The following is a 68,894-nucleotide window of genomic DNA, read 5'->3' as shown; positions in this document are numbered from 1 at the left end:
AATTCCGTTCGTCCGTCAAAAGGTTACGTATCAAACTTTAACTTTCGACGGATGGCGACCTTTACTACTGTCTTATAAGGTTTCTAAGTATTTTTATTTGTTCAGCTGCTTCCATTAAATGTTATTAACATAGGTTTGAACATAATTTTAACAACTGAAAATATTTTAATAAATATAAGAGCAAAAAAAAATATTTATTTGAATCAGTGTTTAACTTTCATTATCGTCAATATATTATATCTATACAAGATAAATTTTCACCAGTACCTATTTAAGATTTTTGGTCTGTTGACAACATTAAAATGAAAAAGTTTTTGACGGATGTGCGGATGATTGTGAATCACTCGACTTGTTGAAGGACAGGCAAACATGATGGATGATTGTGAAAAAAATAAATAAATAAATAAATTACATATGGAAACATATTTACTGAAATGTATTGCCACACAGCTTGTAGGCTTTTTCAAATTTGTTTTTTACTTTAAATAAGGCTTTTCATGATAAGTCATCAAGCTTTCTCAAGTTATGTTGTCTGAATTCAAGCTATTAATTCATTAAAAGTAAGTTAGTCAAAAAGCCTGCCAAGGTAACCCAAAAGCAAGCCTACAACAACTATGAAAACTTTTAATATTCTGGTGTCAAGCATACCATTGGCTAGCAGTTGTAAAATAAATAATATAAAGGTAAAAAGGGATTCACTATAACCATGCATATGGTTATAAAAACAAGACATTTGTTGCTTTTTATAATTGAACCCTCCTGAATGATTATAGAGACAATGCCAGCCTCCTCTAGGCTTCTTTTGGGAAGGACCAGTATCCTCTTAGTAAGAGGATGTTATCAGTTTTTCTTGCATTTCTAGGAATTAGCTTCTTGTTCAAAACAATATGTGGTGCGAAAATTTTCAGATAATTATTTTCTCCACAAAATTTGGATATGATAAATTTTTATGTTAAAATAATTGCTAAATAAATACAAGGCTTTATGAAATAAGAAAAATAAGTCTACACATAGAACCAAAAATGTTGACTAAAATTTATTTAATGTCAAATTTAAAGAAAATTACATTAAAAGCATCAACACAACTTACTCTTACATTTTTAATATTCTTATTGAACAACTGATATAGGTAGTTATCTCCGATCCTGCTCTCCAACATTATGGTCATTTATTCTTTATAAATTACTGTTATGCTATGTGGTATGATGTGTTGTATTGCTGTCATAGTATCTCAAGTTTCCAGGAGAAAAAAGCACCAACTTATAACTTTTCCTGCTGGGCTATAAGTGGCATGGAAACATTTGACTTTTCAGTTGGTAGTTCATTTGAAGTGAAACTTCTTTGCTCAGAGGGCTACAGTTTTCTAGTGTTACAAAAATTCCGATCGCATGAGGGGAATAGTTAGGTACGTGGTGGGGGAACCGGTAGAGGAGGAGAGTGGCGTCAGCAGTCGAATGGGAAGACAGGAAGGGGTTTGGTACGTAGAGTAGCATGCTATATGCATGTTGTAATGGCCGGAAAGGGTGACAGCAGGGGAGAGGTAGAAATGACGCAGTAGCTACGGAATTCTTGTAACACTGCTTGTGTTTGTCTAATCCTCATTTGTTTTTGTTTTTTTTTCATTATGGATTATACCCACATCCTTACTATTCTCATGCTATCCCCACTGTTCCCCATAACCCCATGTACGAGAAACCTTTCAGCTTCGGTATTGGAAAAGCAGAAGATCCAGGGGCTAGTGGAAATGTTGAAAAATGGCATTATTGAACTGAGCGAAAGCCCGCACATTTTCCGCATTTTCATTGCGGAAAGAAAGATGGCTCATCGTAGTTCTGCATTAATTTCAAACCAATAAATGATGTGACAGTTTCTGCTCTCCCCTCCCTCCCTTGATCGGCATTCCTGATGCTCTAGCTAGGCTGGAGAACGCCAAAGTGTTTTCTTCCCTCCACTGGAAAGCAGGATACTGATAGGTGTCAGTAAAGCCATCAGACCGACCGAAAACAGCATTCACAACTCTGGATGGGAGGCAGTTTGAATTCAGGGCAATTTCATTAAGACTCAAGGATGCTCCAGCGATGTTTCAGGCTCTTATGGTGCAGGTGTTGGACGACTACATAAGCCAGTTTTGCGGCTGCATATTTAGACGATGCAATACTGTATTACAGCTCCTGGGAAGAGCATGCCCACCACTTAACACTGGTGATCAAGCAGCTGCCCACCCACGGCCACACATGCAATCCTAAGAAGTACCATATTGAAGTTACTGAGTTTGAACCGACATTGTACTTCCTGCGGCTGAAAGCCCCGCTGGCGGAACGCACCCCTCGCGTGGTCCGCACGGAAGAAATTTGCGACTCCACCGCCAGGCAGTAAACAACGGAATGCGCCCTAGAGCGGATGCTCCATGGCAGCTTGATTGCTCTTTAACAGACTCCTCTTTCGAGTTAATTTGAAGGAACCCCAGAACAGTGACAGTGGAGAGGAAAATGAAGTGGAAAACAAAATCGCTCCTCTCTGTCACCCATGCAACAGGAGGCATGTTCCTGTTCGCTACTGTTGTGAGGTCGACCACACAGCTCCACTTCCCGAAAGGAGTGACAACACAAATGGTGCAGGGTCAACATCTAGTCATCCTATCCTACAGGTGGAGGACTCCCAAGGATATAAACCGGTGACAGGAGGGGACATGAACCTCGTACCAGCGAGACAGGGCCATACAAGATGCCTAACGAAGAGGCTAGATGACTATTTTTTGGGCCACACCACGGCAGACATTTTCCTAAATGAGGGGGATGGTGGAGACATCGAAAGAGGAATTTCCTGCTTTCGGACTTTGGCGAGGACCTGAAAACCATTATGAGCACAGCAGCAGGTAAGCACTTCGTCGACCTTGAGTTTTGGTATGGTTTTCCAGTTTACATCCCATTGCAACTACTGTCACAGGGGGGGGGGGGTCCAGACATTCGGACTCTGAGCAAAATGTGAGTATGGTGAAATGCAGGGTCTCAATAACTATCAATCTGTATGTTTGGGTGGTTGATTTCCATGGTGCCTTCAGGATGGGGCATATGATGTGCAATGCCTTTGCCCTCCTGGAATTTGCGACCTCAGTGGAGCTTCCCACCTAACATTTATGTCTGCAATAGGCTAAAGGGACACAGACTATAGTATTTTAAAGTGTAGGCAACTATATATTTGTAAGTTTGTAAGGGTATTTTGTATGGTTACAGGTGTATTTTTTATGAGGCACTGTAGTATTGTATAAAGAGAGACAGACAGCACACAGCCAGAGGCAGCTGTCAGCATCATTCGCTCTCCATCGGTGGTGGCACGTATGAGGGGAGTGGAGGAGTAGCGGCGAAACAGTTGGGAGCTGACTCGGGTGCGGTATGGTTGGAGTATGGCACCGGAGTGGTGAGACAGCGAGAATTAGAAGACTAGAGTTATTCTGTGAGTGTTCTCTTGCACTGTGCAATCATCATATGAGGAATCTACTACAAGGACTCTGGTATTCAGCCATACAGTGCCGCAAACCTGTTGTCAGGTGCGGACATTTGAACTGAAGTAGGATTTTTGAGATTGGGCAGTCGCATGGTGTTTTTACAAATAGTCGTAGTTTGGATAGTGAGGTCGTTAGTAACAAAAGTGTTTCAGAGTTTCCGCTAGTGTGTTATTTGTGTGTGTCGTTCCAATGGCCAGAACAACCGGAGTAAAATCGTTGTGTGTCGTACCTCCAGAACACCCTAAATTTCCTTTAGGTGTTGATTTCCTGACCCTGAGTAGTCTCATGCCCTGGCTGTTTGCTTGTGCGCAGTATTCACCAGCTGGTGCTTTGTAAATAATAACTGAGCTTTAAGAACTTTTGTCATAGTTGCGGATATCACCCCCCATGCGATGCTTGTCCGAGCTCAGCACTAGGGTCGGGGTGCAGGCCTTGTGGCGGGGGGAAAAACAACTATCCGCACTACTAGTAAAAGTTTGCAGGTTCGGGTATAGTTTGTTTAATTAAGTCCTCACACAGTTTCTTTACATGGGGCTACCTGAGGCACAACACCATCCCCTCCGCGGAGTGAATCTCGGCTGCACGTGTTTAGGTGGGCAGGCGCCTAGTGCGGGCTCCCCCGTGGTCTAGTGATACGTTTGTACGATAGACTAGCTATTGCCCCCTCTCGTTGATAGCCGTGATGAAGTTACGTTAAGATGTTGGCGACTGAGGCATATGTCCGTCCCGCTGCTGTGGTGTCCCACCCGATGGTACACACAATGTCTTGACATTAAAACCCTTATTTACAATTTTTAATATTTACAGGTATGATTCACAATGTATCACACGTAATCCTGTACTCCCCACTTATCACGCTTGGTCTCACCAATCGCTGCTCTCCGACCCGGTCCTCTGCACACATCCGCCTTGTCCTGTCGCCAGACGCCCACTGCCACTCTGCGCGTCGCCACTCTTCCGCCCGTCCTTCCCCCACTCCGTGACACACGCAGCGCTCGGAGTGATTCCGGGTGTTGGCCTTGGCTTCGTCACCGGTGGACAATGTATACAAATATTTGACATATTTATGAAAAACATATAATTATTATCACATACAAAATATTACATAAATAACACTAGAGTTCATTACATGTAGGTTGACGCCGACCGCCGGTGCTCCCTCTGGTTCGCACAGGCCGGTATGTCACAACAACACTTACTCTTAAGTACATCGAACACGCCCGAGCGTGATGTCCGCCGAGTGTGTAAAAGTGCGCTGCGACGAACACCAAAGCGACGACAACGCCCGGCCGGGTGTGGCAATGCGCCTAATTAAATATGTAATTATTCTGTTAAAACAAAAACAATCATATTAATAACAATTAAAAGAGAATTTATTCAAGGGAAATTATGTCCAATTGTTCTATAATCATATATTGTGAAATATGTCATTTAAGTCCAAAACTGGTCGGAGCTGTTTTCCCGCGCTGCACGTGTCGAGGCGCGAGGCCGCAGGGCGGTCTCGAGTTCAGTTACCGTCGGGAGCTCGCAGGGGTCGGACGCTCCGCGAATGCAGAGCCATTAACTTTCGTGCTACATTCATGTCTCAGCAATAGTGTAAGTTCTGAAAATCCTTTTTACCAGCTCTGCGCCGACCCCACTCAGTCGCACGTTATTTCGTGCGACTCGTTAACTAATTAATTTTATCCCAACAGGGAGCTTTGCATTTTTTTCACGTAATTTCATGTCCAGAGATTAAGGACAGCGTAATTGAGTTACGCAGTTTCGGCTTCAAAGCCAATTAATTGTTATCGTCGAAGACTCTTAGCAACGTGTGTCGAGTTCTTACTCGGTAATATTATCTTTGAAAGATTTGTGCAATGGGAGTGCATGACTTGATGTAGGCTTTTGGACATACGCCATTACTTAGCACACGTATGTCTGCAGAAGAAAACTACAAAAAAACACAAATGACAAAAAACACAAATTAAGCAAAAATTGCTGTTGTCAGGATTTAACGCCACACAATATTCCACAACAGGAATATGGTTAACAAACAAGGTAAAAACAAAGAAAAAAGGACTAACAGAACGAAAAAAAACCCACAAATGATGACAGCACAAAAATTCCGAACCCAAAAAAATTCAACACAACAGTTGAAACGAGACAAAAAACACAGCAAAATGAAAATACGAAACAAACACAATAGTATTCCAAAAAAAAAAAAAACCCCGGACGACGGCACTTGTAACGTGCAATCTAACCAAGTAATTTCTGATTAATAACTGACTGTAACGTGTATGTTTCCAGTGTACCGGGTCACGTACTTTTCGGGACCTTAATATTTCGCCACAGGTTAGATTGCAAATAACTTTGGAACGTCCGTTTGTATGTGCTGTTTTCCATGTTAACGTAACTGCCTGTAGAAGCTCTTGCAGCACAGGAGACCTGTGACTATCCGCCGCGCTTTTCACATTTATAATCGGCCACTGTATAAGTCCGTGTACACCACTTTGCAACCTATCCTGGTTGCGCGTACCGTTTACGCAGAGAGATACGCGTGTCGCAGCGGTCAGACAACAGACGCGGCCAGTACCTGGACCAATAAGTGTATCGGTTCTGAATAAAGTGCAGTGTCGTGTCAATTTGTTTACCAGTTATTTATAAGGCGTCCTGGGTGGCCTGAACAGCCCGGGTAGGTTTCGAATCGCGACGCGCTCCTGCCTTCAGCCACGAGGACGAACCCCTGTTAAAATCCCTGAGATCACTTTCAACATTAATAATCACATAAAAACTTAGACAGGCAGCGGGATTGGCGTCAAGGTATGTTCATGTTGTCCCGTAGTAATGTTTTTATTACACAAATAAACACAATAACCAGTGGCGTCTTGTCAGGGCAAGCAAGGCAAGCAGTGCTTGCCCAGGCAGTTTGCAGACAATGTATTTTTTGAATAAATATTTTATTCAGAATAGTATTTTACTTTGGCTCGTGTAGTTAGGTGTACGTATTTTTTACATTATCTTCTTGGGACCCAATACTGTGTGCTGTGCGCTATAAGAAAGGAACTCGTCGACACACAAAACATGCTGTTTTAGAAGCGTTGCTAGGTTTAGAAGCGCTGGTAGGACCGCTTTCAGCAGGAAGGCTGCCACAGTACTTTCCTTTCGGAAGGGGGGTGGCATGGTACAAAGGTTCAGGGAGGGGATTGGCTGTAAAGACACGTGGTAGAAGCTACGAAGGGAACGCTTTCTTGCCGAACTCAAGCGAACATGGCCGAAGCAGACGGTGGAATTCTTCCGCCGACTGCTTCGGCCATGTCCGCTAAAGTTCGGCAAGGCAGGTGGCGAGGTCGCGTTTCAGTCGGCGGTCGTCTCTCGGGGCGCGCGCATCTCTCTCGCGGGCTGTTGGCTGGGAGTTCCCTGCGCCCTATTGGGTAACCAAAGGCTGGCAGTGCGTGGGGTATTTGTGGGCGTACGGGAGGCGGCCTAGCAGTGCCAACTGCTACCGACCGCGTCCCGCGGGTGGCGGATACGGGATACTAGCTCGAGAGTTGCAATCTCGCTGGAGTGACTGTGAATAACCACGTACCAGTTAACAGAGTTTATGATCACGTATGAAGATAGTTTATTTTGTGTTGGTACAAAAAATACCAACAAATTATTTTTACTATTCTAGTACATTTTTATGAGCTTCTTCTCTTTATTTTAAGTACTTACTATGCCATGTGTTGTCTGTTTATATATTTTGTACCAGATATCGATGATACTACACTCCCACTTAGTATATAAATAATGTAGAGTAGGTATTTTATTATCAGAATAATGTATGCCAAACATTATTATTTTTCAAAAATAGTTTATAATTTAAAAAAAATGTCAATTTTTCTACCTGTGGAATAGTCAATGTTCAGTTAAGAAAACTACTTAAATAGCACCCTTTTGTACCTTTAAATCCATATTTTCCCTCGGGAGGGCCCCCGGACCCCCCCTCTCCACAACCGTGTTTTGGGGTGAACGGAGTTGTTGCTTTCCCTCATGTAAACCTCACGCCTCGCCACTGACAATAACACTCAATACACTGCATGGGGTAGGGGTGGATCAGGGGTTGGCGCAGCATTACAGTCTTTATGAGCAGGGGGAGACACTTAGGTCAACGTCACTTTGAAACATCATGAGAGTTAATAACAATATATAAGTAAACTCTCTAAGGGGCTATCAAATATTTATGAGTTAAACAAAAACCACTTATATTTATACTATAAAGTTAAAAACAAAATCTTTGAAATTTTAATGTTTTGTATATCTCTTTAATTTCTAACATTTTTTTTAAATTTGACAAAAGACCACATAAGTAATTGAAAATGTGATTTTACAATTAAATTTATATTCCTCATATTAAATTACATCTTAAAAATTACGCGCATATTTAAACAAGTCGTAATGACATTCTCACAAATCTTTTACACTTAGGTCTTCTATTTTGTATAACCTATTGTCATAACCTAAAAATTACATTAGTTGTGTTTTAAAAACCTTTGTTTGTAAAATTAAATATTTGGTTAAGAATTGAAATAAAGCTAATTGCAATTATTAGAGCAACATAAAAAGTTCTTCTAATTTCTTTTGTAAAACTAATAGTTTATACACAAATTATTGGGTATTTTGTGAATTGTAGTATTGATTAAACAAAATTTAAACTCCTTAAATTTTTTTTAAAATTTTTAGTTAGTTGTAGAATTTGCCCATAAGAGGCGTTTAGCTTTTCTTATAATATTTAAACGAATTTTATAAATTGTTTCTAAAGAGAAGGAAAATTAATTAGTATTTGGCATAACGAATCATTTACTATGGAATCTATCCGGAAGATTTTCCTAAATAGTCTTTGGCTTTTCGGCATTTCTCTTCCGGTAGCTTCAGTAAGCCATTTTGGTTTTGGTGTGGTTTTCATGAATACTTGGGTGAGTTTGATAATACTTTTCGTTCTAATTGTCTCTGTAAGCATTAGAGTACATGTATGTTCATAATTTTCGTTAATAGCTGGTTGGTTTTAATGTTTGTCGCTTGTTGTTATGTACCCCAGTCTACATTCTTTACGATTGGCTTATTTTTAATGTGTTTTATCTGACGCTTGTGCTTTTAATTTTTTTTTGTATCCGGTTAATTTTGATAACTTTAAAATCATCCTTTCTGTTGTGCTTTGGTAGTATATGTGCACAGTTTGTTATTACACAAGTAGTTGAGTTTATTTGCTAATGTGCCGGCAGGACAAAAAAAATGGCGACATGTATTGGCGTTGATAAGACTTGACGCGCGATAAAAATCCACTTCAGCATACGCACAAAACATATTTCTATGCTACATTATTTGCTCACTATGCAGCAGCTCAGAAAATTTTGAATTTTAGCTCTGCCTTCGTCGGAAAATGTAGTTTCAGTTCTCTAGTTGTCAGTTATTGGGTTTGTTTTTCTCGGCGTAGTAGTTGTTTACAGCAGGGCCTCAAAAAAAATAATAAAAAAACTTGTAAATATATTTTTTTAGTTTCTCTTTTTCTGATATTGTAGAGCCGCATTCCAATATTTAAAGAACAAACCATTTTGACGTTTGCCTGTGCAGTAAGGCCCATTCTACAATGCCGTAGATGTTTGTACAACAGCCTATAGCGTAGTTAGATCTGTGTGTGTATCGTCCCCCTTCTCGTATAGCTAATGGTATGCCATGGTACATCTGTTTACCGATTTTAAGCAGACTTCTTGGCGTCATGCCAGATTTTTTTTTACCTGTGACGGTTTTGTGCAAGCAGAAATTCACAGACTTAAGGCCCTGTCACACTGTCAAATATATTGTCTCCAATATATTGGACAACAAAATTTGAAGGGTGTTTTTGGATGAAATACGTCTTCAAATATATTGTATTCAATATTATTTGATGAGCACTGTAAAATATATTTGAAGTCATTTCACACTATCAATTTTCTTTGAGTGAGCTCGTTTTACCAAACATTCTGTAGAGAAAAGTAAATGACAGTATTTAGAATAAAAACAAATACAGTAAACTCTCGATTATCCGGGCCTGGATTATCCGGTTTTCGGGTTATCCGTGCTTGATTTTTTTATGAAGTTGTAAAAAAAATGACGGGTGTAGGTACGCCGCAACTGCGCAGCGGTTTTTTTTTTTTTTTTTTTTTACTGCTGACCCTTCAGACCCTCGTTCCCTGTTTTTGTAATCATGTCTGGTAAAAGGACACGTAAAGTGCTGACAATAGCAGAGAAGTTAGAAGTTGTGGACAGGTTAAGAAAAGGAGAAACTTCCGCGAAATTAGTACAGGAATATGAAATTGTAATCCAAACCGTGCGAGACATTAATAAAAGTGAAGAAAAACTTTTTCAGTTTGCTAGTAGATCAGACAGTGTGGCAGGGCCTTCTAAATGTAAAAGCATGAAAACATCTACCCACGCACACGCATGCAACAAGGTCTCACACACGCACAAAAGGAACAAGGCTCTCGTACACACGTACACACACGGGGGGTGGTTTAGGAATTTCCCCTGTACCGGCGGAAGCAGCCAGTAACACAATGGGAGGGGGAGGGCTTCTTGAAAATGCCGAGCGAGAGAGAGACAGAGAGAGAAAGGGAGTATGTTGTTCGCCACCAGACACCCCTTCCTCTCCCAAAAACCCCCACCCAACAACAGCCATCATTCTTTCTGGACAGCTAGGTGCGAGTCATGGTCCACAGCCCCCGCGCCAGCATAGCCACGGCCCTCTCTCGCTTTGCAGCCTTTGTTTACTGCATGAACCTTTTTTTCCTTCTAACTAACGATATTTTTCCTTGTTTGAAGATGCCATTTAAATCACTCTTTCTTACGAAAGAGCCAACAAGGAAGCACTCGTAATAACCAGATTAGTTTAGGATTATTATTTACGTAGTCAAACTGACGGTGCATTTCAAAACTCTCGTAACTTCGAAGGTCTCGTAGTATCCCATACTCGTAGTTATGACTGTAAAGTGCATGTTAATTTTAATAGGCGGAATTAACAAGAAACAATATCTTGCCGCGCGAGGTAGAAAAATAAAATGCAATAGCTGGAAGGGGGAAAAAAAGGTGTATAATATTGTGCTGTGGTTGAGACACTTATTTTGTAGTGACCCCGGATAATAGGTCGTTAAAAGGGTGGAGGGAGATGCTGAGTTGGGACTGCCGCCGCTCTCCCTCCTGTAGCAATAAAGGGGACAGGAGAAGGATGGTGGCAACACAGTGCCAGTATTGTTTACGGTCCAATAAGCTGGGACACGGTATACAAAGCCTTTGCTTGTACTCATAGAATTCTACTGAAGAGACACTCTTTTGCCAGTAAATACACCATTTTTAAGTGGTGAAACGGATTATCCGGGTGTTCTTATGGGCACTCAATTATCCGGGCATCGGAAGGTCCCAATTAACACGGATAATCGAGAGTTTACTGTATTTGGGTCAAGGAACGTGGCCTTTTTTTAGTAGGTTATATTCAAATTTAGGTATATTGTAATCATATACAGTTTAAAATTTACGTTATCCAGGTGTTTGCAATGCCTGCATTAAGTAAGCATCAAAGTGTTTCAAAAGCTGAAGCTGTAATTGCAATTGTAGCAAGTGTCAGTAAACTAGAAGAGAAATCTAAGAAAAGGAAACGCAGATGGTGGACGAGACAGTGGATACTTTCCTGGCAAACGAAAGGTGTTTTACCCCTTTTTGTCATGAACTTCGATACGAAGATGCCGTTTCATTTCAGAACTATTTAAAAATGGATTCTGAAAGTTTTGATCTTCTTTCAATTGTGGAGTCTCGCATTGCAAAGAAGGATACTCATTTGCGCCAGTCTATACCAGCAAAGCAGAGGCTGGCAGTTACATTAAGATTTTTGGCGACAGGGGAATTTAAGTCCCTTATGTTCTCTACAAGTATTTCACACAACACCATCTCAAAATTTGTACCTGAAATTTGTGGTGCAATTTATAGTGCTCTTCAGAAACAATATTTAAAAGTTTGTTTAGTAAGAATAAAACATATAATTAAATGTAAATCTGCAAGTAGGAATATCCCTTCTCATTCTCGCTTATTTTCTCACCCAACTAGCTGCTGTTGTATGGACACTTTCACTTGTATTTCATCATAATTGTTCCTATACTTTAAAGCGAACGTGTTAATTTTTGCTGTGTTTAGAAATTGGCAATTGTGTTTTATTTAGAATTAAGTGTACCTATTTACTGTACAAACCTCAACCTAAGCTAACTTCACCTCAGTCACATTAGCTCTTTAAAATAATTTTTTAAATGAGATATTAGACCAGGTATGCTTGTTTCGTATAGCCTGGGAAGTATAGGCCTACTGACAAGGATCTGCTACACAAATATTTACATTCACGAAAAATGGTATTACTTTCAAAACTTAAATAATAATAATTGAATACGTAGGCAGAATTTTAATATTTATAGGCCTTTCTTGCAAATCACCAGAGCTATTTGCTTACTCAGAGATGCTGCTTTAACATAGGTCAGTACCATCTATTGTTAGGAAATTATGAGTCTATATTCTAGAAAATTGCAGACAATACTTAAAGAGTAGCAGCTATTGTGAAATAAGGTGAACAATGGCTTATAAGAAAGATTGATTGGGTAAGCCAAATTAATTTCAGTTACATTAAGTCTGAATTGAAATATTTTAAAATTTATTTTAGATGTTATTAATTTGGATTTGTAGGTAAAAGTTCCGAAATGCATATCCTAGTTGATACCTCATTCCTGATGGCACATTTTGTACGCAATTCTTGCTGTTTTAATTTAGTGTATCAAAAATACCTGAACATAAGCAAAACTGGTATAGCAATCAAATAATGATCGTAAGGTGAATACAAGATGTTTTCTGTTTTAAGGACCATAATATTCCAAAACTACAGTAACTTATTTAAGTCAAATATATTAACCTGCACTTCCGTACATACAGATTCAATTGGAGGATAATATACAATAATTATTCCAGCAGGAAATAAAATAGTATTAGTTCAATTACTGCATTTCTTTCCCATGTAGTATTCGCCATTGCTGATTTTTAAACTATTACACTTCGGAAACGGAAACAAAAGCGGCCGCTTTATTTTAGAAAACTCTTGATTGGCTGATCCCATCCAACATCCAACATATTTTAGAACCAGTCCTATACGTAAAATATTTGAAGGAAACTCAATCTCTCAAATAAACATGGCTGCGATAGTGACGTTTAACGTGACGTCACAACCCTCAAAGATATTGGAACCAACATATTGGAAGGTGTTGGAAGCTAAAATTTGACAGTGTGACAGGGCCTTTAGTATTCAAGACTGGGGCAGTAAAATTAACATCACACCAAATTAATTTGTGTAATTTGAATATGTGCTAAGTGAGAGTTTGGTGTACTTTATTTATTAAATAAGGAAATGTGTATGTTGAATTGGTTGTGCAGAATTAATTTTGTTTTTTATTTTTGTGTGATAGACTAATTTTATAAGCATCACAGGGCAGTTTCTAAAATTTTTTTTTATTTCTGCATGTAATTGTGCAATTCTCATGCTATTATGCATCTTATTCCATTTGTTTGAATTTTTTTTGAAACTGCAACAGCATTAATTTCTTGAAGGCTAAAGGGCATTTCTCTGTAAACTGGGTGACTTTTCTAGGAAAGCAGTCTAGGCAACCTTTTTGTGTGTATATTTCGTAAATCTTATTCAGGGAATATATGTCCACCTATTTATTAATAAATGGCAGATGAACCAAAAATATTTTTATTATTTTAGAAAATATTGAACATTTTCTGAAAAAATCGATACATGGAACTGTTGCTTTCATCTAATTAACACACTTCTGACATTCTCTAGACACGCACTTCTCATTATAGAGGTCCCAGCACAGCTCCTGAAGCAATTTTGGATGGCTTTTATAATTCAAGATTTTTCCATTAAATAAACCTGATAATTTCAAGTCTATGTTTGTGTGGTTAATGCAGAAACAATTATCACTTATCAACTTTGGGCATGACAGTCCATAAAGGTCGGAGTATACAAAAGGTTTGATAACTTCATTTGAAATTGCTCTTTTGTTGGAATTTATTGCATAAGCCAAGTAACGAGGAGGCAGAAACAGTCCTCTGTCCTGTTGAGGGGCAGGGGACTGTTGCCAGGGGACTGTTTAATTTGATTTCATTGAAAGGTAACAAAATATAATTGAGTCATGCTATTTTACTGTACATAGGAAATATTTTTCTATTATGATGATGGGAAGAATCTAAGGTTTAATATAGTACTATATAAAAATAAATAAAATTTATCCTCACCAGAGGACTGTTAGCTGTCAGGTTACGACATTAAGTCCACGGAGGGACGCTCGTGCAGCACTAAAATAAATGGTGTCCGGGCGGTAATGGCTGCAACCGAGCAAACTTCAGATCGTTTGCTTTCTGTTACATGCAGCGCTGCCCTTGTAATATTGTTTGAATAATCATACAATTTGATTCCAATAGTTATTGTCTTAATTAATTTAATCTGAAGTGACTACTGTTTCTATGACACACCAGGGGACTGTTTTTTTTTGTGGTCTATAAAAATGTTTTTGATACAATAAACTTTTTTTAAGGATATTGAATGCTCAGCAGAGCTAGATTAGGTTATTATATTTTTAAATTATTTACGAAAAATTTATGATTTGACCTTTTTTTATACAATATTGGCCTGAGACAATGAGTTGCCCGGTTTACAGAGAAATGCTCTATAAAACACCTTTAATGCTGTAATCACAATTGCGCAATGATGGCATCAAGTAAAAATCAATCCGTTTTATACATTGATGACATTGTGACCAAAATGGTGGACGCGACAGACTCCCCTATTAGAAACATTTCTATTTCCATTGCATTGCTGGCTCGTAGTTTCTGAAATGCTTGTCAGAATTTCGTATTTGAAATATGGTTAAACTGATGCATTGGCTACTCCTATTATTCTTGTATTTTGAATGTTTTACAGTGAAACCTCATTAATACAAACCTGAAGGGGAGTAAAATATTTCAGTTTGTAATAACGAGGTTCATATTAATGAGGTTCTTGAGCCAATAGGTAGAATAAGAACTCGATAAGAAATATTGAATTCCTACATGTCAGAGCACTAAAAATGTGGAATATTATTATTGTAATAGAAGCCAGATATTGACATGCACACTAACAAAATACACTTAGAAGCAATTTTAATAGTTTTAATAAAATATACTATAACAGACTGATAATTAGTATACATATACGTATGTATGTATTCTTATTTAATTTGCTTCCAAAGTTTTGACAAAAATGATTAACATTTACCGTACAGTTAATTGCTGTTGAGTGTATAGCAATTCTTATGCAAAGTATGCAAGATATATTTACATAGGTTTAAAAAAATCATTAATTTTTTTCTGGACACACTTATCTCTGTAAATATCATTTACAGCAGAACATATCTTCTCAAATCCTGCAATCAAGTCAATTGGCACATCACTTGCAGCAAGTACATTTTCCAGTGTACGCAAAGCACTGATTGTATCACTTTTGCTTGGAAGTTTATGCACTACCTCACCATTGTCGTCATCACCATCATTATCCTGACTCGTACCACCCTCACAAAGTGACTGTACAGCGTCAGCCGTTGGTGTTTCCTGTAATCCTCGTGAACCAACAAGATCTTCTGCAGTTAATCTTGCACTGGTGTACACACTGTCATCAATATGAACAAACTCATTGAAGTCATTATCAACTTGCACATGTTCTTTTAACTCTTGCCAATCCTCTAAAGGTTGATCACAGTCAGGTTCTTCAACAGTTTGCTGGCCAAAACCACTTTTTGCAAAGCAATGCACAATTGTCTTTTGGCTGATGCTGTCCCACGACATGGCTATACTGCGGATAGCATCCAAAACTGACCATCTAGGAAGCTCAGTCTTTCCTTTTTCACACTGCCTGATAAGGTATTTCACCAAGCGCTGTCTGTAGTTTCTTTTCAAGCACTGTATTATACCTTGGTCGAGTGGTTGTGTCACACTTGTTGTATTTGGTAGCAAGAAGAGTAAGGTAATGTTTTCCAACTTCATACCATGAGCAGTATGTGCAGCACAGTTGTCCAACAATAACAAAATTTTGCGATTTAGAGTCGCCATTTTCCTGTCCAATTTTAACAACCACAACTGGAAAATTTTTGTGGTGACCCAAGCCTTACTGTTTGCCTCGTAATCTACTGGCAGGTTTTTTGCTGCAACATCTTTGAAACATCTTGGCTTGGCAGACTTGCCAATAACCAAGGGTCGAAGTTTAGTACTGCCATCTTGATTACAACATAGTAAAACTGTAAGACGAACTTTACTGTGTTTACCGCCATGGCAGTTTTCACCTTTTACGGTTAGAGTTTTATTGGGCAACAGATTGTAAAAAAGCCCTGTTTCATCCATATTAAACACATCTTGTGGTGCAAATTTACTTACGATGGACTGTACTGACTGAAGCCAGTCACTCGTTGCTGTTTGGTCGACAGCTGCAGATTCGCCACAAATGGATTTTGTGGCCAAATTATGCCTATCTTTGAAGCGTTGAAGCCATCCGTTGCTGCAATGGAAATCGTCAATTCTGAGTTGCAGTGCCAGCTGATCAGCCTTTTCTTGGATAATAGGCCCGGAAATTGGAACTCTGGCGGCGCACATTTGATGAAACCACTCCAGCAGTTTGGCCTCTAATTCGGAATGTTTACCGACGCGCATCCTTTTCTTAGTTTGATTACTACCTTTCCTGACCGCTTCTTCTATTTTATCTGCTTGCTTTAGAATTGTACTTAAGGTTGATTTTGATATACCAAACTCTTCAGAAAGTTCTGTTTTCGTTTTTTCACCCTGACGAACTGAATTTATTATCTTAATTTTCGTCTTCAATGCAATTTCCTTGCGTTTACGTTTTGCCTCCATTTTTATGTGTGTACGTACAAATTCTAAAGTTTAATAAAATTCTCACGAGATAATTCACTTAAACTTTCATTACAACGTACACAAATATTAAACACGTTAGGCGTAACATATATTTTGTTTTTATTGGTCCGGCACAGATTCATGTATACAAAGGAAGTACAAAATCGAACGTAAATACCATCCCACGTGAAGTTCGATATATCGAATATTGTACAAACGCGAGTGATTTCTGAACATATCGAACACACGAACGAGTGATTTTGAAAACATAGAGTTAAAAACACACTTCGGACACTCAGGCGGGGCCGTATCTTTGTGGTAATCTTTGGTTCGTATTAAACGGTAAACATGACTGTTTGTTTATACGGACGGGAATTGTTATTGTTCGCTATACATAATAACGAGAATTTCGTATTAACCAAACAAATCTTCATTGTGTTTAATGGGCATATTTCACGGGGAAATAGTAATAGGTAATATTAACGAGTCATTCGTAATAAGCGGGATAATATTAACGAGGTTTCACTGTATTTGTGAAATCTTTTCAATGTGTTAACGCACAGTGATTTTTATAGTTAATGTTAACATTAATTAAAATTTCACTCAAACAAATTTTAAAAACCTGCAAGCATTGATGTGTGTCTTATGTTTCGTACATATGTAATAGAAATAAAATGTTAGTTACATTGCCATCCCATAATGTCATTGTCATCTTTACATCGTACCATCATGCTAATATGATTACAGCGTAATAAACAAAGTATTGGTTTTAAGTTTGTCTGTTGCTAGGCCACAACAGTTTAGTAATGGCTAAAGGTTTATCGTTTTGGCTGTCCATGTGTCATTAAATTGTAAACTACTGGTAAACAACTTAAGTATCACAAGACCTTAGAGTATGATTAAAATAAAAATCATGTTCAGAAAAGTTTTTTAGAATTTGTATTTTTTTTTTTGGAATAGTCACGTTTTTAGAATTATCAATTTGCATATTGTAATATAATATAATACAAGGATATAACTAGTTAAAGCAGTAATATGAGAGGTGGATTGGTATTAGCAATACCACAGGTTTTATATGACTCCTTCATATCCTTAAAAAGTCCTTAATTTATCTTAAACTGATTAAGGGTACTTAAAAACCTTAAATTTCAGTAAGAATCCTTAAAAACTCCTTACTAAAGACGGCTAGCTTGCAAGTAATGAATAAATGCAGGTATTTGAATGTTCTTTTGTTTCCGACTAGGCAGCAAGCAACACTTGTGCATGCCCAGTTTAATTGGCACATTTCGCGCCACGTGATTAGGTTTATGGGCAAAAATCAATTAAATATTTTTTATAGTTTCTCACCTTTTAGCAAAGTAACTGTTTATCGTCTTACTTTGAATCTTCCATACATTGGCCAACTGCTGTTATGCCTACCTGTTGCGGATTCTCCTCGGGTAGTGCTTGCCGGCTCTTGGTGCCTACGCGGGGGGAGAGTGTATGTACCTTCACCGACCAGAGTCCTCGGCTGTTGGCGGGCATGTTAACAATTACGTATAAATAAAACCCATAAATATAATTAGCGGTCATTGTAAATGGTTGGGGTATAAAATTCAGATAAACTGCTTGGGTTAGATGTGTGTTCCAGAGATAATTCTGGGCAATAAAGGCTTATCTGTAAGAATTGAACATTATTTTATTGAGGCACATTTGTGATATTACGAATCGTTTTCTACCTTTTGATAGTGATGAAAGGGTCTAAAAAAATTTTAATTTTTGATTTGCCCAAGAGGTTACGAACTATATGCAATGTACATGATTATGTGTGCCATTTTCCTTTGACTATTTAAATGCAGCGTTAAAGACTTGTGGTTGAAGTGTCCAGTGTCAGAAGTTGTGATAGCAAGGATACATTTTATTGTATCAGGCTTGTGAACCTAAAACTGGTTTTTATTACTATAATTTTCTTGCCTAGAAATTAAGTGTACATGTAACCTGAATACTTTGAATACTAACGTGGGAATAAGTAGCCAAGGCATTGTCTTTTGTGTGCCAAGGCAGATTTCAAATAAAGTAAGCTTTGGTTTCAAATACTTGCTTGCCCTGTTTGTGTGCTTTTTTTCCGAGATGTATTTTCAGCCACTGATTTCAGGTATATTATGTAATTGCTTGTTTCTACTTTTCTCAAACTTTGTGTGTTTATTTCTATCGTTTTGATGGTTTTTGTAGGGACAATGTCAAGATACAGAGACTCTGGGTCATCCGATTGCAAGCTCTATGTGGGTGACCTAGGTGAGTGTAAGTCAAATGCTGGTGTCCATATTTTACTAGATTTAAGAATTTATTATTAATGCTTGGTTTAAATTGGGTTTGCATGGCTGGACTAACACTTATTTAATTATAGATATGAAGAGTTAGGTTTTATTGCATGAGTTTTTTTCTATAATTGACCAATTTTTTTTAGCAGTATACTCAAAATTAATCATTAATCAAAATTGACAGAACTGTCATTTGTTACTAATAAAGATTCTGATCTACATGTTATGTGAGCATTGAAAATAAATATGAATTAAAGAGAATTTTCTTGGTTAGGAAATTTTGGTGCAGGTTATTTCAGTCTGGAAAAATATGCCAGCATGTAACAAACCTATAAACACTTGTGATTTTCCTCTCGATCATTGCACCTTGACTTAGTTAATTTGGTTTGTTTTGTTTTTGAGTTGGAACTTAAGTTGTGACTAATGAAACAAGTAAGCTACTACTGTGTGAACAGTTAAGTAAATTTATATAGTTGTAACTAGGGGAATTAATTTATTGTCCATAGCAGTATTTGTTTTTTTACTGTAGTGTATAATAATAGACAATCAAATTATATTTTTCCCACAACCTATACTTAGATGAAAAAAAATTGTTAGACGCATGTTTAAAATAAAAAAAAAATATATATTTTTTTTTCTCCCAATCATGCATGGGATTTTTTTCTGCTGCCTTTTTCAGTGTGTGTGCATTCTGGAAAATTAGGGAGGTTGGAATTGGTCAGAGGAATACGAGGATTGAGATTAAATCCTGGAAAAGTCAAATTCCTCAGTTATCCAGTTTGCCATCACTCAGACTGAAAGTATTTTTTTTTTAAGATAGTGTTTCAAATGTTGTAAAATGGTGTATACAAGGTTCTCTTGAATATAAAAAAAAAGTAAAAAACTTGGCAGCTATGAAGATACTGGAGCCTGGATTTTCTTTATTTCATGAAAGTGCAAAATGGGTTAATTATTTAAAAATATTAGACTGGAAATTATTAATTTTGGTCAGAGAAAGTTATGTTACAGATTTGTTTGGGCACACTGTTTTTGCAAAATTCATAAAAAATTCTATTTTTTTATTTGTTGTGTTTAAAATGCAGAAATTAGTGCTTTTTTCCATTGTGCTTGTAAATGTTTTTATGTCAAAGTTAATTGTTTTAATTTTGAATTGCTGGCACATGGCTTGAATTTATTTAGGTTAGAAGTAAAACCTCGTTTATCTGGCCTTCATTGATCCATACCTCCAGATAATCTTGTTCAGATTTGTTGACATTTTATTTAATGTTCACATACAAATTTTCAACTACGGTAGCAAAGACATACATAAATATAAGTACTAGCAAATATTCACTTTTTAGTTTGATTCAATGTTTAGTTCCTGCATAGATTGTAAATCATGGTTAATAAAATGCATTTTGTTGAATTTAAGAAAGCTTTACTAGTGTGTCGCATGGCCTTGAGGTGGATTGACTTATCAGCTATAAAAAGCACTGGGAGAGAGTGTTGACCTTGATCCTTAAGTAATTTTTTAGATTTTTGTTGTAAAATGATAAGTAAAAACAGTTTGAAGGCAGAGGAACAACAAAAAAAGAAAAAAGAAAACATTAGTTTCACTATTCATGTGGCAGTGTTCTGTTCCGAGAGAAAGTGTGCCTATATTTGGACTGATCTTGGCCCAAAAAGCTTTGAGCTTAAACGGAAAGTTACAGAATCCTGATCTAAAAATTGGGAAAACTGACAGTATTCACCAAATTACTGTGACTGGATAGAGCTTGTCTTGTTATGTTGCTGGTGGTGAAAAATTTAAAAAGGACTTTGAACAGATTGTTTTACCTGTGGAATTGACACCCAATCAAATTTACAGTGCTAAATAAACTGGCCTTTTTTTCCTGATGCTTCCGTGCAAAACGTTAGAATCAAAGCTTACTGCGGTGGCTTGTGGCAATGCATCAGGTACACAAGTTTCCTCTTGTCATTGTAGGGAAATCCAAGAATCTGATTGCTAAAAAATGTGAACCATAATATGTTGGCCAGTGGTTTACCGTCCACAAAGATGCATGATGGACAGTTTTTTTAAAAACTGGTTTTTGTGATATTTTTGTTCCTGAAGTTTTAAAATTCCTGAAAAAAAAAATAGTTTACCAGAAAAAGCAATTTAATTTCTGTCTCATCCAAGAGAGCAAGAACTATTTGAGTAAGAATTTAAATTGAAAATTTTTCAACCAAACAGAACTTCGCTGCTGCAGCCTATGGATAAGGGATTTCTTTAAAATATCGAAAGAGATTACCATAAAGAACTGCTTGGTAAAATACTTGAATAAGGAGAAAAATGTGTATTTGATTTGTTGAAATCATTCAATATCAAATTTGTTATTTACATGGGTACTGACGCTTAGGATTGCATAAAAAAAAGGTCTTTGAAAAAATCAAGGAGAAAACTGTGGCCTGCTATTTGTGCTACAAACAAAATTCCTCTAAATGATTTGGTGCAAGTGGTTGCAGACAACCTACAAAGTTAAGAACAATAAGTGGATGTTCAGGTGTTGATATGGATGACATCGGTGAGTGGCTGAAAGACAATGATAGTGGCTACGACACACTATGATAGAAGAAGAAATTGTAGCGGCAGACAGCACACCAGCTGACAAACATCATGGTGTCTGACACTGTTCCAGCTGAACTGTAATGATAAAGCATTTGCGTGACCGTGTTTCATTCAAACGCTATATTATACTTGTTTGAAACAAAAGAACGAAAACAAATGCTTGATTAAGAAATGAAGTGAAAAGTAATTTTTTTTAATATTCTTGTAAACAATATAAAGCATGTATACCATGTAATTTTGTTTCAAAACCGTTTTTTATCGTAATAAACGGTAATAATTCTTATTTAATGAATTTTGTTTTGCTTATCCATATTACCACGATAATCGGAATTTTCAATTGTCTGGAATGCCTTTGGTCCCACTTAGTTCGGATAAACGAGGTTTAACTGTACATTGTTTTTGTAGATGATAATTGATTATCAATATTCCCATGCAGAGATGTGCATATATTCTCAAATTAGGTTTTCTGGAAAGTTGCTTTCCTGTTACTTCCCGAAAAACCAGGATCCTGCTTATCACCAAAATTGAAAGTTCTGATTACTACAAGAATAATTGAAATTTATTACTATGTGCTGTTAACAGTTCAAAGGCAGTCATATTTTTTTTTAGCTGTTCACATATGTGGGAGCGGGAGTGCTTTTAATGTTGTGATCTGTTATTTGCATGTTGTGTAAACTTAACATATTTACATTTTAATAAACCTACACTTGAGCACACTTCTGAGCAAAAATTTTTTAAAGAATCTCTCTTTGCGATTAAAAAAAATTGGACTTAATTTATATATTTTTGGGTGTTACAGTAAAAGTTTTAATGAGAGCAACTTTTCTGTAACGTACTTTGTCACTAAGACATTTATTAAGAAACTGAATGTGAACAATTTTTTTAAATGTGGTGTTGGATGATTATTTCTGTATCATTAATTTCATGGCTAATTGTTATTATCAGTGTAAGTCGCTCAATACACAATTTAATAAAGTCATTCCTTTGACACACATTTGACATTTTGTATTTGAATCTTAATATTAGTCTGGTTTTAATGTGAGGTTTATAAAATTATGGCTGTGAAAGCTCAATTTATTTTACCTTGTTGGTTTGAAATTAGTGAATATTTCCCTTTTTAGTAAGAATGTTTGTTGGGCACATTGTAAATTCTTCATTCTGGGTAAGCTGACAAACCCATTCAATTAAACAGTAGAACATTATTACAAACTGCCTATGGCAGTGGGTGCCAACAATTTGGCTTAGAATTTTAGTATGGAATATAAAGAAAAAGGTGAAAAAAAATCACCAAATTTTATATCCACTGGAAACCATTTATTATTTTTTTGCTGTCCATAACTGATGAGTTTCACCACTTTCATTAAACCAAAGTCATGTGTAGCTAAAAAATTAGCATCTTGCTATATACTGTTTTTTTTTTGCTAGTTCATACTTAAAATAAATTTTTTTTGTTAATTTTCAACAAATTTCATTTTACTTATTTCCTAAATAAATGTTCAATTAGTTAAAAATGTTATTAATTTGTAAAATATCCTTGATAAAATGCTGCGAAAATACTACACAATTTCAACAGGAAGAAACAACCCTGTGTTATATTTGTACTTTGCAGTTTTGTCAAGGACACAGACTGTGCATAGTTAAATGTTGGTCATATATGACATATCAGTTTTTCAGTTAATACACAAATGCAATAGTCCAACGTCTTACCTGCAGATTCTCTTCTCATGGACAAAAGGTGTACAGTTGACTAATAAGATTAAACCAAAACAGGCTGCACTGTCTTGCATTTTGCTTTAGCATTAGTCTGGAGCAAACCATATCAGTTCTACAGGTATTTGGCGTTCCCCCAAATGTTATACTTGAACCATGTGGTGATTTTCTGGTTATCGTTCTCAACACTAGTTTTTGTGACCATCATGCTTCATGATATTGCCACGTCTCTGATGCAGCCTAGTTATATGCATCCGAGATAACTTGAAAATATAAGCTTAAGTCGATTAATCCTTTTGATTTGTAAATTACTATGTATGAATTAAACCTGCAAAATAATTCTGCATACATATTGCATCACCAAATTGTTAAGCAATTGAATTTTTAGTTGTTTTAATCTAGAAAAGCATGGACAAAGATTTTTTTGTTCAGAACTGAAATAAAATAATATTTGTGGGCATTTGTGTATATTAATATTAATTATCAAAAATTAGAATGTAAATATTTAGTATTAAATAAGGTGCATTAAAAATGCTAACTTCACAGTAATGGATGTTAATTTTGGAAAAAAATTGATGTTTAATTTTTCCAGCTCCTACCAATCACCTGATAGGGAATTATAGGGTAGAGATTAGCAAGTGTATTAGTAATCAGAATTTATGATCTTGACTTAATAATTTAAAACAAAATCTGAAACCTGATTAATTGTTGCAACAAATGTAACTTTTTTCACTCAACACATGCTAATTAATCTAATGCTGACATTGACATTGCTCTTAACTGACATATACTGTACCAGATTAACTGGTGCAGTCTCCATGTCAGTAAAACTCTTCTATAAGACGTGACCCTTTAATTTTATGATAGAATATTAAAGATTGGAGAAACGTGAATGATTGATTGCAGAGTTAAGGATGAGTGTTTAGTAAATTACAAATTATAGATAAGATTGATATTTTTATTACCAAAATTTAATTCTCATGGCATTAAGTGTTTTTTTTTTTACATTTACTCACTTTTGTTCAAAAAGAATTTTCAGTGTAAAACATTGTTTTAAGTGTAAAGAAAGGAGTGAAAAATTACAGTTTGGCAAGAAAATTATATTAAAGCACAATTTTTGCATATAATTTTTAGGCCTATTAAATGGTATTAAGAAGAGTAGCCAAAAATAGGTTTTTTTTTTAAAAAAAAAAACTCAACCCATGTGGGTTTTTAAAATAAAACTCCAGGTTTTTTTGACATAAACTTTTGTTTTCTTTGAAAAGTCTGCATTTTGGTGTATTTTCTAAAAATAATTTTTTAAAACAAAAAAATTTGTTAGTATTAAACATATCAAAAACATTCTGTTTTAGTTTAATTTTTATAAATTAAATGTTACTTATCACATGTATTAATTTCTAAGGGCTGGAATCAACTTGTTTTTTGTTGTTGTGCATCTTTAATGTAGGTAATTTTTGTTTGTCGTTTAAAAACTGTAACATGCTAATTTTTGTAATTGAATTTTTAACTGTATTAATATTGAAAAAACCAAGTGGGTCATAAACTGGGTTTCTAGGTAGATTTCAAAGAAATACTACCTACTGTAGCCGTTACCATGGTGCGACTTTCAGAATTTTGTGGACACGATGACTGGTGTAATTTTTTGCAAATCACTTCCAAACTGATACATAAAATATAGTACTGGAAAATCTGTCAAGTTTTTTAATGGGCAATATCCGACCAAAGGGGTAGAAATGGGGAAGGTTTTTTGAAGAAGAAAAAAAGCAAAATCACTGTAACTTCCATAATATGGAAATAAAATGGAAAATATCACATCCGTTGGAACGTATTACAACTCGTAGGAGTAATACCAAAATATTTTGTCGGAATAAGTTGTTGATATGACCATCCATAACTGCAAGGGGTTGAAAAAACAAGGGTTGGTGAACAAAAAAAAATCCCTTCGTAGGCACAACATCAAATTCATACAAATTTTGTATTAATCTTATAATTTACAAATATTGAGTACCTAATAGAGTTTGTGAAAAAACCAATTTTACCCTTTTACATTAACTAAAAAAAACATGAAACCATGAAATGTAAATTACCATTTGAAATTGCAATGGTTTTTAAATACTATTTGTAATAAGACACCTTCAATAAGTCTTGAGCGAAGCTCTGCATGCCAAGAGGTCACGTAAACTGTTTCAAGACTTTGGTGTATGCAATGGATTCAGTAGTGAGAGATCATGTTTTACAAAAATGTAGCAATGTAGTATTGAGTAAAGAAGATTTTTACAGTTGAAATAAAGTATGCACACACAGGTGTTCTAAAGTTTTCTTGTGTCAAGTCACGAATCAAGTGGCAGTTTGACACCATGTTGATAAAGATTTGTGAATAGTAAAATGTGGTGGGGAGAAGGGAAATGAGTAACTTTTTCTTATAGGCTGTGTATTAAATTTTTTAAATACTTCCACAAGCTTAAACTAATGAAGTTTTTGCACATTGTGAACAGTAGTTCATGCAATTTTTTTTAAAATTTTATTTGTGGGATTTTGATGTATTGACAAACATTTTTAAGTGCAGAGGTCAAGACATCCAGGAAGGTGACAGCCATGTGCTAAGTGCTCCAGTAAGGTAACATGGATGATACATATTTTGTAATGTTGTTAGTGAAGGTGATGTGTAACATATAATTTGTTGGTTACATTTTATTCCAATACTTACTGCCAGTAAAAATTTTTCCCACCCCCAGAACCAGATTAATTATTTAACCACCCAAATTTTTTTATAAAAAAATATTCTCTAACAGGACATAGTCATATTCATCAATTTAAAAAAAATAATTTTCTTTCTAGCTCACCGGCCATTTGCTACTTGCCCTGTCAATAATTTTGAGCTGAGATATTTGGGGGTTTAAAAGGATTGTATCACAGTAAACCTTAGTTATGATGAAATGCATAAAATATTGTGTGTATTAAACTACAATACCCAATTCTCATTGAGTATATGTATTAGTCGTAAAATCTTAACCTAAACTTTGCTTTCAGATAATTGCTCAATTGTAGGTTTTAATGACACTGCAGAGAAACAAATAGAACTTGCTTGATATAAAAATATTTAGACTTGGCATTGAGTTAAAATTTTTGGGATTTACAACATTTTGAACAATCTAAACTTTATGCATTGATGAAAGCAAGTAAAAAGTACAGTAAAGCCCTAATAAGAAGTTTCTGTTTAAAAGTTTTTCTGCTGAATAATTTCATATAAGCCCCTGATCTATAAACCAACGTGAGTTGCCCGTTTTCTTACTAAAGAAAGTCCAAAATTTTTCAAGTCCCTTTGTGAGACTTCTTAGTAGAGTTATACTGTATTTGTTTTAAATTCTAGATATTAAAAGTGTTTTTTAAACATTTATTTACAGGCTCTGCAGCTTCCAAACAGGAGCTGGAGGAAGCATTTTCGTACTACGGGCCGTTGCGCAATGTGTGGGTGGCTCGTAACCCACCGGGCTTTGCGTTTGTGGAGTTTGAGGACCCCAGGGACGCAGAGGATGCCGTGAGGGGGCTAGATGGCCGGTGAGTGTGAACTGTCGCCTTTAAACATTCACTTATGGTTGTTTTAAAATTAAATGTCCTAAAGAAACACATATTTCTCTGGCTGGTGGTAGGAAGTGGTGATAGTGAGACTGATGGATTCACAATTTAAATTCAATTGAAAAAAATAAAGTATTGGGTTATCAAATGTGCATTGCTTGATTTTATATGCATTGATATGTAAAAGTTACTATTTTTTTCTGTTTGAACATAGCTTATGGTAATAATTTTAATGTGGTCATGCATTACTGTGAAAATGTTGAATTACTGGCAGTGGATTAATGAAAAATTTAAGTGTTATCTTATTCAAGAAGTTTATTTCCACCCTTGTAGCTGGAAGATATTCAATGTACAAAACAGCAACACTGCATTTAAATTTTCTATTCCTTCTGTAATTTCCTTTTACATTATTTTTCATAACGTGATAACCTTTACGGTGTGTTTAGTTCATTAAACTTAGCACGTTAAAATGGACGTACGTAGTTATGCAAAAAGGAACCAACCCACATGAAACATATTCTGAGTATAAAGTTAATTATAAATTGTAATTCTCGTATTGATAACATAATGTGGGTATGATTTTAATGGTCTGGTATAAATCGGTACGATCAACATTGTACCATTTTAATTTATTTTCAAATAAAATATAACAAAATTGTGGTGGGTTGGTTCCTTTTTTGCATGACTACGTCCGAATGAAGTTGTCGACAGAGGGGCGGGTGTGTGCTTGGGTCAACAGGACCATCTGCGGGCGCCGGGTGAGGGTGGAGCCCTCGAACGGGATGGGCGGGAAGGGCAGGTTCAGGGGGCCCCCGCCCAGGCGTGGCCGCCCCTTCCACCCGGAGGACCGCTGCTACGAGTGCGGGGAGCGGGGGCACTATGCCCGCGACTGCTACCGCTACCGCAGCGGGGGTCGCAGCAGCCGGCGCAGGTACGCTGCGTCGCCGACCTTGCGGTTTACCTCTGCAGCACAAGTTTTTTTTTTCTTTTCTTATTTCCGCAAGGGGGTGTGCCAATTGTGAATCTGCAGGTTTGAGCATGAGCAGTGTAGGACACGAAAAAAAAATTTTTTTTTTGGGCGAGTTCAAAGTACCAAGAACGTCATGAAAATACAATTTATGATCTTGCCATTTTAACCATCGGCTGAAACCTCAAATTTTCGGTCTTTACGATATGTGCCCAACATTTATTCAATGTAACGTCGGTTATTATTTTACTTTATTATTGTGTTGCAGGTGGTCTCTATTTGGCCAATGCCAATTGTTAAACTGTTCACGTGATTGCGCATTCAAATTGGTACACCTCTCGACATGTTACGACAGAATTTTTGGCGCTGGAAAAAATCCAGTAAGTCACGAATATAGTGTTGTTCTCTTAAATGTGAGAATGAGTGTCATTTAATTTCACTGTAACACGTGTTTTGAGTGCTGCAGTAGATATGTAGATATAAGTGCTTCGTTCAAACGTAATAATTGTAATAACAATGTTAATCTGCAATATGTATAAAACTTTTGTGGAAAAGGTTGCAATTTGTCATGTTTTGATCCTTTTTTTTAGTATCATGCATAGTATTTTTTTTTAGTTAGTATATGTTGTGATGATTGAAGGTTAATTTTATTGGCATTTCTTAATAAAAATTTAGTAAATGATTTTTGGAAGCAAGAAGTCTCAATGGACAGTGCATTTAATGTGGATTTAAGATTGCATGTTTTAAATTTAGAAATAATCTGTTATCACATTTTCTCTTGACATCACTGGCTTTTTTATAATATGCTGTTTTGGTCTAAGATATACTTATTTCCTTTGGAATTATTTGTAAGATTTTGAGTTTATAATGGAATACCTTTTTGTTATAAAGATTAGTAATTTATCTTAGGTATTAACAATTGGTGTTATTTTGTTTATATAGTGTAAAGAAATTGCCATTTAGTTGAGGTGAAGCAGTTAAATTGAGTCGAGAGAAGGAAAGTTTTTATATATATATTTTGGAGTAATTTTTTTCCACTTTGGAAAATATTCTTCTAGAGATTTTGAGGGTTTATAAAAAAAATTCCAAGTCAATTTGGAGGTAATCAAAGCTACAATCACTTTACTCACGTGTAACTTTTTTTTTTGTTTATGGAGTTACAAGTGTGTGTCTTGAGACTTCTTGCTTGAAAATTTTGCTGGAAAGGAGTTTAAATTGTAACTGTTTTAAAGATGACAGAATTTTCAAATTGATGTTGTGAATAATATTATTCCTAACATTTTTATAGGCAGTACGGCTGAACAGTAATCACAATACACATGGTTGAGATCTCTACGTAGAGTTCTTCTTTCTGCGGAGAGTATGAGACGTCCGCCACTCCTGGGAGAGAGACCCACTCACACTGCGCGACAGATTTCTCGAGAGTTTTTGGCCGTTGGGCCTTCGACGTAGACGGGTAGCCTACTGCATTACACTCAGCCCAGACAGAGCCTCTGCCAGATGTACCTTGCTTCGAAACTTGAAAAAAAAAAATAATTCAAACGATGAGATACGTCTTGCTTCGGAGAGCTGCTAGACAAACCTTCCAGCTTCGGAAAAAAAAAAAAAGATAAAACGCCTTGCTTCATTCCCGTTGGCCAGCTGGCTTGTCGGTTTGAGAGCAACTTGGCACCCTGCGACGGCCTTCTTCGCCCAGAGTTAATAAAGACGATTGACCACTTCTAGAGTGCAGTCGCTCTTTCGCCATATGTGAGTTTGTATCAGTAAACCTGACAATAGTGTGGGTCTTAAGCTCTAGTATAGCTAGCTGTAAGCTGGGCTTGGACAAAATGTTTTCTAGCAGTTTTTTGTTTCAGCTAGTAGTAAGCTGTGTTTACAAGTGTCCAAGACCATCATAAACTATTTCTCATACCGTGTTTTATCACATGTCATCGCACATTTAACACTTAAGTTTGAGTTGAAAATTAGGTGTGTAACTTAAAAAGGAAATTAACATTAAAACTAGATTTAAAAACTTAACTTTTAATTCAATAAACAATACTTACACTTGGGAACAAGTACGTCACAAAATTATCAAATGTAATGAAAATATAAATGAATAAATCTGTGCTTTCTAATTAGGCTTCAGTTTCATCTTATGATAATGAAATTGTTAATTTTTCCGAACAGAAAAATAAATATAAATATTTTATAGAAAATTGAAGAGAATCTGTTTTGGCCATGGCTCCGGGTGACTGCATTATTGTCAAGTGCTATCAACACCTAGCACAATTTTAACTGTGCTAGCATCAAAATCTGATTTTCTGTGTTGGGTTGCAAAATCATTTTGATAGGTAATCCTTAGCTAGGATGTTTGCCTAGGCTAATCTCGCACTAACTTTTTATTTTACAGAAAAAAATATGTCCTGCTGCCCTGTTGTTCATTAAACATAATTTCTTATTAAACACAATTACGTACTTTCACCTTAAATATGCATTTATACATTTGCGATATTCAGCAGTTTTTTTGGAAGAAAAATTTTTTACTTCAATTTATATAAAATAATGACAATTCATCTCCAAACACTCATAATACTTTGATATTTATGTTAATTTAAATTGTATTTAAGGTCTGAAAATTGCAAGAAAATGATGAAAACTATCTGCATATATTATTGTAACAATTGTTTTGTTTTTATCAGTCTGTAACATCTGCACATCTCAAAGAAAATATGCTTTAATACTGAACTTACATGAATGCAAGCAGCCAGATGCTGAAAGCTACACAATCAATAGTTTGTTCAATAATTTGAAGACATTTCATGTTTTGCTGAAATGACCAGCAACCATATAACTTAAGAAGTGCTTCTGTATCTATGGTTCTGTGAATCTTTATTCTCCTTTCATGTCTATTTTGAGTCATGTTACATTTATAAATAACTAGCTAAACCCATCCATGCTTTGCTGTGGCTCAGTCTGAAATGAAATGAATAGGAAAGTAAAAATCGAAGTATTTTAGCGAAAATAGATTCACTGAGGAAACACATCATCAAATTTAATACACTGCTTTGTGTTGCTGTGGGATATAAGGAAATGAAGAAAATTTTTCACATAAATTAATTTTTATTTTAAAGCTAGTGGATGGTCTATTTTTTGTTTGCCCGTTTTCTGCATAAACATAAAGATCAGATGGTTTATCGACTCTTGAGCATGCAATGTATAATTATTGTTCTGAGAGAAACATTTGTTTTCTAAATTCAAACCGCTCACTTGCAAAGATTACCCTTCCCTTTAACGCAAAGCATTTTGGAGATTAAAGCCATTTGAACTCAAAGGCTATGTCGGTCAGAATGAGTGGTATTTGTGGAAGTTGTGCGTCTTCACCTTTATGAGGTCCAATCATAATTGTTGCTTCAATTATATTGTTCATCATTTTTTAACTACCAATCGTATGGCATTGCATAACTTTGATTGATTTTTCAGAGTAATATAATTATAAGTACTATGCTTTCCCATCACTGTCAAAAGCAGAGCAATGCCACAAATGAAGTTAACTACTAACAGATGTTCCAAAGATGCAGAGAGTTAGTTATCTGGGTTGTGTGGTATGAGAAGGAAAATGAAAATAGGGGGAAAGGAGACGTTCATGTTGCTACAATTTAAAAATAATGGTACATCAATCATGTTAGAACGATGTATGTGCGATAAAACACGGTATATGTTTTCAGCTGTCATTCAAAGTATATTGATGTATATATATTTAAATATTTGTCTATTTTTAACATTTATTTTATAGAAAGATGGTAGAGATGAACTAATTAATATACATGTATTAAAACATATTTGAGACTAAGTTATTTAATAGCTAAAAGAAAGATTTTAGTTTATTTCTAAAGATTTGTTAGATTTGTTAATATATCTGGATTAGAGTTCTGGAATAATTGATGCAAAGATTGCTTTTATCTACTTGTTTAAAGATTACTAAAAAAAATTAAAATGCAAGTGAACAGTGCAGTAAGAAAACTGAAAATTTTGCTCTGGTTATTTATTTCAATGTAGATAGAAGCAAGGTACAGCTTCAAATGGCATCAAACCAGTTTTGGAGAACTGAATGTGTACTAAGGGAAAAAATTAAAATCAAAAGATTTCTGATGTGAAAATTAATGTTTCTATATTGTGTTGTATTTAAAAATGTGGAGTAAGATTTCAGTATTTTTTACTGCTATTATTAATATCTCTCAATAATTTATTGTTTAAATAATTTATAATTTCATAAAGAATATTTACAGGTGTCTGTAACATATAATGTTGGCTTACCATATTTACTTGCATTAGTTCCCATGTTATTGATAAAGATTTTAGAAAGTGAGTGGAGAAAATAGAAATAAAGAATGTAGCATTTACCATTATTGCATGTCTTGTGTACATCAATATAAATTTTTATATAAACTGAGGCAACTAGTGATTTATAGGGATAAGATTTTGTGCTGAATTGTGATAATACCAAACAAAATGTCAGTACACTATAAACACCAAAATGCAACTTAATCTCCTATGTAGTACTGTAATGAACCTAATATAAATAACTTTATAATATTTTTATTGTTCTCTTTCCGTTCCTCAAAAAAAATTACAATACATATCATGTACGGATCTGGAACTTTGTTCATGAAACAAATATAGATGTGTAGTCGCAGTATTTAGGGATCTCAAAATATGGTGAAGTGTGAAATTTGATGAAAATGAAGAAATACAGCTGTTTTAAAGTTTATTGCCAACGTAACTTTTGGCGCATATAACACAGCTGTTTTCTGCTAGTTGATTGATGCAATTGCTAAAAAAGTCATGTTGGTCTTTACCACATGAAAAAGATTTCAGTAATAAGTATTTCAATACATCTTGCACATAGTATTTATTTCTCGTACAGTGCCCATCAATTTTATTTATGAACATCACAAACATTATACGTTGCTCTTTGCACTGTATGACACAAAGTTAAACATTTTGTATCTTTAGATCTTTGGTTATTTAGTGGAAAAGCAGGAATTTTTTGTTTACAGAAGCTGCTACACATTTTATACTTATACCTAGTTTTACATATCTTTTCTTTTATTACTGGACGTGACAAAAAATTTCATTTTTCAAGTGGAAAAAACCCTTGTATCTCAGTAAACATCCAAACAAATGTGAAAAATGAATTTGGTAATAACCTATCTTCACGTTTGTTTACATTTATCAAAAATTTTATATATTTGGCCAAGATATAATTTTTATGGTATTTAGCCCCATCCCTATTTTCATTTACTTTAGTTTTTACATTTTCTTGGAATGTGCACATTGTGTATGTTCTGGCCTGTTTATGCCAAATAATAGTTGGTGCCATGTTTTTCTTACTGAACAACCAATGTAACTATTTTTAATTTACAAATTTAAAAAAAAATGTAATCAGTTTACAACACACTTGACGTACTGAAGTCTGCAATATATTGTCTACTTGTAGTTTCATTGCTAGTACATTTTTAGTTGCTAGTCAAATGAAAGACATTTGTTACTGTACATAACATATTGTTAAAACTATTATCATTATTCCTTTAACTAAGAAAAAAAGTGGATGTTAAATATTCATGGGAACTATATAGAAGTAAATAGGGTATTTGTTAAAAAGTATCATTTTTTTTATATATATGAAAGAAATAATGGGTACCATATTTTATTCCTGGAAAAGGAAGTTCTGTTATAAGTAGAGACCTGCGAAATTCGCGTATTCATTCGGTGATAGGCTAGAATACAAACACGTATACCTCTTAGATAATTTTTCTATTGGCTTACTGTTCGTCTGGACGAATCTCAACCAGTTATAAACCCTCAACCAAAGAAGGATCGAATCGCAGACAAACCAGCTGGGACGACTCGCAAGTCGGCAGCCAACGAACTTGCGTTATTTGCCAGAGTGTACAGGGGTACGTGCAGTCTATCCTGAAGGCCCTTAGAAACCGCGAATTTTGCAGGTCTCTGGTTGTAAGTTGTAGTGAGAGTCAGATCAGGTTGGAGGTTGTTAAATGAAATTGCGGTAGTGTTGTTGGTAATCGCCCACGCGAGCTGGGGGTTCGTCAAGGGCCACTGAGGACAGGTAGGTAAGGGCTGGGAGCGTGTCGGCTGCGCGCCGACTGATGCGTCTCTCGTGTCGCAGGTCGTACTCCCGCTCCAGGTCAAGGTCGCGCTCGCGCGATCGCCGCTCAAGGTCGCGCTCGGCGTCCAGGTCCCGCTCCCGGGACCGAGGCCGGTCCAAGTCCCGCACCCCGCGAGACAGGTCAGTGTTGTGTCCATTTCACCTGTTAAAGTGTTGTTTCTGTGTTGGGTCCATTTCACGTGTTAAAATGTTGCTTCTGCATTGGGTCCGTGTCACGTGTTATAATGTTGCTTCTGCTTTGGGTCCATTTCACGTGTTATAATGTTGCTTCTGCTTTGGGTCCATTTCACGTGTTAAAATGTTGCTTCTGCTTTGGGTCCATTTCACGTGTCAAGATGTTGCTTCTGTGTTAGGTCCATTTCATGTGTTAAAATGTTGCTTCTGCTTTGGGTCCATTTCACGTGTCAAAATGTTGCTTCTGTGTTAGGTCCATTTCACGTGTTAAAATGTTGCTTCTGTGTTAGGTCCATTTCACGAAAATGTTGCTTCTGCTTTGGGTCCATTTCACGTGTTATAATGTTGCTTCTGCTTTGGGTCCATTTCACATGTTGAAATGTTGCTTCTGCTTTTGGACCGTTTCACGTGTTTAAATGTTGCTTCTGTGTTGAGTCAATTTCACGTGTTAAAATGTTGCTTCTGCTTTAGGTCCATTTCACGTGTTAAAATGTCGCTTCTGCGTTGGGTCCATGTCACCTGTTAAAATGTTGCTTCTGCGTTGGGTCCATTTCACGTATTAAAGTGTTGCTTCTGCGATGGGTCCATTTCACGTGTTTAAATGTTGCTTCTGCGTTGAGTCAATTTCGCGTGTTAAAATGTTGCTTCTGCGTTAGGTCCATTTCACGTGTTAAAATGTTGCTTCTAAGTTGGGTCCATTTCACATGTCAAAATGTTGCTTTTGCATTGGGTCCATTTCACGTGTTAAAATGTTGCTTCTACGATTGGTCCATTTCACGTGTTAAAATGTTGCTTCTGCGTTAGGTCCATTTCACATGTTAAAATTTTGCTTTGAATTACGCCCAATTTTTTTTTTTAACTCGATCCTTTGAATGGCACATTATATCATGAAAATTTTGTTAATTTGTTTGAATGCTTCAATTCCTCTAATATTATTTTCGCTGCAGTCAGTTGTCTGTTGAAAAATACCTAATTTTTATAAATTATTTTAAAACATCTTAAGTAAAATAAAATATGTAGCTAAACTTGAACTATTTAAATATGATAATTGTAATATGTTTTTAGTGATTAGGAAACTGTTTTAATACTTTTAATGACTTTTATCTCATAAAGGTAAATCATAGTGTACTAATTTCTAAGAAATTTTTTTTTATTACCACATTTTAATTCAAATACCTAAAATATGTGAAGTGCTTTTCAATGAACCTTTCAAATTTAATTTAATCAAATCTAGAAGACCATTATTATGTAAATAAATTGATTCAATGAATATTTTACTGTGTGAAAGTGCATACACATGCAGTGTATGTTATGCCTATTTATTTAGCACTCACCACCTTTATGCAGTAATTAATTTTATTTATTTATTTTAAAAATTTGATTGTTATAGAAATGATCAGGTATTTATGTAGACCAAATGTGTTATGTTTTCAAGAGATTTTAGACATTGTAAATATAATTTAACAGTGTTTAGTTCATATATGTTTGTTTTATTTGCTGTGTTTGACTGCTTTTGATCCATCTCACAAAAAAATTAAGCTTTTATAGCATTTTTGGATGTTCGGATTTGAGATTGGGTAAATTTAGATCTGAATCAGGCATGGGAAAAATCTGATTAGTCCCATTCCTAGTATTTTGGATCTGTGTAAACACATTGGATGGACTGGAAAAATTAGCACTATTTTGATATTGTTTGTGTAGGTTAACTTAACAGTGTGTAATGTGTGTTGAAGGTCTCGCACTCCCAAGGATCGCTCGAGCTCCAGGACTCCGCGTGACCGCTCACCTCGTGATCGCTCACCGCGAGATCGCTCACCGCGTGACCGCTCACGCTCACGCACTCCCAACTCCAAGAGTCGCTCCCCTTCTCGTTCCAGGAGCAGGTAAAGGTCGGGTAACACCATTTTTTTTCCTGTGCATGTTTATTTTTTAGACAATTGCAAACATACTTTTTAGTAACTCATTTTGCAGGGTAAAAATATTTTTTTTTTTTTTAAAGAATGGAGGACGCTTGAATTGAAGGGGAGATGACTGGCACAATTCACATTGTAATGTGTCTCGACAGGTTTTTATGGTCAACTGTGCTCGTGTGCTCCAACATTATTGATTTTGTGTGATGTTTCCTACACTTTCAGCTGCAACATTTCAAGACAAAAACTGTCATCCTTGATGTTTTGAAGTGCAACTTGTATATTCTTCCACAAGTTACGTTTTTACTGACTAAAATGTATGGGTTTGTTCTAATTTTTATGAAGGATCTTACAATAATGAGTAGCTGCTTTTTTTCATTTTCATGAGGAGGAGATGGTTAAAAAAAATAGAGGGAGATAAAACACTGGTGTGAAAATGATTTTTTTTTAGTAACCAGGAAATTTAAGGGTTGTTTAAAATAGGAGGATGGGGGAGAAATGAGCTCAGGACTGCTGCCTACCCCCATTTATTATAATAGCATGACCCCTCTGCGAGTAAATATGCTACAATACATAAACACAAGAAGCCAGATGCTGGAAGTTTCACAATCAATAGGTCAGGCAATAATATGTTTTCTGAGTGTGGGATATTATTTATGTCCAGCAACCGTTTGAGAAGTGCTGCTTCTGGATCTCTGTTTCTTGTTTAGTCTCACATTGTGTATGTGTTGTTTAGGTACTAAATTTTGTAGTGTTTAAAATTACAAATATAGTACTTGAAAAGGAAAAGTACTTGACCTGCATTAAAACTGTGTAACTTATGCCACTTTTGACTGTTTTTGTTTATTGCTTCCTGCAAACCTAGGCACAGGAGTGACAGATTAGCCAGGATTACAATTTGTAATGTTTTCTATACAGGTGGAGCAGGTGGAGAAAATACTAATGGAGTTTAAAGGTTGTTAAAAATAATAGGGATGGGAAAACCAATTCCCTATTTCATCGATACCTACCGATTCTACTTAAATAATCGAGAATTGATAAAAGTCGATTCCCGCATGTAGCAAAAAAAATCATTTCACAACATTGCAAATCTGTCAGATACATTTATTTAACGACTCTTTGAGTGGGGTTATGACTGACTAGACGCATATATAACAGTCATATTTCCCCAAATAAACAATATCTAAAACTTGGGTCGATGTTATACACAAGTCAAAGTACAAAAATTATTTATAAAAAAATTATCACTGCGTATTAGTAGGGGCCTGTTCTTTATGCGATCGCAATTAAACGACGATAAACGCGAAATCACCGTAAAATACAGTTTTTACGCGAAATCGCCAGAACACAGCGTTTTTCATGAAATTTATTATTAAAACGTGAAATCGCAATGTTTTTACGGGAAATTTAAATACTGGATAAAAGACTTGTCTCGTCACTGGTAAACAAACACCGCAACATGGCCGCCACTGAACATTAATCATAAATGCACTAAAGCAAACAAAAGCTTACAAACGCTCACATTATAATGTTAAACCCAAAAATATACTGTAAAAATACGCAAAACTACGGCGTTTGTTTTCCTTTCCGGCATAATGTTTGGATAGATAAGACAAACAGACAAAGTTTTAAATTCCACGCACACTGCTCGGGGCACTGACGTCAGCTTGGAACAGCGACACCAAATAAATACAAAAGCAAGCAGATGATTGGGCAAACAGTGTTTGGAACAGCCTTACGTGAGTGGCCATACCACGTCAGCCGGGGGCGCTGGCATATAGTTGGTAGAGCTGTAGCAAACCGTATGTATTCGTTACTGAGTAACGGGTGCGCTGTCTGTATACGAGTAAAGAAACGTTACACACGGCTGCATTTAGTTACTAGCATTTTTCGTATGTTTCACGATGAATTTACGTTACAAAGGACGGTGTTTGTAAAGTATAATTTGAAAATTCGTCGTCCAAATTTTTTACTGTTTATTAAAGGTATTTTGTGTGTAGACAAAGTTTGAGATTGGAACAGAAACAACGTAAGAAAGTATTTTTTACAAATTAGAAATATGTATGTTTTTGTTTTTTATTATCACGAATTTTCACGTTTTTTTTATTATCTTAAAAGAGATAATATAATAAAGCCGCTCTAATGAGTTTAAATTGTTTCTTGGTTAACAAAAACTGTTATTATCAAATATTGTTAATTGTTTATATTCTATTTATTATTATTTACGCGATGTCGTACTGCACGCATACGCAATACGACTCGATTCGTTCCTGCAACGTAAGATAGCATGTTATGCGGTATCAAAAGTAACGAGTAACGATACAATAGTAACGAGTACTAATTCTTATAGTAACGAATACATACGAGTACACTTTTTTTCGTTACTTTTACACCTCTAATAGTTGGAACAGCATCGTAGTATCAAGCAGATTATCGGGCGAACCATGCTACTTCGTCACCCAGCCGTACGGGGCAGCACAAGCATTTTAAATTGCGCCAAAAAGCGGAAAAATGTAAACAAACATTCATTTTCGAATGGTGTGATGATGATTGGTTGGTCAGTGTTTTATAGATTTTGTTGGGTCGTTACCACAACGCCGAAATAACAACGAATGAATTTGTGTTTCTTAAATGTAACTTAACGCCGAAATACCACAATCAAGTACAACACTTTCATTTGCTAGTTCTCTAGTTGTTGCTTAATTTTGTTACTGTTTCATTTCACAAATTTTTTAGTTAATTTGTACCCTTCTCTAAGTTAGACAAGTTGTATGAACAAAAATAATTTATACTGCTCAAGGAAAGCTTAAATTATTTTTTTATAGTTTATTCCGTATTACAAAACAAATTTTAGATTAGTTTGACCCCTTTGACATATGAGCCATTAACTTCTAATGATGTAAACATTTATATGAGTTAATGTTAATAACTTAGTTGTGTACTCAAATTTGATAAATATGAATTTATGATGTATGCTACATCACATATGTATTGAAAGCTGAAAAAAAAAAATGTTGCTAATAGAATTTGAATTATTTAATAAGTTAACTAGGTGCGTATCGAGTATCGAGAATCAAAGAATTTTTTAAGGAATCAATAATCTGGTATCAGAATCGAAAATTTTGGAATCATCCCATCCCTAAAAAATAAGTATGGTTTTTATAGTAAAAGTGTGTTTTTTGTTAACAGGCTGTGTTATTATTTTACCTGGTGAATTATTTCACTGGGTTTGTAAATGCAGCCTAGATCAGTGCTGTGTTGTCATAGTGCCAGTTGGGTGTCTTCTGACCCTTTTGGTCTCTAATGCACACCACAATTATCTCTTTCTTAATAATAAAATAAAATGTTATTGAGGTAAAGTATCTTATTTTTAATGCCAAGTGCTACAGAGTTTTTCCAAAAGTAATAATATTAATAAATTTAATAAAAATGTAAGTTAGTTATGGGTGTAACATTTATGTTAGTAAGTTAATGTTATAGTTAGTAAGATATAACTATTTATGACATTGAGGCCCATGCAACCACTTCCCCCTTCCACTGATCAGTGTTGATAAATGACAAGGGGTGAGTAAAGAAAGTGAAACAAAAGACGAAAGAAAACACTGATGTCTCGCACATTCCATGCGTCGGCTTGGAATTGCTACGCCTCGCACAGGATGTTTCTTACACACTTTGTGTGAGCACTGGCCTGACTTTCAGGAAAACCATGCATTAATGTATGTTTTTGTGGTTTAATATTTTTGAACCAAATGCGGATAGTTTCGAAGTTGAATAGATAGTCATATTTTGCTTCGGTGTATTAAGACTGTTGGTAGGCTGCCTTAGGCTTGTGATATTATTGTGTAATTTATTTAAGAGATTAATAATATATACATATATTTAATGCAAAGTAGCTGGAGAGATGTACTGAGTGTGTGGAAATAAAAATATTTATATAATTTGTTGTGGTGAGAGTTTATAAACTTAAAACCTATAAGTACTATACGTAGATTTTTTTGTATATGAATGTTACATTATATAGGCATAGAAGTAATCAGTGTTGGATAGTGTGAGTGAATCCAAGATGAGTATACTGATGATCTAAATGCTTGGCTGATAGGCAGGTAATGATGTACATCCCTGCAAATCTGAGTGAGTTTTATGAGGTTTTTCTGGTTTAATACTGCAGTGCTGCAGGAGCTATCAACAGTGTTGATGAAGTGTACTGAGGGGTGTCTTGTTATCTCAAGTGCCTGAAAGGTGTGGCTGGTCTACTTCGCTGAGTAATGACCTTACCTTACTGCCATTATTTTGTAAAGATAACATTGAGAAAGGGAACTCATTTTCCATCGAATAAGAGACTTTGGTGTTTATTTTGGAAATGGGTGCAGTAATATTTCAATTGCTGTATTGTGCTTATGATTATGTTGTCCTATAGCAAGTTTTTGGTGTAACACATTAAAACTACCTCTTCTCACTCCAATTGTTTATTTTTGTTTCTGGCTTTTGCTTCCCCCTTGAGTATTAGGTTAACAAGGTCAAGCAAGGGTAGTGTCAGTAGATTCAGTGTATTCAGAGAAATAGAGTGTGTGTTATTGAAATGCTGTTCAGAGTAAATGTTTTTTAATCAGGCTGTGTTATTATTCTACTTGGTGAATATTTCACCGGGTTCGTAACTGCAGCCTAGATCAGTGCTGTGTTGTCATAGTGCCAGTTGGGTGTCTTCTGACCCTTTTGGTCTCTAATGCACACCACAATTTTAATGCCAGGCATCTCCAAGGATTTTTATTAAAATTGTTTTCAAAAATTAATTTGGGTATGTTATGGTTATTGCACATTTTTTCAAAACTAAAATGTATGAAGGTGCTAATAGTGGATATCCATGTTGCAGGGCTCGTGAGTCTGCAGATAAGAATGCCAACACGCAGAATGATGCTCGCGACTAGTTTTCTGTGTGCCCAGCTTCTAACGTTCCCTGATTTGTTTCTCGGCCATCATTATTCCGCAGTTGGTTTTGTTTGTCTAGTATTGTGTTCATTACAGTGTACGTCAGAAATGTGTAGGAAAGGTAGTTTTAGCCTAGGTTAGTGTAAGATGCTTGTGTGCACGTGTCACTGAACTTTGACTGAATTTTCCAACAAGAAGAGAATAGTATTCTGCAATAACTCACATGTTGTAAACTTTTGTGACTTAAAAAATTATTATACTGCTTTTGTTATATAACTAAACAAAAAGTTAATGTATCATGTTACGCAATAGTAAAAATGCCCAAGACAAGTATTTCTTGTTTTAGTTTTTGTTTTCGGAGTTTGAATTGTAGCATTTTCCATGTTGATAGTATCTTGCCTAATGTCATGTGTGAAAGTGCATTTGTGAACAGTATTGTTATAATTTTATACCTCTGACATTTTTGTACGACATTCGGTGGTAGTTGTCGTGTACTAGAGCACAAAATTCACAGAATAAATGTATTGAGATTTTATTTGGAAAATGTTTTTTGATTAGTCATCAAGTTTTGTTGTGTTATTATTTCAAAGGTTTTGGAACCAATCAATAATAAATACTGTGTAATCAATGATTCTTAATTCAATCTTGCATTCATACAATAGGTCTTAAGAAGAGTTCCAAGATTTCAGAGTCCACCTGTTGAAAATAAAGTAGATTCATACAATGAGACTTTTCATGATTAAATCTTTGTTTAATCTTAATGTAACAAATGTTGTTAAACATTTCACAATAGTGGCAATTCCATTATAGTTATTGTGTCAATTTGAAGTCGAAGTGCATGAAACCAAAGTTCTGTTGTTTTTAACACCATAATATTTAATTATCCAAAAGATAATGTTATAATAGCATGTATAGAGTTTTAAAATTAAGAAAATTGTGTTTTCTTGAATACGTAATAATTTATTTATTTATTTATTTGATTTGTTACATGCCACACCAACAGCACAAGGCTCCAACGGTGGGCACAACATGTAAGACAAGTAAAAAAACAAATACAGTAACAGAACAAAAATAAGAACAAAACAATAAATTATAAGAACAACAAATATTAGGACAAAAACAAAGACAAGACAACATAACATACAAATATCCATATGAGTGCTTAACTTCTAAAAATTACTTAAAATAACAAAAATGTTTCATGAGAGTAATAAATGTATAAGTACAGAACATAATACAGTAGTGTTATGTGAATGATGATCCTTCATTTGATTTTGAGACTTCGCTTTTTCTCAAGCACCATGCAAGTGACAGTCATGGGCTCACCAAGTCGTGAAGTGATTGTAAGCAACCAAAAATATAGGATCTGTATTGACTAAACTTGTAGTTCGCTCATGAATGTTGAAAGCAAACATTCATTTATAGTGATAATGGCTGTTTGATAACTGCTTGTGTTTGCATTGACTGGAATGTGATGCCTTTATTATGGAAGGGTGTATGAGTTCTGAAAAAAGTGGATCAAACTTTTGCAAAATCATTGCTTGATACAAACAAGAATATCTCCTATTGTATATTTAAATGTCTCTTGTCAATGCATTTGTCACTAATCTATTGTGAGTGACCAGACTTGTTTCCCAAAATATACTCTTTTAAAGAAGATCAATGTATTCACTCAACAGTAGCACTGCAATAAAACATCTCATTTTGTTCTCAGTTGTCACCTAATAAATTTATTTTAGCTATCATGTCATGTTTAAGTTACGCAGAGCTGATCTGCATAACAATGTAACTACAGACAACCGTTCAAAAACAGAAAATAAAAATGTGAACAAGTGAAGTAACGAGCAAACTCATGTGTTCTCATGTTGTTCATGTTGCAAATAAACTTAAAATAGTTCAAGAGCCCAACTAAGATTGACCTTCACCCATCTGTTTACGAAATGGAAAATATTATTTAGGAATCATAATATATGAACAAACATAATGTGAATGGGTTGCCTGAGCTTGTAATCTTTCTCATAAATTGTTAATAATCTTTTTTTGCCGAAAAATGTTAAAAAATAATGTGATATCGTTTGTTATTTACATTGGTGCAGTTCTTGATGCCATACATAAGACTAGTAAATTCCTGAAAAACTTTCATTTTTTGGTCAATGAAAATGACAATTTCATCAGTTGAAGCAAAAAAAATTTTTTTGTAAGTTACGTTTTTTGAAAAGAATTTATAAGGTTTAACGTTTCCTTTGTTGTAAAAAGCTGCCCTATTATCACAACCTGTAAACGCATGGAAGGCGGGTAGACTTAAGCATTGTGTGGATCCCAACGTTGATGCAAACTCTGTACAATTAATGCAGTCAAGGTCTTAGTTATTTTTTTTAAGTTGCTAACCATTTTTTTAATTTGGAAAGTTTATGCATATTGACCAGCAGAAATATTAAAATATAAGTATCTGAGACAGTTACAAAATTCTTGAAGATGATGGAACCTGCTCAACATGTATTAAATTTTTCTATGTTTCTTCATGATTACATTAAAAATAATATTCTTCAGTTTTTTATGATATTATCTTGTTTTTGATAAGAACAACATTGATCTTCAATTATTAAATACCGTATTGGTCCGAATATAAGGCGACCATTTTTACATAAACGAGAGATGCAAAAATTGGAAGTCGCCTTATTTTCGCACCCAAGACGTCAGAACCGCAAACATTAGTTCCAAGCTGAAAGCTACAGTAGAAACATTGTTTAACAAAACGTTCACGATTTTTTATATTAACTAAAACTTTGTTACCTCACACGGGGAAAAACAATAAATCCACCTAATATTGCAGTAATTTACAATTGTTTGAAGTTGAAAATTAAAATATTTGTTCTTGAGTAAAAACGTGAATGTTGAAGCATCTCAAAATGGCAACCTTTTATTTCACAATTCATATTTGTACTTTGTGTACAATCGCGTGTTAACATTTACAGTAATTTATCTTCAGATTTTTAACTGAAATATTTGTACTAAAATATCACAGTTATTTTCAGAATGATTGTTTACGTTTACAAACATTTCGGATGTAATGTATGGAAATTCACGGCTGCCAACTGTCTTTCCACAATATTTCTTTGTTGTAAAACGAACACGCTCGAAGACGCCATATTAACAGGAATTTGGTACGTTGCTTCAAAAGCTATTTTAATAATCCACTCTTTATTTATGTAAAAACCTTTCATAATTATAATAGATTATTCTTTCAAATTCATAGAACAGACTCTCTCTGTCAGAGAGTAATATGGACAAATATACGCGGTCACGTAACCGAAGTTATTCATGGCCGTATGCTTCATCATGTCAGCTAGCCACTTGTTTTGTTCCGGCAAGATTCATTCTTTGTTTGCTTTTTTTACGTTAAACACACTACTAAATAGTAATACACCTTGTTCTGTGGTAATACGTAGCTTAAGTCAAACGGAAAGTTAAATGCTGTATTTTAAGAGTGATTAATAGCCATTGTAAAAATTTTAAATTCGTAGATACAGTAAACTGTGAAAAATGAACAATCACACATCTGTGGAACGGCGGGGAACGAGCTCTAGACAAATAAACAGCTCTGAAGATGACAATTATGCAGCTTCATTAGAGTAAACACGAAAAAATTTCTAGTGTAATATTTAAAAGTGTAAATATTTTCTAATTGTTTTCTTTTGACTTTTAGGGTAGGCCATTCAAACTTATTTTAAATAAGTAAAGTGATAAATATAAATTAATTGTTATACATAAATGCAAAAACGATTTATCAACACAAAATGTATGTCTAATGAATTTTCACATTAATTTCTACCAAAAATTATTTTTACATTTGTTTGGCCTCCTGAAACTGCAGGTCGCCTTATATTCGGGGTCGCCTTATATTCGGGCCAATACGGTAGTTTTTTTTTCCCCATTTGGATTATTGATTTTAAATGGTAGTTCTCCCAGTAACTAGCCAATAACTGTATCAAAGCCACCTTGAAAAGGTTATTTTTCAGACTTCCCAAAAAATCGGTAGGTCTAGTTTAAGGTCGTGACAGACTCAATATCAAATGTTTGATGACATACATTCACAGTCGATTTATCAAATGTCGCATAGAGGATCCGATAAGGTATACGTAGTAAAAACCATCTATTATATCTACGAAGATTTGTATTGGTTCGACCATTTGGACTCCATATTCGAATGTCTTGGCTAATGTATTTTTTTCTGTTGTGAACATATCACCAGTACACGAGAAAAGAGCAGGCAGTATTGGTGCTAGTGAATCAGCGCACCAATATTTATCAGAGGAAAGAAATACAAATACTTAGTAAAGCTATCTACACCTACCGAGATAGCAGTATAACCTGAGGTGTTTCGTGGCAAAGGACACACATCATCTAAGTTCCTCCACTTTTGGCATTACGTGGCGCTGCTTTCTGGCAATTCACACAAGACTTGAACTTCTTCACTACCTCCTCACGGAGACCCGGCCAAGTAAACAACTCGTTGATCCGAGCTATGTTTGTGAATAATTTGTGAAGTGTCTCGTGACCATACACAATGGTCACAATTTTTCCGAGGTCATCGTGCTCAGACACGAGTGCCAAGGACGCACCACAACGCCGAATGCCAAATTGACTACAATGCCGACAGCTAGAAAACTGCTGTGTACCACAATGCCGAAAAATGTCATTGCAGGACTGCCACAAAGGTTAGGTTAGGCTGGCCTAGGTTAGGTTAGGTTAGGTTAGGTTAGGTTGTGGTATTTCGCCGTTAAGATACATTTAAGAAACACACAAATTCATTCAGTTGTTTTCCATTTTGCTCCTGTGCTCACCCCCCCCCCCCCCCCCCCCCCCCCCTACCTGCAGCAACATTTTTCAGCGTTGCTGTATTTCGGCTTTGTGGTACACAGCAGTTTTCTAGCTGTCGGCGTTGTGGTCAATTTGGCATTCGGCGTTATTGTACGTTTGGCGTTGTGGTAACGACCCCATCACCACCACCACCACTACCACATATGAGCGAGAACATTAACGTAACGGTCCTTAGGCCGTGCACACACAGAATGAGGCATGACCATGGTATTAGGAAAGAGAGAAGGTAGATGCGCGCATCTTTCCCCCTCCCTAAGCCAGGCTCGTGACGTCACGTGGAAACATCGTCTCCCGCCGAGCTGAGAAGGGAGCGCAGAGCGACTGCGGATACTTCCTCGCTGCTCTGTGGCTTGCTCAAGTCTTTGCGGCGGGAAAATGAATCAGTTCATGTCCGAGCATATATTAAAAGAAATTATACGTAAAGTACAATAATGTGGTATCCCGGTTGTAGCAATAGTAAGCGACATGGGTGGAGGAAACAGAGCGTTATGGAAACAGCTAGGAATTAATACTAAAAATACTAGTTTCTCGAACCCCAGTGACAGCATTACAAAAAATTTCGTATTTGCAGATGTTCCGCACCTACTGAAGTTGGCAAAAAATCACATTTTAGATAAGGAATTTGTTACAAATAGTGGCGGGGAAGAAGATACAATATTTGTTGAGCAACTGCTAGAGAAATCAGTGCACAATTTGAAATTAGCGCCTAAGTTAACACATCATTTAGAGTTGAAAGGCAGTGGCCGGCAAAAAGTTAAAACAGCAGTTCAGCTCTTATCGAATAGCGAACCTCAAGCTTTAGGTTACTTAAAGGAAAATAATTTAGGGACAGGAGATTTCACCGCCACAGCGAATTTTTGTAAAATTTTCAATGACTGGTTCGATCTAATGAATTCATCACAGCCTGATAATGCTTATGGCTCATAAAAACCAGCAGGACAAAGTTTTTAATGAAATGACAAAGCTCATGGAAATTATCATGGCAAAAGGAGTTAAGAATAAATTGCCTTTCCAAGAAGGTATAAAAATTTGTAATAAATTCATGCAAGATTTATTTCACAATTTAAATGAATTTTTACATTTTCGATATGTGACTACAATTAAGCTGAATCAGGACATCCTAGAATGTTTTTTTTTCTTATATGAGAGGCATGGGACACAAGAATAATCATCTGAATCCAGTGGACTTCAAATATAGAGTGCGAAACTGTAATCTGGGTAAACACTCTGCAGCAGTATTTTCTACCAAAACAAACACGGAAGACAAAATTGACGAGACATGCTTAATACATTCATTTGCTGGAATTACGAACTTCGACGTAGCGGAACCGACACAATTACTGTTACATAAGGAAATGAATTTAACCTGCAAGTTACAGAACACAGTCAGAGTCAATACTTCAACTGATTCGCTGGTTACAGACATGACTGAAGTAGAACTACCAAGCGAGGATATAACTTCAAGCTAAGGGTTAAAATACATTGTGGGTAATATGGCATTTCGTTTCAAAACTAAGTATCCTGAGCTTGGTACACTTTCATTAGAATCAGATGCAGTAGCTGGATTAGTTACCTTTCATACGGTGGCCTTCTTATTCCGAGTTCCGAACTTATGAATGCCATCAAAATTTCGGAAGATAGATTTATTGCCATGCATGGCGAGTATGTTTGCAAGGGTATTAATGTTTTTGAAACACTCACTAATGATATCGTGAATGCAATTGATGGGAAAGTGCCACGAGAAGTGATCCACTGTCAGAACTAGAACTTACATTAGGGTTAGACAGCTGAACATGTAAGCAAAAAACTCAGAAGACGAAAAAAGGAAACTAAGAAACAAAATGAAGAAAACTACCACATAATCATGATGGTTTACTAAGATAAGTTTTAGTTAACCGTGTCCATGGTGGAAATATGTTGTACAGTGCACAATGCCTAGTGTTATTGTTTCAGTTGTACAGTTATGACGTTCAAGTATAACATATAGTAACATAATAAGACAGATAGTTTGTTAGCTTCATCGTGTAATTGAGTTGGGTCTTTAATAATTTTGTCATTTATATAAAATGATTTTACTTTATTTATATTTTTAATTTATATGTATCAATTTTGAAATGTATTGTGTAAAGTTGTATTTTGACTGTCGCCTATCTTAGTTTTTGTAGTGATCTGTATATAAAAAATTGTGCCATTATTATTTTGTCTCTTGTTTAACATTAATGATCTAGTTAACTTTTTTTTGTGAAATCTTGGATCAAATTCATTTAAATATATCATTTTCAATAAACAACTTGCACAAACAAGAATAAATTTTGTACGCGACTAAATCATTTTAATTGTATTCCCTTAAAAAAATCTCTTAAACAATGTAACTATTAATGTGATCATTAGATTATTATTTGCATTATAAAACACATCACACTATTTTTGACTATTTTGTACGTTAACTAGAGTTTAAGCATGGAGGTATGAAGTAGAGGAGTAGGCATGTAGAATCATTGCCGTATTTGCTGAAGCCAAAAACCGTGGCTACCAAAACAGTGCCGTTCTCATAAGAAAAGCATTGGAAATGGCATTGTTGTTATGATAGCCAGAATAGCCTCGGCAGATAGGCAAAAGTGACTTCACTTTATGGACTACATGCCTCCTCCTCCTCTTCTTCTTATCACAATATGTTTAAGACTACACAAAATTATTATCTTTGAAAGATTTGTGCAATGTGAGTGCATAACTTGATGTAAGCTTTTGGACATACGCCATTGCTAAGCACATGCATGTCTAGAAGAAAACTACAAAAAACCAAAAGACAAAAAACACAAAAAAAAAGCAAAACATTTCTGTTGTCAACAGGATATATACACCACGTTATATTCCATAACAGGAATATGGTCAACAAACTAAGAAAAACAAAGGCAAATGGACAAAGAGAACGAGCACAATAATATTGAACCCCAGAAAAAATTTAGCACAACAGTGGAGACGAGACAAAAACAATCCAAAACGAGAAGACGAAACAAACACAGTAGTTTTCCAAAACAGTAACAAGCGACGTTTCGGGAACTGCTATCTGCTGCCGTCCTCAGGCTTGATAGACGCACATGGTACGAAAACACAGGTGTGACTGAGTAGGGGCTGGAAAATTGAGGGTACATCAAGTCACAAAATTATTGTCTGTGCTGACCGGTGAAATTTACTGTGTCAAGCAAGCGGGTGAGTTAGTCCGTTTTTATCTGAATCCGAGTGCCCTGCATTCCACATGACGCAGTGCGCAGTAGCGCGAGATTCCAAACCGCTAATGCCTGCCCCCTGAGGCATGACTAGGGACCAGAAAAATTTGCGGATTCAATGACCTCTAGGATAGCCTCTATTATCCTCTGCACTTCTCAAGTAAACACGCGTGTTCATTGGGTACTAAATTGTGAGGCGTCTCCACTGGGTAGCTTGTGATTCGACGCTTCTTTGGTCGATAGTCTTTCATTGGCCCAGAGAGCTCCATTTAAACTGCGAGCCAATAGCAGAACCAGCAGAATTGTACACATGTTTGAATTTCAGCCTATCACGAAATGAATCCGCGAATTTTTCCGGTCTCTAGGCATGACACGACACAACAAAACTGTTGCGATCGGACACAAGGCGACAACATCGAATGACTGCTGCGAGAAGACTGATGGTTGTAGTGTTCAGCGCATGCGCGAGTATAAAAAAAAAATCTGTCAACAGAGGCATTCCGTATTGTGTTTATAGCTGACTAGTTATAGACGGGTTTTCATTGTTTATTTAATTTGGGCAAATATTCACTTGGAAAGTATTTTTAATGAATTTTCCTCAATACTGAGCTGGATGCAAGATTGACTGGTATTTTTAGAACAGGAGAGACCTTTTTTTAAGGGGCAGGCATTTTTCACGAAAAAAACCCTGAACTATTATACTGCAGCAAGGTATACCCGCACCAGCGGTTTATCTATTGGCGGCAGCCTGCGAGAGAAGTCGTCACCTTATTTGAACGAGCCACTCAGGACGCGCTTGCTTCCGCGCTGAATTGCTGTGATTGGTGTTATAACAATTACTGACACGTACCTGCAAGAAACTCGCCTGATCACGAAAAAAAAAAATATTTTCAGCGAGTCTCGGAATCTTTTCGCGAAACATGCATGGCCCTTACCTATTTTGTGTGATCCGTATTTGAAGGCGTATCAACGACGGTGGTTTGATTTCAAGAACGTGGGGAGGAATGACGCAACGGAAATACGGCGCTGAGCTGTCGCGAGGCATCGTGTGGTGTCGCGGCCAGGGTGTCCACAAGGGAAAAAAAATATTTCGTACCAATTTAGGCGAGATAAAAGTACTAGATTTGAAAGAAAAAAAGTACCAAACTATAATTTGTTATGGTTTTAACAATTTAGGAAGTTGTTATGACATTGCAACGCTCTAACTTAAATATCACACACCACACACACATACATTCCATAGTTTTTAAGAATAATCGCGCTTAATAATAAAACATATTGGAGTTACTGTGATATTATTATACAGTGGCGTAGCCAGGATTTGTGTATGGGGGGTGTTAAGAAGCATGCCCCCCCCCCCCCTATTAAAGCGGGTGGTCCGGGGGGTCCTCCCCCGGGAACATTAGGATTTTAAGGTGTAAAATAGTGCTATTTTAGCAGTTTTCGGTGCTTAAATTTAAATATTGTAATGGTAAAATTTTTATTAATTTTAATATGAAATTTGTTTGAGTGATGAATAAGAAATTAATTAAAGATTTGGTGCTAAGGGGGGGGGGTTAAACCCCTAACCCCCCCCCCCTGGCTACGTCCCTGTTATTTAATTAAAAAAAAATACTAGATCTGAGCGTAAATGTACTAGACCACTAAAAAACCATATAAAAGTACTATATGTAGTAGGAAAGTACTAACTGAGGACACCCTGGCTCGCGGCTTGCCTGACGCAGTTAAGTTAAGTTATGAGGATCTCTCCTCCTATTTGATAACCCAGCCTTCATCCTCAAGAGGATTTTAAGGCTGGGGCCCCCATGGGCATCAATGCGGATACGTCACATACGCAACCAGAACTCAGCTGACCAGATAGTTGGATGCTCCCTTTGCCCTCTGGAGTCATCACTTCTGGCGCCTGCCCCAGTCTCCCGCATCACTCTGGGACCCCTCAATCACCCAGTGAACCCGCGGACCGGTGGAGGTCTACCCAACCTCTCCCAGCTGACCAGGCTGGTGACCGGAGCAATTCTCGTCGCTCAACACGTCAGCACGTCATCGGGCTAGGGAGCCCTGGTACCTACCCCTAAAGCACTCGGGGCACCACTCCCAAGTACGAGTCCTTCCCAACAAGAATCCTGGGCCTATAAGGAAACCTCAGCGGGGCACCATTCAAACATGGTGGATTCTCCCCGTACTACGACCAACTTTTGGTCTCGTCGGCAGACTGTTCGCCGGTAGCCTGACCAGACCTTCACGCGTCAGAGTGCGGCCGCGGGGTGTCCTTGTCGCCTCGGAAAACCCTCCGACCCGCCGTACCTCGGCCCGACGGGTTTACAGCCGGTTAAGGCCCGGATGCGACTGCACTCGTCGGGCGATGACCGCCGTCAGCCCCAGCTGGAAAATGACAACTATAGTGTCCGGGCCGAAGGCACCTGGGGGTTGCCTCAGTCCCTCCACCGACTACAAGGCTAAAGGGGAAACCTCGCCGTGCAGTTTACAGCCCGTTTTTAGGCCCGGCCGCTCGACACCATAACCACCATACCCAGTCGATTCCTTTACGATAGGACCATCCATTCACTATGGTGGCCCTTTTGGGACCGATGCACCGAGGCTCGGCCGTCAACCCCCCGGAAAGGTTTCTATCGCAACTGCTGTTGCCCGTAGATTCAGCCCTTACGCCATTTCCGGTCTCATACATGCAATTGAGGATGCAACTGAGGCAGAGTTGGACCCGGCAGTGCCCTCTTTAGTTAGAGAGGTGCTATGACAAGAGGTTGGGGAACCCTCCCAACATAGCCACCACGATCCTCCCCCAACAGTGGTGCCAACGTGGAGGCAGAGGGTTGCCACTTGATGTGGAGAGGCTATATAATCGCATCACACACCCTTGATGGGTCATGTCTCGGATACTAGAACCGGCAACAGTTCCGACACCTCAAACGACAATCACCTTCCTGATCGGTGTGTGGAAACCTCAGGCAGGCAGAGGAGACCTCGGGGTTGCCTGAATCTCCTCACCGACTACAAGGCTAAAGGGGAAACCTCGCCGTGCAGTTTACAGCCCGTTTTTAGGCCCGGTTACCCGACCTGCAGCGCCACTGCCAGATAGGTCAAGCCCACTCCCACCTGCCTGACGCAGTCTGCGAGATGTTCGGACGGAGATCGCGATTGGCGCGCGCACGCCGCCTCCAGCCGGGCGGGCGAATGGCAGCCGGCCATTAACCGCGGCGGGTAATTAATCACGGCTCGCCGCCGCACGCGCCCGCGGAGACTCATCTGTTGACACCAATTAGTGCGGTCGCCATTACGGGCCGCGTGACGCAGCAGAGGGCGCGACAGACGGCTTGCCCCGAGGCGAAGCCGGGACCTGGTGCACTCCCTTCAACTGCGACAGCTGAGCATCGTGACGTATTAAACAAAAACAAAATAATAAGGCCTAGATTCACGTTGGACTAGACTAGCTTGCCATTGTATGTATCGATCGATCTAAGTATTAATAAGTGTACTTTGGAAAACATGGTTTAATTAAGAGCGCAAAAAAAAAACCTTAATAAAATGAGTATGTCGGCCTCAGACCACGCCGCAAGAGCCATGCTAAAATATCGATAAGGAGGAGTCTCTGGGTACACATTTACGCCCCGATTTCCGGCGTCAAGAGAGCGGGACCAGTTGCAGAGAGAGGAATTTTTTTAGAATAGGAAAGGGGAGAGTTAAAAAAAAATAGGAAAAATAAATAAAATTTGAATACTGGTATTTAAAAAAAAATTACATTTATATTGATACTAACCAAGGGCGGATCCAGATGATTAAGGGAGGGGCAAATTAAAATTTCTAACATAATTTTAGTACCTACATTTAGAACTGAAATATTTAGCCTAGTACATTTTATTTGTTGTTCAAAAACGTCCTATTATCTATAGCACTGCAGTAAAAAAAAAAATACTTCAGTTATTTTCGAAAACTATGATTAGGAATTAGAGAAAATATGAAAATTATTTAGGGTTCAACCCCCCCCCCCCTCCTATTTTCTGGAATAGCCAGTGACACTTAACACATTGACATATGGGCCTACAGCAGTAGACCTAGGCGACATGACTTGTCACACATTCTGTCTTCACTGATATTGTGCAAATTTTGTTTCTAACTTCCGGGGGGGGGGATTACCTTTATCCCCCCCCCCCCCCCCTTACAATCCTGCGAGTCGATTCCTGGGACGTCGCGAAGTGACCGGTGCGACCACTTCTGCCGCAGTCATTCCACTTCAGTCACTTCAACACGTCCGGCCGGTGTCGCAGTCATCAAGAAACTGGCAACAGCTCTGGTTCAACCGCTTCCTTACACCACCCGCCGAAGAAAGTCGATGCCTGAACGAAAGACAACTTTCAATCCATGCTCACTTTTAGTGGCGAAGCGTCATACCTATGACGCGTCGTCCGTCCTCTCAAGGATTTAAATGACAAAAATAAATAAAACAGTGAAGACAGAATGAGAAAATTACAGCAAAGTTACAGAAGGACTATTGTAATACTCATGAAGCCTTTTACTCCCATATCCCGTCCAACATGCCTCGTACACGGAATTGTTTGCAACAAGTCTCTGTTTAATGCTAGTTTGCACACGTGTTAGTTGTAAGCATGACTTTCATACAAACTTGCCATTTCATGTATTAAATTACATATATATATATATATATATATATATATATATATATATATACACTTGTGACTTGTTTTAAAGAAAAATAAATCAAACAATTGACAGAAGAAAAGAGTATTAAAAATAATCAAATAAAAACCAAAATATAAAATATAAAATGTTCAGATTTATTTTTACAAGCGAAATCATTTCTTGAATAATTTATGTGCGTGAATGTTGGACCTAAAAGTCTACTTACCGTTCCCTGAGATTTCAACGTGACATTTTTCTTTTTAAAACCCGCAGGTTGTAAAGAAAGCTCACTCATTAGCGAATGTCTGACTGGTTACGCCGGGACACACACTCCTGACCTCTGCCTTGGATTAAGAGAACCACGCCCGCGTAGTGCCGCAGATGGCCGCTGATGAGAGGGAGCGCCAGTGCAGCCGCGGCAGAGAGAGAGATGGAGGTTCCATCTCGTGGTTCAAGAGGGGACAGGGTGAGTGCGCGGGGCAAGGGGGGAGGAAGCAGGGAGCAAGGGAAGCGTGTTTACCGGCTGAGATGGAATATGAGACGAGAAGATGTTTGCCCCCCCCCCTAGGAGGGTTGGAAATACGTGCTTATAGTCCATACATAATTCACCGCTGCGACATTGCCTGGCGCGGCGTCGATGGCAAACAAACCACCTCGGTGCGGTGCCTCGTGCAAGGGGGGGGGGGGGGTGAGAGAAGAAAAAAAGACTATATATATTTATTTCGAGCGTAGGTAAGCTGAAATATTTACGAGAGCTACGCTGTTGAGACTCATCCGTCGTCTTTCCCCATAAAACACGCACCTGGACACCTCCGACGGTACACCTCATAATTTATTTGTTTGACCTGAATTTTTTTTCAACGTGTTCTCGACCAGCGATGTTGTTGACGATGGAAGTCTTTTGTTCGGCGATGAGCGCCCTGGCGTATGTGGAAACCATACGAAGGACCGAATGTTTCTTTTGGCGAGGTGGTTCGTCGTTTGTGTCTTACTCCACGGGGGCGAAGAGGCAATGCCCGTCACTTAACACAAGGGGGGGGGGGGGGGGTTTACTAAGTACAAAATACCGAACTGTCCGGGCAGTGAATCGAAGATACTCTTAAGCTCTCAGTTTTTCTGGATTGCACATAAATAAAAAAAAAAAACACTCGAATACATATTTTTTCTGGGCGCCAAGAATCATTTCAGTTCAATATAACTTAACTGTTTGAGGTTATGTCAGTTTACGTTGAAAATTGCCTTGGATAAATAAAAGAATAAATTAAATAAATAAAAATTTGTTGTCGAATTATTTTTTTCTTTGCCAGACACAGAATATAACCGCCATTTTTACGACGCAAAAACACTTACACCCCGAAAACAACTAAAAACTCGCACTTCTCAAACGAATCGGTTTATCAGTTGGGCACGATATTCCACTCGTTAAATTAAATCCCTCTTAACGTTTGCGACGCACGGTACAAAGGACCGACAGACCTTTTGTCTGCTCGGGTGGTTTCCAATTGGCTTAAAGGCCCCGCTCCAGTCCTTCGCTGCCGCCTATGGTCGAAAACTTCTGATTAACTGTCCGAAATGAGGTTAATAAACAGCGCGGACCCGTCCTCAGACGTGAAATTCATCTCAACCGCACATAATTGTATTAAACTGGCGGGTCGCCACTCACGCTCTTTCTTTCTCTCGCAGACGCCCAAAGAAACGACCAACGACGAGGCTACGCAACCTTTGAATATATATATACTGTATAGAAGTCGCGAGTGGATAGAATTTACTCTACGTTTTTCAGAAGCGTATGATGAGCAGCTTGGGAACTTCACCGCTGCAGTGCGCTGCCGTAACGCCCTGTATCGTCTTAGTTGTCATTTACCCGTTAGGGCGCAGCACTGTCACCCGCTGTCATTCCCCGCACCCCCCCACCCATCATTCACTGCAGCTCGAGGACGTTCAACAGGAGGGGGAAGGGGTGTTTGAAGAGTTCGACACTTGTCCGCTAGGGACCACCACAAGTCGATGCCCTAGAGATGGTGGCGATTGCGGCGGTGAATTAACCAACTACCTCAAAACCGTATTAGAAATTTTAACCTGGGCCGGTGACTTCTATACAGTATTAGTATATATATTCAAAGACGCAACTGTGTCCACCACGCATGCGTGATCTCACCTAACCAATCACAACACGCACACTCTCAAGGACATTACAGCAGACAACTTCCTTGACCCTCGCAACGAGGCTTTTCCTGCAAAAAACTAACCCATGAAAAAAATTACAAAGTTTTTTCTGACTGGCTGACGACACAACGTGATAATTTTCCCATCTCCCGTGGGAGAGAGAATCCACTAATTTTCCCACAAAATGAATTACACACAGAACGCACCAGAAAATCTCAGCACAAGAATAGAATCTAAAAAAAAATTGTCATTCATTTTACCAACACAATGCGCAATGTCCCAGAAACATGATTATAGCTTTCAAATATATCAAAACGTAAAATACTGGCATAAAAACATATTTAAAACTAATAAAACAATGAAAAAAATGCTTTCACACAAATAATAACCTGGCAAACAAAGTGAGAACCAGTAAAAAATATAGTTAAACGGATTTACTGGCATTTTTTTTATCACAATTAAGATTATTAAAAATGACAAAATACAAGAAAAAATCTAGGTCACTATGAACTTGGACCAAAGAGGGCGGTCTCCAGCAAACGAAAACAAGTTGGCGGATGTGACGTCACACTTGCTGGCGATATATATATCTTGGCATTAGTGGTGGGAAGTCAATCTGTCGGTGGCTTCCGTGGAGGAAGGATCTGTCGCCATTTTTATTTTGTCCTCACCGGGTTCAAACCGAATACTCTATGACATAAGTGCGTTTTTAAATTTTTTTTATAAATTAAAAAAAAATCCGAATTTTTGGATAATAATTACGGATTTTTAATATGGCGGGCGTGACATCATAATTTTAAAATGGCGTAACTTTTTATTAAAATTTTATTATACATTTTTATAAGTTTTATAATTTTTCCCGAATTTGAAGCATAAAAATACCGATTTTCAAAAGATGGAGACCGTAACGAAAATTGCAACGTTACATCATAATTCAATTTGGCTGCCGTGACATCCTATGGTCAAGGTCATGATCTTGGTGGCTTAGGGCGGCTTGCCCATGGGAAATTTTAGCCGCTTTGGGGACTTTTCAAGCCGTTGACATTTTTGAGGTCTAAAACCTGAAATTTTCCTTAGAAACGGTATTTCCCCGATCTAAATAGGGTAAAATTTTTATATTGCCGAAATTTTGAGATTTTTGGTGGCTTTTCCCACATAAAACTTAAATTTTGGCGACTTTTTGTTGAATTTTGGCAAATTTGGAATAATTTTTGATAAATTTTAAAGGCCTAAGGTCAAAGCAATGTCATCCAACATGGCCGCTGTGACGTCGCAATACAAGATGGCGGTCGGCTCCAAAGCCTCCACCTGCGAACTCCTGTTTCCGGACCGGCCAAAATATCCTACTTACGCCCGACTTCATCTTACTTCCTGCGCGTATTATCCATCACCAGCTTGGGACTGGAAATACGATCGCTTCATATTATGCTGACTGTCTTATTGGCGGGAAAACAAAATCCCGTTTTGCCCCTCTGGTATTCAAATCCGGGTCGCTTTGAGTAGGCAAGTGATCTGACCAATTTCCATTTGAAAATGTTTGGATCGCTCATTAGTAGAGACCTGAAAAATTCGCGGGTTCATTTCGTGTTATGCTAAAATTCAAATAATTATACCTTAGTGCTGCTTCTGCCATTGGTCCACTGTTAATCTGGAGGACCGAGGGCCAATTAGAGACCCTCACTCATTGAAGTGTCGAATCACAGGCCACCCAGTCAAGACGACTCACAAGTCAGCAGCCAATGAACAGTTGACATTTGCCCGAGTGTGTAGAGGGTATTGGAGTCTAACCTGGATGTCATTGAACTCGAGAATTTTTCCGGTCTCTACTCATTAGACTGCAACAACCCTGGAAGAGGGCGGCCGTCTGTAAGAGAAGTCACTGCCTTATTTGACCGGGCCAATCAGGACGCGTTTGCTTCCGCACTGGATGGCTACGATTGGAGCGCCGACAGTGGACACGTCACCTGAAATGAACCCAGCCAACCACGAAACACGGGCAATGCCACAAAAGCTTCAACACGCGGCTGACATAAACTACATCGCCTAATTAATCAGTTTCGCTTTCGAAATTCGGGACACGCGCGGAGTGTGGCACGGCGGACTTATTTGTTCGTCGCGGTCTGCCCACCCGCCGCCGCCACTGTGACGTCATCGCCAACAGCGGGAGCATGACCGAGCATAAATTATCTGTGTGTTCGGACACCCGCGCCCACTGCTCTTAACCGCTGCGGCATTGTGAGGTTTGGCCTTTGTTTACCTGGTCACGCGATAGCTGGTTGAAACCATTTTTTGTCTACTTATAAAGTAAAAAAAAAAAAAAGAAAAAAAGGCGCGTGTGTATGCGCGCGTTAGAAGTTATACTTATTTTGAGCCAACACACTGTACTATTTCGAAAATTTAATTTAAGAATAATTCATAAAATTGTTCAACTTTAATATAACCATGTGTATGAATTTAATTATTTAAATTAGTAAATTATTGAGATAAATTTTAATTAATAATAAAAATAGTTCATATGCTAAATATTTATTACATTTTATTAATTTTGATTATTTATTAAATAATATTGTAATAATTTATAATGCAAATAAATTATAGATACGGGAACATAAACTCACTTATATAAATACACTTGAAAATACAAATTTATAAACACAATTTATACCACTAATATTCACAACAAATATATGTTTTTAATTATATGGACCAGTATTCACTATAAATCACAAAATTTTCTGAACTCGACTCAAGTTTAGTTCTGCACCCGCTGCTAGAATTCGTCGCCGAACCATCTCAGTCGATTAGCACTAAATCTCTAACTTTTTTAATGCTGCGGATAAAAAGCTACATCTTTAAATGAAAACATAATTACAGTTTAACCTAAACGATAAAGCAAGTCAAATAAATAATGTAATTATAGTTCACATATTAATGTATCGAAATGCATCTAAATTTTATATTTTCTTAACATATTGTAAAAACATTTTCATAATTTTATTTTGTCCAATACAAACAACCTGACCTAAAAATAATATTTTTTTTTGTAAAAGTTATTAGAGTGCTGAATAATTAAAATAAAGCTAATTGAAAGTGTTAGAACAAAATAGAAAAGTTGTGCGTATTTATTTTAGGAAAAAAACAAAACAAAAATTCATAAGTTGAGGTAGGACTTACCGAAGACTTTTTCTAAATTTCCTCATTTCAATCCTTAAAAATTACAAAGAAATAAAATAAATATAATGTGTTTGAAATTTAGTATGTATCATAATAAATAATTACAAATGTTTAAGAATCAACATATTCATTTCTTTTCTGAATTTTATTTGTTTACAAGCATAACTAGCGTGACCCCAAAAAGGACAAAAAAGAATCGCCACTGCTTTGAAAATGCGTTTCTAACAAACATAAATAAAATTGAGCTAGGTGTAAAAACACGAGATTAGTGGCATAAGAGAAATGTCTGGTGAAATTAAAACCTTAAATCTGAGATAAAAAAAACATGTAACTTTAAGCGAAACTTAGTTATCTAAAGTTTAACATATACCTGTGGTTAAACTGACCGTTGGAGGAAAACCCCTTAAATAATAGCAACGGCAGCCACTCAAATACTTGGATTGACTTTGGTTTTCTTGGCTTAACAAAATCATCACACATGCACGGAAGAGAGAGATAGAGTATGCGTGTGAGAGAGAAGATGTGTTAAATACTACAAAACGGTATTAATTTGAGGGGCAGTACTGTGAATAAAACGCAAGGTCGTCCGATAATAAACAAAAATAAGGAAGTAGCAGCTGTAATTTCCGCATCCGCTGCTGCAGAACCGTTTGCGCGCGCGCGGGCGAGCTAAACGCGGGTGGTTACGGCGCGCTTTGGAACCAACCCACGGCGGAGGCATCTGTTTTAATTTTTACCTCAGCGCCGGGGGGAGATAAATATGAAACAGTTTTCCCCGCCAGTTTCCCTGCGGCCAGCGCGCCCTAGTCCAACCTTGTTTCCCGAAAAAAAGAGGTGGAAAAGGAAAAGATAAGGTTTAATGAATTTTCCCGCGGAGGCGGAACCAACCCAGACTAGCTCCGCGCGGATCTGCTCTCCTCCGTTGCCATTCGTCGGGGGGTTTTGTTGTGGAGAGTGGCCAGGAGAAGGGGAAGGGTGCCACGTACAGTACCTGGCCACAACGCGCGCGAAACCGCCGTCGCGGTCGCTCCATCGCCGTCGGCCCTCTCCAGAAGAGCGCGCGCGCAAATTGCGACGGTAATTTAGGACCGCTCTTCCCGAAGAGCCGCTCGGAAGCCGACTGCGTGCTGGCGAACTCTTTCGAGTCCTCGAGTTTCTAATCTCTCCTCAAATTAATTCAAGTTAACAACCTTGAAACAATTATTCGACCAAACCAAACACGAATTTATAAATGGTTGTGGTTTTTTTGACTTGCATATTATACCAGCGACTGTGTGGGTATATACGTAGAGACAGGAAAAATTCGCGGGTTCATTTCGTGTTATGCTAAAATTAAAATAATTATACCTTAGTGCTGCTTCTGGCATTGGTTCACTGTTAATCTGGAGGACTGAGGGCCAATTAAAGACCCTCACTCATAGAAGTGTCGAATCACAGGCCACCCAGTCGAGACGACCCACAAGTCAGCAGCCAATGAACAGTTGGCATTTGCCCGAGTGTGTAGAGGATATTGGAGTCTATCCTGGAGGTCATTGAACCCGCGAATTTTTACCGGTCTCTATATATAAGCAGGGGCCAGAGACAGGCTCCTCTGTTCCAGCAGGAGGTAAAAAAGTCCAGTGGACCAGATACTCCAATGCAAACTGCATGAGTCTCTGGTTGGTACCCATCAGGGTACACACTCAGAGATTCAAGCAAACAAGAAGAAAAAAAAAAGGCTCCTCTGTTCCTGCATAATCCTCGCGAAGCTGTAGTTTCGCTTGCGCACAAAACACACCCCACTGTTTCCTAACCCTGCTCCCGATAATGCTATTAAGTTTCTCCACTCGCGACTGTCGCATACTCTCTCTCAGTCTCTGCTGGTTTTCCCCTCGCCCTTCAGTCCGAATCTTCCACTTCGGGGTTGCCCGTGGCCACAATCGCAGTCGTGGCATCAGACAAAACTGCTTTACAGCAGCGATGCATGCGACCTTTTTTACAAATAAAATCCCGACATAGAGCGTACAGGGCTTGCCACTGACATGGGCTGACAAGGAGCCACACCTTTTAATTTTTATTTATTTTTGCTCTGTTAAAAAAAAATAATGTACAGTAATGGGAAGAAGGAAGATTAATTTTTTTATCATCTTGTTACTTGATGTGCTGGTCAATATATACCTATATGTAGAGACCGGAAAAATTCGCGAATTCATTTCGCGATAGGCTAAAATACAAATCGTTATACCTCAGTGCTGCCTCTGCTATTGGCTCACAACTCACCCGGATGACTCTGGGCCAATGAGAAACACTCAACCAAAGCTTTATCGAATCACAGGCTGCTACGCTGAAACGTCTCACAAGATAGCAGCCAATCAGTGGGTGGCATTTGACCGAGTGTACGTAGAACTATGGAGTTCATCCTACAGTTCATTGAACCCGCGAATTTTTCCGGTCCCTACCTATATATATATATATTTCAATTCATGATTCCGTTTTAGAAAAAAACTTTTAAAGATTTTATTGCCACGTATAATGATGCGATTATACAGCCAATTTGGTCTTTAATAATTTATAAAATAGTAATAATAATTTATTTCCCTTTTTTTACACTTTGTTAACAATATTCCCTTAATTAACCAGGATATTTAGCACTCACGAAAGCAAGCTTTAATGTGAGTGCATCTAGTCACTTCAAATTACATGCGGTATTTTGACGATTGTAAATATTTGTAAATGTATAATAGCTGAGAAATAAATATATAAACTCACCCGAGGACAATTTATCTGGAAAGAATATCAAAGTATGCTAAGATAAATTAGCTACGCTGACTTCTAAATTCAAGTTCCAGGTTGGGTTGGAAATGTAATGAAAGATAAATATTTTTTTCTTTTAAATTTTCCGGAGAGCTTCTTAAAAAAATCAAATAGCCGCAAACTGAGCTGAGGTGTTGTCTCGCTGGGCTACCGGCCTGAGCTATACCTACCCCATATCCTTGTCCTCCGGCGCGGCGGTGCGGCACCCAACTGCTGGCGGGAGAGAATGCGCGCAATTGCATCGCGAACCCGAGGTAAATCACTATTTCGGTGAAGGGAGGGGTTGGGTCCGGGGATGAGGGTGGGGAAATACACCGGGTCGTTAATATCCCAGGAAGATGTAGGACCGCCCTACCGCCCTGCGCCACCTCACGACCTGGTGCTGAACACCAGCTCCTCTGGTCTGGAGTCGCCATCGCCTCAAGGCGCTCACCCAGCGATGTACAGGATGTTCCTGGTGTCAACGCGCCGCTCGCAAACCTTTCGGGACAATTAAAGTCCGATTACGAAAATCATTCAAGAGTAGAGACCGAAAAAATATTTTGCGGGTTCAATGATCTCCAGGATGGACTCCAATATCCTCTACACACTCGGGCAAATGCCAACTGTCCATTGGCTGCTGACTTGTGAGTCGTCTCGACCATAGGCGTGCATACTGCCCCCCCCCCCCCCCTAATGTAATCACTCAGATCGGCATTTTCTCGAATGCGTTCGTTAATATTCGTATATTCCTGGCACTGTGACACTCAAACTGTGTTTCAGTGTTGCAGCATGTTAATTAACAATATTTTTAAACATTTTATCGTTCTGGAAATACAGCCGCCTTAGTTTATTTAAAACATGAGGTCCCTTAAAATGGCCTATAGCTTATACTTGAATTCGGTCAGACAGTTTACACGCGGGAATGTTTATTGCTCTCCTGCATCTATGACACAAATGGGGGAAGTTATCAACATGAATAAATAGCCCCCAATATCGCTGTCATAAATACGTGCAGACTGCAGCCTATGAAAAGTTAGAATGCGATTGTAGCCAGTAAACACGAGATAATCTTTCTTCTCTCTTTTTTAAATATTTTTTCTTCCTGGATTTGAAAACTATCTGCGGGATTTCTACCCGATATCCGTGATAAAACTCATCCAACCTGTCACGATTGTTGTTTCATTTAAAACAGTGACTTCTCCGACTTCGCCAGATCAGGTCAAGCACAGTAGAAAAAGCTTGTGTGGTGTGCCTTTAAAATGTTAATATGAATGAGTGTTTCATTTGCAGTGGTCCGTTATTTTAGCGATGGATAGGTATGTATGTTTGAATTTTTTAGTTTAGATTAAACAAATATGTATTTCTTAGTTTTCGACTACTTAACAAAACTATGCACCCAATAAAATCAATTATAAAAAAGTGCAATTAGTTTCATTCTTGTGTCGTGTGAGGATCATTTTAAAAAGTACGAAATAATGTTAGAAAAATATGTAATTTTCTACCAACCAGGTACATATCATAAACATTTTTTGTAAGTGGTAAGAAAATAAGCCTTTTACCAAGATGCTCCGAGTTCGATTTCCGGCGGAACCACTCCCAGCTTTTCGCACGTGATAGGAATCGCGCTAGGGTGATGCCACAAGTTGACGTGTTTTCTCGGGGTTCTCCTATCCCTCTCAAAAATTATTTATTTTAGTAGCAAACACTGAATAGTTGTCAAAACTTAAAACTAAGATGAATCAGACTTCGTTGAAAATGGAAACAGTTTGATTTTTGTGCATCGTTTTGTTATTACATAGTACATAACAATAGGTACAACATGAATTAAATTCCCCCCCACGTAATTATTTTGTAATCACGTAAGGGACATTCCTAATAATATATTTCTGTAAATCAGTGTTCGCCTGTAGCCTATACCTGTTTATCTGTAACCGGCCCCCATAGTGTAATCGTTTAGGCGCTGGTCTGCGGTGTGAGGGGTCCGGGCTTCAAATCCTAGCTTGGACATAGTGTCCTTCACTTAATATCACACTTATCGGCTCTTAAGATGTGGCTGTTAAAGGGCCGTAAAACACTCTCAACTAAACCCTCGATACAAAATACACAATTAATTTAAAGGAGAATTGTACATCCTGGAATCTGTAATTCTTTATTTTGGCTAAAACCCCACAGTCACATAATTATCTGATTTTCGATTTCCAAGATATTAGGCTAAGGGAAGGCTAGCCACAACTTTTCCTTATGGCTAAGTGTAAACTTGAGGCGCGGTATGTATTATAACATCATACAAACGTTCAATATGACTGTACATAATTTTGATATTTTAATGCAATCTGTAGTTACGTGCTGAATGTGTGTCCAATGACTCCGTGTGTGCTATTTTTGTGCTAATTCAATTATAGGTCTGCACCAGCCTGATCTACAAAGCAGATTAAAGATGATTATATGTGCACATTTTTATGGCCACGAGAGCTGTGAGAGCTGTGTCCGAATTCTATACAATGAGCCCTTGTTCAAATAATGGAAATTAATGATTAAGCCACTTTGCATGTAACATTAATACATAACTTGTATTTGACTTAAGGGCGCCGTCTGCCTCGCGCGCAAACGGTGTTGCAGAGTGTTTGTCGTACTTGTTTGTTACAAAATTTAATTCACGTGCGTCCACGTCGTATGAAAAGAAATCACACATCAGGCTATGCCGGACTATGGTGCTTTCAAGCTCCCGCGTTTTTTGCAAACTCTCTTCCAAAGGCCTTCAAAATGGCCAAAAATGGCTTTTTTTCAGACTACTATATCTTGAAATATTGTATGTAAAAACCAGTGAAACCACCAGAGCGACATGCGCACCACTTAAAGTCCCATGGCAAAAGCGTGGGATGAAAACGCTGCACGCAAGTTCGGTGCCCTGTGTGTAGAGGCGCCGCCGGGGCACTTGAAGCGTGTGTATTGACCCTTATCGCTCCCCGACTTATATGGCTCAAACGAGCATAATCCTCCTACAGACGGCGCCCTTAACATTAAAATATAGATTACAACATATATTGAGAATGAACATTTAGTATTTACTTACACAATATGGTAAAATTCATTTGATCTCTTGAAAGAATCTCCTTAATGAGCGTAAATAGAAAAAAAAAAATAACTGTCAGTGTTTGTAATCAATTGAATGCCCCACATACTCTCCCATTAATCTTAAATTCCCAACTTTCAGTAGTATTAATTTAAAGATATCAGAAATTTATTCTTGAGTTGAGTGTCGTCTGTGTCATCTAGAATTTTGATTTAATTTTTTTTTACGATTAGGTATGTATGTATTTCAAAGCAAAAAAATTTTTTTTAAGAAGTTTGTTAAAGTTATGTTGTCTGAATTTCTGTGTTTGCATTCACTAAAAAGAAGTTCATTTCAAGGTAGATCTGGACCAAGCTATTGGAAAATTCGACGGGGGAAAATGTGTAAGTACCATTTAAACATTGTCTATGAAAAAAAAAAAAACATATTTTCAAGATTGTTAAAATTATACGGATATAAATATTAACTAGTAAACATATCTCGTTGATACTGCACAAAAATATAAACAAGTCAATGAGTGAATGTATTTAGGCTATTTAACATTCTAAATTCAGCTTCTGATTTAAAATTTTAGCAGGGCCCCCCCCTAATGGAAATGTCTGGGCACGCCTATGGTCTCGACTGGGTGGCCTGTGATTCGACGCTTCAATGAGTGAGGGTCTCTAATTGGCCCTCAGTCCTCCAGATTAACAGTGGACCAATGGCAGAAGCAGCACTGAGGTATAATCATTTGAATTTTAGCATAACACGAAATGAACCCACGAATTTTTCAGGCCTCTATTTAAGAGCCATTGCACTTGTCTCCAATAATTTAGTTCCGCGGTTTCGTCTTAAGCGTGTTATTTCCTGGACAGCGGAAACACTGAAACGTTTGTTTTCACGCGGGACTTCTTTTTTTTTTGTACGCAAAATCTTAAAACCTAGTATCGCAAGTGGTGTAGGTAAGTGCAGGGGGACTTTATTCTTAACATTCCGGCGTGATGTAACAGGGTGACCGCTTCATTGAGTGTCACAGAGGCAAAGACTTCACGCCAGATCTGTGCTTGGTGCTTAGAGGGGAGGAGGCTTGTGATGCTTGAACCACGCGGTATTGAAAACTAATAGAGATATCCCAGCGTTGTCTGTTTACGAAAAGCATTAAACACTACGGTGAGGAAGGATGAGTATATCTTTATCTGGATCTAGTTTTGAAACGGCATTTTTATTATACTGAAAAAGGCTAAAAAAGTTTTTTTTTGACGTGATAACGTCTTATAAATAGGGACCGGAAAAATTCGCGGGTTCAATGACCTGTAGGATGAACTCCATAGTTATACGTACTCTCGGTCAAATGTCACCCACTCATTGGCTGCTGTCTTGTGAGACATCCCAACGTAGCAGCCTGTGATTCGATAAAGCGTTGGGTGGGCGTTTCTCATTGGCCCAGAATCATCCAGGATGAGTTGTGAGCCAATAGCAGAGGCAGCACTGTATTGTATTTTAGCCTATCGCAAAATGAATTCGCTAATTTTTCTGGTCTCTACTTATAAATCGATGAACGCCGGTTGCACACACGAAAAAGCATGACTCATTGTCACGTTCCGCCTGAGCCGATCATGCAAGAACCGGCCAACCACCGTGCGAGAAAATCTTCTTTAATATCAAACAGATTAAGGCGGGCTTTTTAAAAGCAGCAATTTAAAAAAAATTGATTTATTTGTCCAATTTCGTCATTTCAAATTAACAATTTATTGACACTGATTTGATTTCAGTTTATTTCTATAAATAATTGTTCGTGATTATATTTAAACACATTATTTAAATTAAATTGGCAAAAACTGTAAATAATATTTGAAAATTAAAAATTATGCAATTTTTCATCAATGTTTTCTTATGACGTTATCACGTAAAATTATCGTCCGTAAAACCGACTTTACAGACAACCCCCCTTCTTTTTTCAGAATAATTTTTCTACATGAAACTTCCAGTAGAGATTCCTGAAAGCAGCCAAGGACCTTGCATTACACCCTTATCTTCATTTCAGATCTCACAGATGCACATATGCGTATGTATATATCACACTCGGCATTTTTTAAAAAGAAATTTACTTTAAATTTCGTGTTCTGGCTTTATATCATAAGTGTATTTGCAACATGAGAACACACGAATTTGCTCATCACCGAGATTGGAAGTTTACACATCACTGGAGAGTACATACTGAAAGACCAGCTCATATTTATTAAATTTTTTTATTTAATTTTTTCAAACCGAAATATAAGGGGTTTTCATGCGTGATGTGATATATTCTGGAAGCGACTGTATCCGCTGGCGCTGAAACGAACGGGAGGAAATTGTATTGGCTGTTTCCGCAGCGCTGTTATTGAAAACTGCCGCTCGAAAACCTATTTCCGGCCGGAGCGAAAGGCGTAGGCTGCTGGCAAGGAAATCAGCGAAAGGCGTAGGCTGCTGGCAAGGAAGTCACGTGACGCCGACCCCGCACGTTTACAAAATAATGCGATTAGAAAAAAAAATATTATTGCAACATAGTTGTGAAGCGATTACCCGTGACACAAATAATTGTATCTTAGTGCAGAGAAGGAATGATTTTTTAAAATTTATTTATGAAATGTGAGAGAATGATAGAAATGAAACAGAAATTATTTATTTCCTACTTAGCGTCACATTTGAAGAAATGTTACTTCTGATCTTTAATCGTATTTCTCATGTTTCTAATAAAACTGTCATTACCCCAAAGAGCTTCAATAAAACATTTGTGTTACATGCATGTTTACCAAAACACACCTAGAATTCTGTGAAAAAAAAAAAAAAAAACTATAGCCGAGAAATGCGTAACCTAAAAAATATTACAAATAACATTTGATTAATCCGTATTCAGTTTTCGTGTTTGGATAAATGCAAGCTCTGAACCAGCGATACACACTATCAATCATCAATCGTATGAAAATAAGTTGTGGTATTCTATTTTGCGCATCAAATGTGTTGTCCGTAATAAATACCATTTTGAATGAAAATAATAACAAAGTAAAAACATATTCCAGCTTGATCTAACTACGCCAACCATGCCGTTGGCAAGAAAACAGCAGACAACCATTTATAAATAATGTTGCTGGGTTGATTGTTGGGGGCAGGGGGCGGGGGAGCGTAATTTATTTGAAAACCTGGAATATTGGGCAAATCACAGTTATTTGTGCAGAAGTCCAAGTGGATCGAATCCATGGTCCGGCCATCCTGGTTTCTGTTTCCCATGGTTTCCCATGTTTTCCCATGGTTTCCCATGTTTTCCCATGGTTTCTCGGGCAAACTTCAGGGACAATTCCTCACTATAGACAGTGTCCCGATTTCCTTCCCCAAGTGTCCCTGACTTGTTTTGTGAGTTTTAGTCTCTGAACACCTCGCTGTTCTACGATAGCGTCTACCCTGGATAAGAATCTGGTGTTCTAGTTCTTACGTTAAGTAGAATTTATAAATAACGTAAGAACGCAAGAAACGCAAGACGCAAAAAATGGTTCAACAACGACGTTTTTAAGAACCCGTTTATTTAAGTACGAAAAACGAAAAAAAAAAAAAAAAAAAAAAATGCAAAGCAAGCACTGGGAAATATTCAACATCCTGTGTTACGGCTTGCGCTTACGCCTTCCGTATACTTTAAGTTAAGTGTTCTGAAAACTTTTAAAGATGCAGAACGATTCTGAATACAAGGCTACACCTGGTTAAACTTTCGCTCAGCGAAAAAAAATTATATCTTCATCAAAATATTGACGATTTCATATGCGAATTATCAAAAGGAGCTTGGGAAATAATTTTTTTTGTTCTGCTTTGGATTATTTTTGCGTTACGTTGTTGCGACGTTGCGTCCCTTGCGTAGTTTATAAACCGTGTGGTGACGCTCCAGTCTGCGAACCTTCATACACCGCTGTAACTCATGTACGCTGTAACTTCAATTACCGCTCATCGAGACGAAGTACCGCGCCAGTGTTTGGGAACCCTACAGCTCTGCTCCAGAGGAGGAGATTTGCGAAAAAAAGTATTGCGGTGGAGGGGGGGGGGTTGAGGTGAGGCGAGGGCGATAACCCCTTCCGATCCCCAATATGTTTTGAAGGGCGTATATTTGTGATTATTTAAATTTTTATATTCATATGTTTGTACCAACCT

At 37.3% G+C, this 68,894-nt stretch overlaps 1 protein-coding gene across 4 annotated transcripts; it reads left to right on the top strand.

Annotated features, from left to right (window-relative positions):
* The first annotated feature begins 8,353 nt into the window (after positions 1 to 8,353).
* On the top strand, positions 8,354 to 41,325 carry LOC134542144 (serine/arginine-rich splicing factor 7-like). 4 transcript variants are annotated; one of them, XM_063386157.1, is made up of 7 exons: positions 8,354 to 8,442; positions 18,683 to 18,745; positions 26,473 to 26,626; positions 27,384 to 27,575; positions 33,781 to 33,900; positions 35,688 to 35,837; positions 40,735 to 41,325. In XM_063386157.1, the coding sequence occupies exons 2-7, from the start codon at positions 18,688 to 18,690 to the stop codon at positions 40,787 to 40,789; spliced, it is 729 nt and encodes a 242-aa protein (XP_063242227.1). In that variant the 5' UTR covers positions 8,354 to 8,442; positions 18,683 to 18,687; the 3' UTR covers positions 40,790 to 41,325. The 4 variants fall into 4 exon arrangements, with proteins under 4 accessions (XP_063242227.1, XP_063242229.1, XP_063242226.1 ...); XM_063386159.1 differs by having other exon boundaries at positions 35,688 to 35,843; XM_063386156.1 differs by having other exon boundaries at positions 18,683 to 18,751.
* Positions 41,326 to 68,894: the final 27,569 nt, after the last annotated feature.

Source organism: Bacillus rossius (assembly GCF_032445375.1).
Source record: "Bacillus rossius redtenbacheri isolate Brsri chromosome 4 unlocalized genomic scaffold, Brsri_v3 Brsri_v3_scf4_2, whole genome shotgun sequence".
NCBI lineage: Eukaryota > Metazoa > Arthropoda > Insecta > Phasmatodea > Bacillidae > Bacillus > Bacillus rossius.
This window is presented reverse-complemented; position numbering and strand designations above follow the sequence as displayed.

Excerpts from the sequence above, each read along its gene's own strand:
- LOC134542144 (XM_063386156.1), top strand. The coding sequence starts at position 18,688 with ATGTCAAGATACAGAGACTCTGGGTCATCCGATTGCAAGCTCTATGTG. Across the intron at positions 26,627-27,383 it reads GTGAGGGGGCTAGATGGCCG|GACCATCTGCGGGCGCCGGG; the intron begins GTGAGTGTGAAC and ends TTGGGTCAACAG. Across the intron at positions 33,901-35,687 it reads TCCCGCACCCCGCGAGACAG|GTCTCGCACTCCCAAGGATC; the intron begins GTCAGTGTTGTG and ends TGTGTGTTGAAG.